Consider the following 72,089-nt stretch of genomic DNA (forward strand, 5'->3'; position numbering starts at 1 on the left):
CACATGGACATGCACTGACACTGGGGGGAAGGAAGCTCAGAGAAAGAGATGTACAAGAACACGAGGACATGCACTGACACTGGGGGGAGGGAGGCTCAGAGAAAGAGATGTAGAAGAACACGAGAACATGCACTGACACTGGGGGTAGGGAGGCTCAGAGGAAGAGATGTACAAGAACACGAGGACATGCACTGACACTGGGGGGAGGGAGGCTCAGAGGAAGAGATGTACAAGAACACGAGGACATGCACTGACACTGGGGGCGGGAGGCTCAGAGGAAGAGATGTAGAAGAACTCGAGGACATGCAATGACACTGGGGGCGGGAGGCTCAGAGGATGAGATGTACAAGAACACGAGGACATGCACTGACACTGAGGGGAGGGAAGCTCAGAGTAAGAGATGTACAAGAACACGTGGACATGCACTGACAATGGGGGGAAGGAAGCTCTGTGGAAGAAATGTACAAGAACATGAGGACATGCACTGACACTGGAGGGAGGAGGCTCAGAGGTAGAGATGTACAAGGAAACGAGGACATGCACTGACACTGGGGGGAGGAGGCTCAGAGGAAGAGATGTACAATAACACGAGGACATGCACTGACCCTGGGGGAGGGAGGTTCAGAGGAAGAGATGTACAAGAACACGAGGACATGCAATGACACTGGGGGGAGGAGGCTCAGAGGAAGAGATGTACAAGAACACGTGGACATGCACTGACAATGGGGGAAGGAAGCTCTGTGGAAGAGATGTACAAGAAAACGTGGTCATGCGCTGACACTGGGGGGAGGGAGGCTCAGAGGAAGAGATGTACAATAACACGTGGATATGCACTGACAATGGGGGGATGGAAGCTCAGTGGTAGAGATGTACAAGAACATGTGTTCATGCACTGACACTGGGGGGAGAGAGGCTCAGAGGAAGAGATGTACAAGAACACGAGGACATGCACTGACACTGGGGGTGGGAGGCTCAGAGGAAGAGATGTACAAGAACACGAGGACCTGCACTGAGACTGGAAGGAGGAGGCTCAGAGGAAGAGATGTACAAGAACTCGAGGCCATTCACTGACACTGGGGGGAGGGAAGCTCAGAGGAAGAGATGTACAAGAACACGAGGACATACTCTGACACTGGGGGTGGGAGGCTCAGAAGAAGAGATGTACAAGAACACAAGGACATGCACTTACAATGGGGGATGGAAGCTCTGAGGAAGAGATGTACAAGAAAAAGTGGACATGCATTGACACTGGGGGGAGGGAGGCTCACAGGAAGAGATGTACAAGAACACGTGGATATGCTCTGACAATGGGGGGAAGGAAGCTCAGAGGAAGAGATGTACAAGTACACATGTTCATGCACTGACACTGGGAGGAGGGAGGCTCAAAGGAAGAGATGTACAAAAACAGGAGGACATGCACTGACCCTGGGGGAGGGAGGTTCAGAGGAAGAGATGTACAAGAACACGAGGACATGCAATGACACTGGGGGGAGGAGGCTCAGAGGAAGAGATGTACAAGAACACGTGGACATGCACTGACAATGGGGGAAGGAAGCTCTGTGGAAGAGATGTACAAGAAAACGTGGTCATGCACTGACACTGGGGGGAGGGAGGCTCAGAGGAAGAGATGTACAATAACACGTGGATATGCACTGACAATGGGGGGATGGAAGCTCAGTGGTAGAGATGTACAAGAACATGTGTTCATGCACTGACACTGGGGGGAGAGAGGCTCAGAGGAAGAGATGTACAAGAACACGAGGACATGCACTGACACTGGGGGTGGGAGGCTCAGAGGAAGAGATGTACAAGAACATGAGGACATGCACTGACACTGGGGGTAGGAGGATCAGAGGAAGAGATGTACAAGAACACGAGGACATGCACTAACACTGGGGGCGGGAGGCTCAGAGGAAGAGATGTACAAGAACAAAAGGACATGCACTGATACTGGGGGGAGGGAGGCTCATAGGAAGTGATGTACAAGAACACAAGGACATGCACTGACACTGGGGGCAGGAGGCTCAGAGGAAGAGATGTACAAGAACACGAGGACATGCACTGACACTGGGGGGAGGGGGCTCAGAGGAAGAGATGTACAAGAACACGAGGACATGCACTGACACTGGGGGTGGGAGGCTCAGAGGAAGAGATGTACAAGAATACAAGGACATGCACTGACAGTGGGGGGAGGGAGGACCAGAGCAGGAGATGTTCAAGAACACAAGGACATGCACTGACACTGGGGGAGGAGGCTCAGAAGAAGAGATGTACAAGAACACGAGGACATGCACTAACACTGGGAGTGGGAGGCTCAGAGGAAGACATGTATAAGAACACGAGGACATGCACTGACAATGGGGGGAGGGAGGATCAGAGGAAGAGAAGTACAAGAACACGAGGACATGCACTGACACTGGGGGCAGAAGGCTCAGAGCAAGAGATGTACAAGAACACGAGGACATGCACTGACACTGGTGGGAAGGAAGCTTAGAGGAAGGAGATGTACAAGAACAAACGGACATGCACTGACACTGGGGGGAAGGAAGCTCAGAGGAAGAGATGTATAAGAACATGAGGACATGCACTGACACTGGGGGTAAGGAGGCTCAGAGGTAGAGTTGTACAAGAACACATGGACATGCACTGACACTGGGGGGAAGGAAGCTCAGAGAAAGAGATGTACAAGAACACGAGGACATGCACTGACACTGGGGGGAGGGAGGCTCAGAGAAAGAGATGTAGAAGAACACGAGAACATGCACTGACACTGGGGGTAGGGAGGCTCAGAGGAAGAGATGTACAAGAACACGAGGACATGCACTGACACTGGGGGGAGGGAGGCTCAGAGGAAGAGATGTACAAGAACACGAGGACATGCACTGACACTGGGGGCGGGAGGCTCAGAGGAAGAGATGTAGAAGAACTCGAGGACATGCAATGACACTGGGGGCGGGAGGCTCAGAGGATGAGATGTACAAGAACACGAGGACATGCACTGACACTGAGGGGAGGGAAGCTCAGAGTAAGAGATGTACAAGAACACGTGGACATGCACTGACAATGGGGGGAAGGAAGCTCTGTGGAAGAAATGTACAAGAACATGAGGACATGCACTGACACTGGAGGGAGGAGGCTCAGAGGTAGAGATGTACAAGGAAACGAGGACATGCACTGACACTGGGGGGAGGAGGCTCAGAGGAAGAGATGTACAATAACACGAGGACATGCACTGACCCTGGGGGAGGGAGGTTCAGAGGAAGAGATGTACAAGAACACGAGGACATGCAATGACACTGGGGGGAGGAGGCTCAGAGGAAGAGATGTACAAGAACACGTGGACATGCACTGACAATGGGGGAAGGAAGCTCTGTGGAAGAGATGTACAAGAAAACGTGGTCATGCACTGACACTGGGGGGAGGGAGGCTCAGAGGAAGAGATGTACAATAACACGTGGATATGCACTGACAATGGGGGGATGGAAGCTCAGTGGTAGAGATGTACAAGAACATGTGTTCATGCACTGACACTGGGGGGAGAGAGGCTCAGAGGAAGAGATGTACAAGAACACGAGGACATGCACTGACACTGGGGGTGGGAGGCTCAGAGGAAGAGATGTACAAGAACACGAGGACCTGCACTGAGACTGGAAGGAGGAGGCTCAGAGGAAGAGATGTACAAGAACTTGAGGCCATTCACTGACACTGGGGGGAGGGAAGCTCAGAGGAAGAGATGTACAAGAACACGAGGACATACTCTGACACTGGGGGTGGGAGGCTCAGAAGAAGAGATGTACAAGAACACAAGGACATGCACTTACAATGGGGGATGGAAGCTCTGAGGAAGAGATGTACAAGAAAAAGTGGACATGCATTGACACTGGGGGGAGGGAGGCTCACAGGAAGAGATGTACAAGAACACGTGGATATGCTCTGACAATGGGGGGAAGGAAGCTCAGAGGAAGAGATGTACAAGTACACATGTTCATGCACTGACACTGGGAGGAGGGAGGCTCAAAGGAAGAGATGTACAAAAACACGAGGACATGCACTGACACTGGCGGGAGGGAGTCTCAGAGGAAGAGATGTACAAGAATACGAGGACATGCACTGACACTGGGGGCAGGAGGCTCAGAGGAAAAGATGTACATGAACACGAGGACATGCACTGACACTGGGGGCGGGAGGTTCGGAGGAAGAGATGTACAAGTACACAAGGATATGCACTGATACTGGGGGGAGGGAGGCTCATAGGAAGTGATGTACAAGAACACAAGGACATGCACTGACACTGGGGGTGGGAGGCTCAGAGGAAGAGATGTACAGGAAAACGAGGACATGCACTGACACTGGGGGGAGGGGGCTCAGAGGAAGAGATGTACAAGAACACGAGGACATGCACTGACACTGGGGGTGGGAGGCTCAGAGGAAGAGATGTACAAGAACACGAGGACATGCACTGACAGTGGGGGGAGGGAGGACCAGAGCAGGCGATGTACAAGAACACAAGGACATGCACTGACACTGGGGGAGGAGTTTCAGAAGAAGAGATGTACAAGAACACGAGGACATGCACTGACACTGGGGGTGGGAGGCTCAGAGGAAGACATGTATAAGAACACGAGGACATGCACTGACAATGGGGGGAGGGAGGATCAGAGGAAGAGAAGTACAAGAACATGAGGACATGCACTGACACTGGGGGCGGGAGGCTCAGAGGAAGAGATGTACAAGAACACGAGGACATGCACTGACACTGGGGGGAAGGAAGCTCAGAGGAAGGAGATGTACAAGAACACACGGACATGCACTGACACTGGGGGGAAGGAAGCTCAGAGGAAGAGATGTACAAGAACACAAGGACATGCACTGACAATGGGGGAAGGAAGCTCAGAGGAAGAGATGTTTAAGAACACGAGGACATGCACTGACACTGGGGGTAAGGAGGCTCAGAGGTAGAGATGTACAAGAACACGAGGACATGCACTGACACTGAGGGGGAAGGAAGCTCAGAGGAAGAGTTGTACAAGAACATGTGGACATGCACTGACACTGGGGGGAAGGAAGCTCAGAGGAAGACATGTACAAGAACACGAGGACATGCACTGACACTGGGGGGAGGGAGGCTCAGAGAAAGAGATGTAGAAGAACACGAGGACATGCACTGACACTGGGGGTAGTGAGGCTCAGAGGAAGAGATGTACAAGAACACGAGGACATGCACTGACACTGGGGGCGGGAGGCTCAGAGGAAGAGATGTAGAAGAACTCGAGGACATGCAATGACACTTTGGGCGGGAGGCTCAGAGGAAGAGATGTACAAGAACACGAGGACAGGCACTGACACTGACGGGAGGGAAGCTCAGAGTAAGAGATGTACAAGAGCACGTGGACATGCACTGACAATGGGGGGAAGGAAGCTCTGTGGAAGAGATGTACAAGAACACGAGGACATGCACTGACACTAGAGGGAGGAGGCTCAGAGGTAGAGATGTACAAGGAAACGAGGACATGCACTGACACTGGGGGGAGGAGGCTCAGAGGAAGTGATGTACAATAACACGAGGACATGCACTGACCCTGGGGGAGGGAGGTTCAGAGGAAGAGATGTACAAGAACACGAGGACATGCAATGACACTGGGGGGAGGAGGCTCAGAGGAAGAGATGTACAAGAACACGTGGACATGCACTGACAATGGGGGGAAGGAAGCTCTGTGGAAGAGATGTACAAGAAAACGTGGTCATGCACTGACACTGGGGGGAGGGAGGCTCAGAGGAAGAGATGTACAAGAACACATGGATATGCACTGACAATGGGGGGATGGAAGCTCAGAGGAAGAGATGTACAAGAACACGTGTTCATGCACTGACACTGGGGGGAGAGAGGCTCAGAGGAAGAGATGAACAAGAACACGAGGACATTCACTGACACTGGGGGTGGGAGGCTCAGCGGAAGAGATGTACAAGAACACGAGTACCTGCACTGACACTGGAAGGAGGAGGCTCAGAGGAAGAGATGTACAAGAACTCGAGGACATTCACTGACACTGGGGGGAGGGAAGCTCAGTGGAAGAGATGTACAAGAACACAAGGACATGCACTGACACTGGGGGCGGGAGGCTCAGAGGAAGAGATGTACAAGAACACGAGGACATGCACTGACACTGGGGGGAGGGGGCTCAGAGGAAGAGATGTACAAGAACACGAGGACATGCACTGACACTGGGGGTGGGAGGCTCAGAGGAAGAGATGTACAAGAACACGAGGACATGCACTGACAGCGGGGGGAGGAGGACCAGAGCAGGAGATGTACAAGAACACAAGGACATGCACTGACACTGGGGGAGGAGGCTCAGAAGAAGAGATGTACAAGAACACGAGGACATGCACTGACACTGGGGGTGGGAGGCTCAGAGGAAGACATGTATAAGAACACGAGGACATGCACTGACAATGGGGGGAGGGAGGATCAGAGGAAGAGAAGTACAAGAACACGAGGACATGCACTGACACTGGGGGCGGGAGGCTCAGAGCAAGCGATGTACAAGAACATGAGGACATGCACTGACACTGGGGGGAAGGAAGCTCAGAGGAAGGAGATGTACAAGAACACATGGACATGCACTGACACTGGGGGGAAGGAAGCTCAGAGGAAGAGATGTACAAGAACACGAGGACATGCACTGACACTGGGGGGAGGGAGGCTCAGAGAAAGAGATGTAGAAGAACACGAGGACATGCACTGACACTGGGGGTAGGGAGGCTCAGAGGAAGAGATGTACAAGAACACGAGGACATGCACTGACACTGGGGGGAGGGAGGCTCAGAGGAAGAGATGTACAAGAACACGAGGACATGCACTGACACTGGGGGCGGGAGGCTCAGAGGAAGAGATGTAGAAGAACTCGAGGACATGCAATGACACTGGGGGCGGGAGGCTCAGAGGACGAGATGTACAAGAACACGAGGACATGCACTGACACTGAGGGGAGGGAAGCTCAGAGTAAGAGATGTACAAGAACACGTGGACATGCACTGACACTGGGGGGAAGGAAGCTCAGAGGAAGAGATGTACAAGAACACGAGGACATGCACTGACACTGGGGGGAGGGAGGCTCAGAGAAAGAGATGTAGAAGAACACGAGGACATGCACTGACACTGGGGGTAGGGAGGCTCAGAGGAAGAGATGTACAAGAACACGAGGACATGCACTGACACTGGGGGGAGGGAGGCTCAGAGGAAGAGATGTACAAGAACACGAGGACATGCACTGACACTGGGGGCGGGAGGCTCAGAGGAAGAGATGTAGAAGAACTCGAGGACATGCAATGACTCTGGGGGCGGGAGGCTCAGAGGACGAGATGTACAAGAACACGAGGACATGCACTGACACTGAGGGGAGGGAAGCTCAGAGTAAGAGATGTACAAGAACACGTAGACATGCACTGACAATGGGGGGAAGGAAGCTCTGTGGAAGAAATGTACAAGAACTTGAGGACATGCACTGACACTGGAGGGAGGAGGCTCAGAGGTAGAGATGTACAAGGAAACGAGGACATGCACTGACACTGGGGGGAGGAGGCTCAGAGGAAGAGATGTACAATAACACGAGGACATGCACTGACCCTGGGGGAGGGAGGTTCAGAGGAAGAGATGTACAATAACACGAGGACATGCAATGACACTGGGGGGAGGAGGCTCAGAGGAAGAGATGTACAAGAACACATGGACATGCACTGACAATGGGGGAAGGAAGCTCTGTGGAAGAGATGTACAAGAAAACGTTGTCATGCACTGACACTGGGGGGAGGGAGGCTCAGAGGAAGAGATGTACAATAACACGTGGATATGCACTGACAATGGGGGGATGGAAGCTCAGTGGAAGAGATGTACAAGAACACGTGTTCATGCACTGACACTGGGGGGAGAGAGGCTCAGAGGAAGAGATGTACAAGAACACGAGGACATCCACTGACACTGGGGGCAGGAGGCTCAGAGGAAGAGATGTTCAAGAACACGAGGACATGCACTGACACTGGGGGGAGGGAGGCTCATAGGAAGTGATGTACAAGAACACAAGGACATGCACTGACACTGGGGGCGGGAGGCTCAGAGGAAGAGATGTACAAGAACACGAGGACATGCACTGACACTGGGGGGAGGGGGCTCAGAGGAAGAGATGTACAAGAACACGAGGACATGCACTGACACTGAGGGTGGGAGGCTCAGAGGAAGAGATGTACAAGAACACGAGGACATGCACTGACAGCGGGGGGAGGGAGGACCAGAGCAGGAGATGTACAAGAACACAAGGACATGCACTGACACTTTGGGAGGAGGCTCAGAAGAAGAGATGTACAAGAACACGAGGACATGCACTGACACTGGGGGTGGGAGGCTCAGAGGAAGACATGTATAAGAACACGAGGACATGCACTGACAATGGGGGAGGGAGGATCAGAGGAAGAGAAGTACAAGAACACGAGGACATGCACTGACACTGGGGGGAGGGAGGCTCAGAGGAAGAGATGTACAAGAACACGAGGACATGCACTGACACTGGGGGGAAGGAAGCTCAGAGGAAGAGATGTACAAGAACACGAGGACATGCACTGACACTGGGGGGAAGGAAGCTCAGAGGAAGAGATGTACAAGAACACGAGGACATGCACTGACAATTGGGGAAGGAAGCTCATAGGAAGAGATGTATAAGAACACGAGGACATGCACTGGCACTGGGGGTAAGGAGGCTCAGAGGTAGAGATGTACAAGAACACGAGGACATGCACTGACACTGAGGGGGAGGGAAGCTCTGTGGAAGAGATGTACAAGAACACGAGGACATGCACTGACACTGGAGGGAGGAGGCTCAGAGGTAGAGATGTACAAGGAAATGAGGACATGCACTGACACTGGCGGGAGGAGGCTCAGAGGAAGAGATGTACAATAACACGAGGACATGCACTGACCCTGATAGAGGGAGGTTCAGAGGAAGAGATGTACAAGAACACGAGGACATGCAATGACACTGGGGGGTGGAGGCTCACAGGAAGAGATGTACAAGAACATGTGGACATGCACTGATACTGAGGGGGAAGGAAGCTCAGAGAAAGAGATGTACAAGAACACGTGGACATGCACTGACACTGGGGGGAAGGAAGCTCAGAGGAAGAGATGTACAAGAACACGAGGACATGCACTGTCAATGGGGGGAAGGAAGCTCTGTGGAAGAGATGTACAAGAAGACGAGGACATGCACTGACACTGGAGGGAGGAGGCTCAGAGGTAGAGATGTACAAGGAAATGAGGACATGCACTGACAATGGGGGGATGGAAGCTCAGAGGAAGAGATGTACAAGAACACGTGTTCATGCACTGACACTGGGGGGAGAGAGGCTCAGAGGAAGAGATGAACAAGAACACGAGGACATTCACTGACACTGGGGGTGGGAGGCTCAGCGGAAGAGATGTACAAGAACACGAGTACCTGCACTGACACTGGAAGGAGGAGGCTCAGAGGAAGAGATGTACAAGAACTCGAGGACATTCACTGACACTGGGGGGAGGGAAGCTCAGTGGAAGAGATGTACAAGAACACAAGGACATGCACTGACACTGGGGGCGGGAGGCTCAGAGGAAGAGATGTACAAGAACACGAGGACATGCACTGACACTGGGGGGAGGGGGCTCAGAGGAAGAGATGTACAAGAACACAAGGACAAGCACTGATACTGGGGGGAGGGAGGCTCATAGGAAGTGATGTACAAGAACACGAGGACATGCACTGACACTGGGGGGAGGGGGCTCAGAGGAAGAGATGTACAAGAACACGAGGACATGCACTGACACTGGGGGTGGGAGGCTCAGAGGAAGAGATGTACAAGAACACGAGGACATGCACTGACAGCGGGGGGAGGGAGGACCAGAGCAGGAGATGTACAAGAACACAAGGACATGCACTGACACTGGGGGAGGAGGCTCAGAAGAAGAGATGTACAAGAACACGAGGACATGCACTGACACTGGGGATGGGAGGCTCAGAGGAAGACATGTATAAGAACACGAGGACATGCACTGACAATGGGGGGAGGGAGGATCAGAGGAAGAGAAGTACAAGAACACGAGGACATGCACTGACACTGGGGGCGGGAGGCTCAGAGCAAGAGATGTACAAGAACATGAGGACATGCACTGACACTTGGGGGAAGGAAGCTCAGAGGAAGGAGATGTACAAGAACACACGGACATGCACTGACACTGGGGGGAAGGAAGCTCAGAGGAAGAGATGTATAAGAACACGAGGACATGCACTGACACTGGGGGTAAGGAGGCTCAGAGGTAGAGTTGTACAAGAACACATGGACATGCACTGACACTGGGGGGAAGGAAGCTCAGAGGAAGAGATGTACAAGAACACGAGGACATGCACTGACACTGGGGGGAGGGAGGCTCAGAGAAAGAGATGTAGAAGAACATGAGGACATGCACTGACACTGGGGGTAGGGAGGCTCAGAGGAAGAGATGTACAAGAACACGAGGACATGCACTGACACTGGGGGGAGGGAGGCTCAGAGGAAGAGATGTACAAGAACACGAGGACATGCACTGACACTGGGGGCGGGAGGCTCAGAGGAAGAGATGTAGAAGAACTCGAGGACATGCAATGACACTGGGGGCGGGAGGCTCAGAGGACGAGATGTACAAGAACACGAGGACATGCACTGACACTGAGGGGAGGGAAGCTCAGAGTAAGAGATGTACAAGAACACGTGGACATGCACTGACAATGGGGGGAAGGAAGCTCTGTGGAAGAAATGTACAAGAACATGAGGACATGCACTGACACTGGAGGGAGGAGGCTCAGAGGTAGAGATGTACAAGGAAACGAGGACATGCACTGACACTGGGGGGAGGAGGCTCAGAGGAAGAGATGTACAATAACACGAGGACATGCACTGACCCTGGGGGAGGGAGGTTCAGAGGAAGAGATGTACAATAACACGAGGACATGCAATGACACTGGGGGGAGGAGGCTCAGAGGAAGAGATGTACAAGAACACATGGACATGCACTGACAATGGGGGAAGGAAGCTCTGTGGAAGAGATGTACAAGAAAACGTTGTCATGCACTGACACTGGGGGGAGGGAGGCTCAGAGGAAGAGATGTACAATAACACGTGGATATGCACTGACAATGGGGGGATGGAAGCTCAGTGGAAGAGATGTACAAGAACACGTGTTCATGCACTGACACTGGGGGGAGAGAGGCTCAGAGGAAGAGATGTACAAGAACACGAGGACATCCACTGACACTGGGGGCAGGAGGCTCAGAGGAAGAGATGTTCAAGAACACGAGGACATGCACTGACACTGGGGGGAGGGAGGCTCATAGGAAGTGATGTACAAGAACACAAGGACATGCACTGACACTGGGGGCGGGAGGCTCAGAGGAAGAGATGTACAAGAACACGAGGACATGCACTGACACTGGGGGGAGGGGGCTCAGAGGAAGAGATGTACAAGAACACGAGGACATGCACTGACACTGAGGGTGGGAGGCTCAGAGGAAGAGATGTACAAGAACACGAGGACATGCACTGACAGCGGGGGGAGGGAGGACCAGAGCAGGAGATGTACAAGAACACAAGGACATACACTGACACTTTGGGAGGAGGCTCAGAAGAAGAGATGTACAAGAACACGAGGACATGCACTGACACTGGGGGTGGGAGGCTCAGAGGAAGACATGTATATGAACACAAGGACATGCACTGACAATGGGGGAGGGAGGATCAGAGGAAGAGAAGTACAAGAACATGAGGACATGCACTGACACTGGGGGGAGGGAGGCTCAGTGGAAGAGATGTACAAGAACACGAGGACATGCACTGACACTGGGGGGAAGGAAGCTCAGAGGAAGAGATGTACAAGAACACGAGGACATGCACTGACACTTGGGGGAAGGAAGCTCAGAGGAAGAGATGTACAAGAACACGAGGACATGCACTGACAATTGGGGAAGGAAGCTCATAGGAAGAGATGTATAAGAACACGAGGACATGCACTGGCACTGGGGGTAAGGAGGCTCAGAGGTAGAGATGTACAAGAACACGAGGACATGCACTGACACTGAGGGGGAGGGAAGCTCTGTGGAAGAGATGTACAAGAACACGAGGACATGCACTGACACTGGAGGGAGGAGGCTCAGAGGTAGAGATGTACAAGGAAATGAGGACATGCACTGACACTGGCGGGAGGAGGCTCAGAGGAAGAGATGTACAATAACACGAGGACATGCACTGACACTGATAGAGGGAGGTTCAGAGGAAGAGATGTACAAGAACACGAGGACATGCAATGACACTGGGGGGTGGAGGCTCACAGGAAGAGATGTACAAGAACATGTGGACATGCACTGATACTGAGGGGGAAGGAAGCTCAGAGGAAGAGATGTACAAGAACACGTGGACATGCACTGACACTGGGGGGAAGGAAGCTCAGAGGAAGAGATGTACAAGAACACGAGGACATGCACTGTCAATGGGGGGAAGGAAGCTCTGTGGAAGAGATGTACAAGAAGACGAGGACATGCACTGACACTGGAGGGAGGAGGCTCAGAGGTAGAGATGTACAAGGAAATGAGGACATGCACTGACACTGGGGGGAGGAGGCTCAGAGGAAGAGATGTACAATAACACAAGGACATGCACTGACCCTGATAGAGGGAGGTTCAGAGGAAGAGATGTACAAGAACACGAGGACATGCAATGACACTGGGGGGTGGAAGCTCACAGGAAGAGATGTACAAGAACATGTGGACATGCACTGACAATGGGGGGAAGGAAGCTCTGTGGAAGAGATGTACAAGAAAACGTGGTCATGCACTGACACTGGGGGGAGGGAGGCTCAGAGGAAGAGATGTACAAGAACACGTGGATATGCACTGACAATGGGGGGATGGAAGCTCAGAGGAAGAGATGTACAAGAACACGTGTTCATGCACTGACACTGGGGGGAAAAAGGCTCAGAGGAAGTGATGTACAAGAACACAAGGACTAGCGCTGACACTGGGGGCGGGAGGCTCAGAGGAAGAGATGTACAAGAACACGAGGACCTGCACTGACACGGGAAGGAGGAGGCTCAGAGGAAGAGATGTACAAGAACTTGAGGACATGCACTGACACTGGGGGGAAGAAAGCTCAGAGGAAGAGATGTACAAGAACACGAAGACATGCACTGACACAGGGGGTGGGAGGCTCTGAAGAAGAGATGTACAAGAACACAAGGACATGCACTGACAATGGGGGATGGAAGCTCAGAGGGTGAGATGTACAAGAAAATGTGGATATGCACTGACACTGGGGGAAGGGAGGCTCAGAGGAAGAGATGTACAAGAACACGTGGATATGCACTGACAATGGGGGGAAGGAAGCTCAGAGGAAGAAATGTACAAGAACGCGTGTTCATGCACTGACACTGGGGGGAGGGGGCTCAGAGGAAGAGATGTACAAGAACACAAGGACAAGCACTGATACTGGGGGGAGGGAGGCTCATAGGAAGTGATGTACAAGAACACAAGGACATGCACTGACACTGGGGGTGGGAGGCTCAGAGGAAGAGATGAACAAGAACACGAGGACATGCACTGACACTGGGGGAAGGGGGCTCAGAGGAAGAGATGTACAAGAACACGAGGACATGCACTGACACTGGGGGTGGGAGGCTCAGAGGAAGAGATGTACAAGAACACGAGGACATGCACTGACAGCGGGGGGAGGGAGGACCAGAGCAGGAGATGTACAAGAACACAAGGACATGCACTGACACTGGGGGAGGAGGCTCAGAAGAAGAGATGTACAAGAACACGAGGACATGCACTGACACTGGGGATGGGAGGCTCAGAGGAAGACATGTATAAGAACACGAGGACATGCACTGACAATGGGGGGAGGGAGGATCAGAGGAAGAGAAGTACAAGAACACGAGGACATGCACTGACACTGGGGGCGGGAGGCTCAGAGCAAGAGATGTACAAGAACATGAGGACATGCACTGACACTGGGGGGAAGGAAGCTCAGAGGAAGGAGATGTACAAGAACACACGGACATGCACTGACACTGGGGGGAAGGAAGCTCAGAGGAAGAGATGTATAAGAACACATGGACATGCACTGACACTGGGGGTAAGGAGGCTCAGAGGTAGAGTTGTACAAGAACACATGGACATGCACTGACACTGGGGGGAAGGAAGCTCAGAGGAAGAGATGTACAAGAACACGAGGACATGCACTGACACTGGGGGGAGGGAGGCTCAGAGAAAGAGATGTAGAAGAACACGAGGACATGCACTGACACTGGGGGTAGGGAGGCTCAGAGGAAGAGATGTACAAGAACACGAGGACATGCACTGACACTGGGGGGAGGGAGGCTCAGAGGAAGAGATGTACAAGAACACGAGGACATGCACTGACACTGGGGGCGGGAGGCTCAGAGGAAGAGATGTAGAAGAACTCGAGGACATGCAATGACACTGGGGGCGGGAGGCTCAGAGGACGAGATGTACAAGAACACGAGGACATGCACTGACACTGAGGGGAGGGAAGCTCAGAGTAAGAGATGTACAAGAACACGTGGACATGCACTGACAATGGGGGGAAGGAAGCTCTGTGGAAGAAATGTACAAGAACATGAGGACATGCACTGACACTGGAGGGAGGAGGCTCAGAGGTAGAGATGTACAAGGAAACGAGGACATGCACTGACACTGGGGGGAGGAGGCTCAGAGGAAGAGATGTACAATAACACGAGGACATGCACTGACCCTGGGGGAGGGAGGTTCAGAGGAAGAGATGTACAATAACACGAGGACATGCAATGACACTGGGGGGAGGAGGCTCAGAGGAAGAGATGTACAAGAACACATGGACATGCACTGACAATGGGGGAAGGAAGCTCTGTGGAAGAGATGTACAAGAAAACGTTGTCATGCACTGACACTGGGGGGAGGGAGGCTCAGAGGAAGAGATGTACAATAACACGTGGATATGCACTGACAATGGGGGGATGGAAGCTCAGTGGAAGAGATATACAAGAACACGTGTTCATGCACTGACACTGGGGGGAGAGAGGCTCAGAGGAAGAGATGTACAAGAACACGAGGACATCCACTGACACTGGGGGCAGGAGGCTCAGAGGAAGAGATGTTCAAGAACACGAGGACATGCACTGACACTGGGGGGAGGGAGGCTCATAGGAAGTGATGTACAAGAACACAAGGACATGCACTGACACTGGGGGCGGGAGGCTCAGAGGAAGAGATGTACAAGAACACGAGGACATGCACTGACACTGGGGGGAGGGGGCTCAGAGGAAGAGATGTACAAGAACACGAGGACATGCACTGACACTGAGGGTGGGAGGCTCAGAGGAAGAGATGTACAAGAACACGAGGACATGCACTGACAGCGGGGGGAGGGAGGACCAGAGCAGGAGATGTACAAGAACACAAGGACATGCACTGACACTTTGGGAGGAGGCTCAGAAGAAGAGATGTACAAGAACACGAGGACATGCACTGACACTGGGGGTGGGAGGCTCAGAGGAAGACATGTATAAGAACACGAGGACATGCACTGACAATGGGGGAGGGAGGATCAGAGGAAGAGAAGTACAAGAACATGAGGACATGCACTGACACTGGGGGGAGGGAGGCTCAGTGGAAGAGATGTACAAGAACACGAGGACAAGCACTGACACTGGGGGGAAGGAAGCTCAGAGGAAGAGATGTACAAGAACACGAGGACATGCACTGACACTTGGGGGAAGGAAGCTCAGAGGAAGAGATGTACAAGAACATGAGGACATGCACTGACAATTGGGGAAGGAAGCTCATAGGAAGAGATGTATAAGAACACGAGGACATGCACTGGCACTGGGGGTAAGGAGGCTCAGAGGTAGAGATGTACAAGAACACGAGGACATGCTCTGACACTGAGGGGGAGGGAAGCTCTGTGGAAGAGATGTACAAGAACACGAGGACATGCACTGACACTGGAGGGAGGAGGCTCAGAGGTAGAGATGTACAAGGAAATGAGGACATGCACTGACACTGGCGGGAGGAGGCTCAGAGGAAGAGATGTACAATAACACGAGGACATGCACTGACCCTGATAGAGGGAGGTTCAGAGGAAGAGATGTACAAGAACACGAGGACATGCAATGACACTGGGGGGTGGAGGCTCACAGGAAGAGATGTACAAGAACATGTGGACATGCACTGATACTGAGGGGGAAGGAAGCTCAGAGGAAGAGATGTACAAGAACACGTGGACATGCACTGACACTGGGGGGAAGGAAGCTCAGAGGAAGAGATGTACAAGAACACGAGGACATGCACTGTAAATGGGGGGAAGGAAGCTCTGTGGAAGAGATGTACAAGAAGACGAGGACATGCACTGACACTGGAGGGAGGAGGCTCAGAGGTAGAGATGTACAAGGAAATGAGGACATGCACTGACACTGGGGGGAGGAGGCTCAGAGGAAGAGATGTACAATAACACAAGGACATGCACTGACCCTGATAGAGGGAGGTTCAGAGGAAGAGATGTACAAGAACACGAGGACATGCAATGACACTGGGGGGTGGAAGCTCACAGGAAGAGATGTACAAGAACATGTGGACATGCACTGACAATGGGGGGAAGGAAGCTCTGTGGAAGAGATGTACTAGAAAACGTGGTCATGCACTGACACTGGGGGGAGGGAGGCTCAGAGGAAGAGATGTACAAGAACACGTGGATAAGCACTGACAAAGGGGGGAAGGAAGCTCAGAGGAAGAGATGTACAAGAACACGTGTTCATGCACTGACACTGGGGGGAAAAAGGCTCAGAGGAAGTGATGTACAAGAACACGAGGACTAGCGCTGACACTGGGGGCGGGAGGCTCAGAGGAAGAGATGTACAAGAACACGAGGACCTGCACTGACACGGGAAGGAGGAGGCTCAGAGGAAGAGATGTACAAGAACTTGAGGACATGCACTGACACTGGGGGGAAGAAAGCTCAGAGGAAGAGATGTACAAGAACACGAAGACATGCACTGACACAGGGGGTGGGAGGCTCTGAAGAAGAGATGTACAAGAACACAAGGACATGCACTGACAATGGGGGATGGAAGCTCAGAGGATGAGATGTACAAGAAAACGTCGATATGCACTGACACTGGGGGGAGGGAGGCTCAGAGGAAGAGATGTACAAGAACACGTGGATATGCACTGACAATGGGGGGAAGGAAGCTCAGAGGAAGAAATGTACAAGAACGCGTGTTCATGCACTGACACTGGGGGGAGGGAGGCTCAGAGGAAGAGATGTACAAGAACACGAGGACATGCACTGACACTGGGCGGAGGGAGGCTCAGAGGAAGAGATGTACAAGAACACGAGGACATCCACTGATACTGGGGGCAGGAGGCTCAGAGGAAGAGATGTACAAGAACACGAGGACATGCACTGACACTGGGGGCGGGAGGCTCGGAGGAAGAGATGTACAAGAACACAAGGACAAGCACTGATACTGGTGGGAGGGAGGCTCATAGGAAGTGATGTACAAGAACACAAGGACATGCACTGACACTGGGGGTGGGAGGCTCAGAGGAAGAGATGTACAAGAACACGAGGACATGCACTGACACTGGGGGGAGGGGGCTCAGAGGAAGAGATGTACAAGAACACGAGGACATGCACTGACACTGGGGGTGGGAGGCTCAGAGGAAGAGATGTACAAGAACACGAGGACATGCACTGACAGCAGGGGAGGGAGGACCAGAGCAGGAGATGTACAAGAACACAAGGACATGCACTGACACTGGGGGAGGAGGCTCAGAAGAAGAGATGTACAAGAACACCAGGACATGCACTGACACTGGGGGTGGGAGGCTCAGAGGAAGACATGTATAAGAACACGAGGACATGCACTGACAATGGGGGAGGGAGGATCAGAGGAAGAGAAGTACAAGAACACGAGGACATGCACTGACACTGGGGGCGGGAGGCTCAGAAGAAGAGATGTACAAGAACACGAGGACATGCACTGACACTGGGGGGAAGGAAGCTCAGAGGAAGGAGATGTACAAGAACACACGGACATGCACTGACACTGGGGGGAAGGAAGCTCAGAGGAAGAGATGTACAAGAACTCAAGGACATGCACTGACAATGGGGGAAGGAAGCTCAGAGGAAGAGATGTATAAGAACACGAGGTCATGCACTGACACTGGGGATAAGGAGGCTCAGAGGTAGAGATGTACAAGAACACGAGGACATGCACTGACACTGAGGGGGAAGGAAGCTCAGAGGAAGAGTTGTACAAGAACACGTGGACATGCACTGACACTGGGGGGAAGGAATCTCAGAGGAAGAGATGTACAAGAACACGAGGACATGCACTGACACTGGGGGGAGGGAGGCTCAGAGAAAGAGATGTAGAAGAACACGAGGACATGCACTGACACTGGGGGTAGGGAGGCTCAGAGGAAGAGATGTACAAGAACACGAGGACATGCACTGACACTGGGGGGAGGGAGGCTCAGAGGAAGAGATGTACAAGAACACGAGGACATGCACTGACACTGGGGGCGGGAGGCTCAGAGGAAGAGATGTAGAAGAACTCGAGTACATGCAATGACACTTTGGGCGGGAGGCTCAGAGGAAGAGATGTACAAGAACACGAGGACATGCAATGACACTGAGGGGAGGGAAGCTCAGAGTAAGAGATGTACAAGAACACGTGGACATGCACTGACAATGGGGGGATGGAAGCTCTGTGGAAGAGATGTACAAGAACACGAGGACATGCACTGACACTGGAGGGAGGAGGCTCAGAGGTAGAGATGTACAAGGAAACGAGGACATGCACTGACACTGGGGGGAGGAGGCTCAGAGGAAGAGATGTACAATAACATGAAGACATGCACTGACTCTGGGGAAGGGAGGTTCAGAGGAAGAGATGTACAAGAACACGAGGACATGCAATGACACTGGGGGGAGGAGGCTCAGAGGAAGAGATGTACAAGAACACGTGGACATGCACTGACAATGGGGGGATGGAAGCTCTGTGGAAGAGATGTACAAGAAAATGTGGTCATGCACTGACACTGGGGGGAGGGAGGCTCAGAGGAAGAGATGTACAAGAACACATGGATATGCACTGACAATGGGGGGATGGAAGCTCAGAGGAAGAGATGAACAAGAACACGTGTTAATGCACTGACACTGGGGGGAGAGAGGCTCAGAGGAAGAAATGTACAAGAACTCGAGGACATTCACTGACACTGGGGGTGGGAGGCTCAGAGGAAGAAATGTACAAGAACACGAGAACCTGCACTAACACTGGAAGGAGGAGGCTCAGAGGAAGAGATGTACAAGAACTCGAGTACATTCACTGACACTGGGGGGAGGGAAGCTCAGAGGAAGAGATGTACAAGAACACGAGGACATACTCTGACACTGGGGGTGGGAGGCTCAGAAGAAGAGATGTACAAGAACACAAGGACATGCACTGATACTGGGGGGAGGGAGGCTCATAGGAAGTGATGTACAAGAACACAAGGACATGCACTGACACTGGGGGCGGGAGGCTCAGAGGAAGAAATGTACAAGAACACGAGGACATGCACTGACACTGGGGGGAGGGGGCTCAGAGGAAGAGATGTACAAGAACACAAGGACATGCACTGACACTGGGGGTGGGAGGCTCAGAGGAAGAGATGTACAAGAACACAAGGACATGCACTGACAGTGGGGAGAGGGAGGAACAGAGCAGGAGATGTTCAAGAACACAAGGACATGCACTGACACTGGGGGAGGAGGCTCAGAAGAAGAGATGTACAAGAACACGAGGACATGCACTGACACTGGGAGTGGGAGGCTCAGAGGAAGACATGTATAAGAACATGAGGACATGCACTGACAATGGGGGGAGGGAGGATCAGAGGAAGAGAAGTACAAGAACACGAGGACATGCACTGACACTGGGGGCGGGAGGCTCAGAGCAAGAGATGTACAAGAACACGAGGACATGCACTGACACTGGGGGGAAGGAAGCTCAGAGGAAGGAGATGTACAAGAACACATGGACATGCATTGACACTGGGGGGAAGGAAGCTCAGAGGAAGAGATGTATAAGAACACGAGGACATGCACTGACACTGGGGGTAAGGAGGCTCAGAGGAAGAGTTGTACAAGAACACATGGACATGCACTGACACTGGGGGGAAGGAAGCTCAGAGGAAGAGATGTACAAGAACACGAGGACATGCACTGACACTGGGGGGAGGGAGGCTCAGAGAAAGAGATGTAGAAGAACACGAGGACATGCACTGACACTGGGGGTAGGGAGGCTCAGAGGAAGAGATGTACAAGAACACGAGGACATGCACTGACACTGGGGGGGAGGGAGGCTCAGAGGAAGAGATGTACAAGAACACGAGGACATGCACTGACACTGGGGGCGGGAGGCTCAGAGGAAGAGATGTAGAAGAACTCGAGGACATGCAATGACACTGAGGGCGGGAGGCTCAGAGGAAGAGATGTACAAGAACACGAGGACATGCACTGACACTGAGGGGAGGGAAGCTCAGAGTAAGAGATGTACAAGAACACTTGGACATGCACTGACAATGGGGGGAAGGAAGCTCTGTGGAAGAAATGTACAAGAACATGAGGACATGGACTGACACTGGAGGGAGGAGGCTCAGAGGTAGAGATGTACAAGGAAACGAGGACATGCACTGACTCTGGGGGGAGGAGGCTCAGAGGAAGAGATGTACAATAACACGAGGACATGCACTGACCCTGGGGGAGGGAGGTTCAGAGGAAGAGATGTACAAGAACACGAGGACATGCAATGACACTGGGGGGAGGAGGCTCAGAGGAAGAGATGTACAAGAACACGTGGACATGCACTGACAATGGGGGAATGAAGCTCTGTGGAAGAGATGTACAAGAAAACGTGGTCATGCACTGACACTGGGGGGAGGGAGGCTCAGAGGAAGAGATGTACAAGAACACGTGGATATGCACTGACAAATGGGGGATGGAAGCTCAGTGGAAGAGATGTACAAGAACACGTGTTCATGCACTGACAATAGGGGGAAGGAAGCTCTGTGGAAGAGATGTACAAGAACACGAGGACATGCACTGACACTGGAGGGAGGAGGCTCAGAGGTAGAGATGTACAAGGAAATGAGGACATGCACTGACACTGGGGGGAGGAGGCTCAGAGGAAGAGATGTACAATAACACGAGGACATGCACTGACTCTGGGGAAGGGAGGTTCAGAGGAAGAGATGTACAAGAACACGAGGACATGCAATGACACTGGGGGGAGGAGGCTCAGAGGAAGAGATGTACAAGAACACGTGGACATGCACTGACAATGGGGGGAAGGAAGCTCTGTGGAAGAGATGTACAAGAAAACGTGGTCATGCACTGACACTGGGGGGAGGGAGGCTCAGAGGAAGAGATGTACAAGAACACATGGATATGCAATGACAATGGGGGGATGGAAGCTCAGAGGAAGAGATGTACAAGAAAACGTGTTAATGCACTGACACTGGGGGGAGAGAGGCTCAGAGGAAGAGATGTACAAGAACACGAGGACATTCACTGACACTGGGGGTGGGAGGCTCAGAGGAAGAGATGTACAAGAACACGAGAACCTGCACTGACACTGGAAGGAGGAGGCTCAGAGGAAGAGATGTACAAGAACTCGAGGACATTCACTGACACTGGGGGGAGGGAAGCTCAGAGGAAGAGATGTACAAGAACACGAGGACATACTCTGACACTGGGGGTGGGAGGCTCAGAAGAAAAGATGTACAAGAACACAAGGACATGCACTGACAATGGGGGATGGAAGCTCAGAGGATGAGATGTACAAGAAAACGTGGACATGCACTGACACTGGGGGGAGGGAGGCTCAGAGGAAGAGATGTACAAGAACACGTGGATATGCACTGACAATGGGGGGAAGGAAGCTCAGAGGAAGAGATGTACAAGAACACGTGTTCATGCACTGACACTGGGGGGAGGGAGGGAGGCTCAGAGGAAGAGATGTACAAGAACACGAGGACATGCACTGACACTGGGGGGAGGGAGGCTCAGAGGAAGAGATGTACAAGAACACGAGGACATGCACTGACACTGGGGGCAGGAGGCTCAGAGGAAGAGATGTACAAGAACACGAGGACATGCACTGACACTGGGGGCGGGAGGCTCAGAGGAAGAGATGTACAAGATCAAAAGGACATGCACTGATACTGGGGGGAGGGAGTCTCATAGGAAGTGATGTACAAGAACACAAGGAAATGCACTGACACTGGGGGCAGGAGGCTCAGAGGAAGAGATGTACAAGAACACGAGGACATGCACTGACACTGGGGGGAGGGGGCTCAGAGGAAGAGATGTACAAGAACACGAGGACATGCACTGACACTGGGGGTGGGAGGCTCAGAGGAAGAGATGTACAAGAACACAAGGACATGCACTGACAGTGGGGGGAGGGAGGACCAGAGCAGGAGATGTTCAAGAACACAAGGACATGCACTGACACTGGGGGAGGAGGCTCAATAGAAGAGATGTACAAGAACACGAGGACATGCACTGACACTGGGAGTGGGAGGCTCAGAGGAAGACATGTATAAGAACACGAGGACATGCACTGACAATGGGGGGAGGGTGGATCAGAGGAAGAGAAGTACAAGAACACGAGGACATGCACTGACACTGGGGGCGGGAGGCTCAGAGCAAGAGATGTACAAGAACACGAGGACATGCACTGACACTGGGGGGATGGAAGCTCAGAGGAAGGAGATGTACAAGAACACACTGACATGCACTGACACTGGGGGGAAGGAAGCTCAGAGGAAGAGATGTATAAGAACACGAGGACATGCACTGACACTGGCGGTAAGGAGGCTCAGAGGTAGAGTTGTACAAGAACACATGGACATGCACTGACACTGGGGGGAAGGAAGCTCAGAGGAATAGATGTACAAGAACACGAGGACATGCCCTGACACTGGGGGGAGGGAGGCTCAGAGAAAGAGATGTAGAAGAACACGAGGACATGCACTGACACTGGGGGTAGGGAGGCTCAGAGGAAGAGATGTACAAGAACACGAGGACATGCACTGACACTGGGGGGAGGGAGGCTCAGAGGAAGAGATGTACAAGAACACGAGGACATGCACTGACACTGGGGGCGGGAGGCTCAGAGGAAGAGATGTAGAAGAACTCGAGGACATTCAATGACATTGGGGCGGGAGGCTCAGAGGAAGAGATGTACAAGAACACGAGGACATGCACTGACACTGAGGGGAGGGAAGCTCAGAGTAAGAGATGTACAAGAACACGTGGACATGCACTGACAATGGGGGGAAGGAAGCTCTATGGAAGAAATGTACAAGAACATGAGGACATGCACTGACACTGGAGGGAGGAGGCTCAGAGGTAGAGATGTACAAGGAAACGAGGACATGCACTGACACTGGGGGGAGGAGGCTCAGAGGAAGAGATGTACAATAACACGAGGACATGCACTGACCCTGGGGGAGGGAGGTTCAGAGGAAGAGATGTACAAGAACACGAGGACATGCAATGACACTGGGGGGAGGAGGCTCAGAGGAAGAGATGTACAAGAACACGTGGACATGCACTGACAATGGGGGAAGGAAGCTCTGTGGAAGAGATGTACAAGAAAACGTGGTCATGCACTGACACTGGGGGGAGGGAGGCTCAGAGGAAGAGATGTACAATAACACGTGGATATGCACTGACAATGGGGGGATGGAAGCTCAGTGGAAAAGATGTACAAGAACACGTGTTCATGCACTGACACTGGGGGGAGAGAGGCTCAGAGGAAGAGATGTACAAGAACACGAGGACATGCACTGACACTGGGGGTGGGAGGCTCAGAGGAAGAGATGTACAAGAACACGAGGACCTGCACTGAGACTGGAAGGAGGAGGCTCAGAGGAAGAGATGTACAAGAACTCGAGGACATTCACTGACACTGGGGGGAGGGAAGCTCAGAGGAAGAGATGTACAAGAACACGAGGACATACTGTGACACTGGGGGTGGTAGGCTCAGAAGAAGAGATGTACAAGAACACAAGGACATGCACTTACAATGGGGGATGGAAGCTCTGAGGAAGAGATGTACAAGAAAAAGTGGACATGCACTGACACTGGGGGGAGGGAGGCTCACAGGAAGAGATGTACAAGTACACGTGGATATGCTCTGACAATGGGGGGAAGGAAGCTCAGAGGAAGAGATGTACAAGTACACATGTTCATGCACTGACACTGGGAGGAGGGAGGCTCAAAGGAAGAGATGTACAAAAACACGAGGACATGCACTGACACTGGGGGCAGGAGGCTCAGAGGAAAAGAGGTACATGAACACGAGGATATGCACTGACACTGGGGGCGGGAGGTTCGGAGGAAGAGATGTACAAGTACAAAAGGACATGCACTGATACTAGGGGGTGGGAGGCTCATAGGAAGTGATGTACAAGAACACAAGGACATGCACTGACACTGGGGGTGGGAGGCTCAGAGGAAGAGAAGTACAAGAACACGAGGACATGCACTGACACTGGGGGGAGGGGGCTCAGAGGAAGTGATGTACAAAAACACGAGGACATGCACTGACACTGGGGGTGGGAGGCTCAGAGGAAGAGATGTACAAGAACATGAGGACATGCACTGACAGCGGGGGGAGGGAGGACCAGAGCAGGAGATGTACAAGAACACAAGGACATGCACTGACACTGGGGGAGGAGTTTCAGAAGAAGAGATGTACAAGAACACGAGGACATGCACTGACACTGGGGGTGGGAGGCTCAGAGGAAGACATGTATAAGAACACGGGGACATGCACTGACAATGGGGGGAGGGAGGATCAGAGGAAGAGAAGTACAAGAACACGAGGACATGCACTGACACTGGGGGCGGGAGGCTCAGAGGAAGAGATGTACAAGAACACGAGGACATGCACTGACACTGGGGGGAAGGAAGCTCAGAGGAAGGAGATGTACAAGAACACACGGACATGCACTGACACTGGGGGGAAGGAAGCTCAGAGGAAGAGATGTACAAGAACACAAAGACATGCACTGACAATGGGGGAAGGAAGCTCAGAGAAAGAGATGTAGAAGAACACGAGGACATGCACTGACACTGGGGGTAGGGAGGCTCAGAGGAAGAGATGTACAAGAACACGAGGACATGCACTGACACTGGGGGCGGGAGGCTCAGAGGAAGAGATGTAGAAGAACTCGAGGACATGCAATGACACTTGGGGCGGGAGGCTCAGAGGAAGAGATGTACAAGAACACGAGGACATGCACTGACACTGAGGGGAGGGAAGCTCAGAGTAAGAGATGTACAAGAACACGTGGACATGCACTGACAATGGGGGGAAGGAAGCTCTGTGGAAGAGATGTACAAGAACACGAGGACATGCACTGACACTAGAGGGAGGAGGCTCAGAGGTAGAGATGTACAAGGAAACGAGGACATGCACTGACACTGGGGGGAGGAGGCTCAGAGGAAGAGATGTACAATAACACGAGGACATGCACTGACCCTGGGGGAGGGAGGTTCAGAGGAAGAGATGTACAAGAACACGAGGACATGCAATGACACTGGGGGGAGGAGGCTCAGAGGAAGAGATGTACAAGAACACGTGGACATGCACTGACAATGGGGGGAAGGAAGCTCTGTGGAAGAGATGTACAAGAAAACGTGGTCATGCACTGACACTGGGGGGAGGGAGGCTCAGAGGAAGAGATGTACAAGAACACATGGATATGCACTGACAATGGGGGGATGGAAGCTCAGAGGAAGAGATGTACAAGAACACGTGTTCATGCACTAACACTGGGGGGAGAGAGGCTCAGAGGAAGAGATGAACAAGAACACGAGGACATTCACTGACACTGGGGGTGGGAGGCTCAGAGGAAGAGATGTACAAGAACACGAGGACCTGCACTGACACTGGAAGGAGGAGGCTCAGAGGAAGAGATGTACAAGAACTCGAGGACATTCACTGACACTGGGGGGAGGGAAGCTCAGAGGAAGAGATGTACAAGAACACGAGGACATACTCTGACACTGGGGGTGGGAGGCTCAGAAGAAGAGATGTACAAGAACACAAGGACATGCACTGACAATGGGGGATGGAAGCTCAGAGGATGAGATGAACAAGAAAACGTGGACATGCACTGACACTGGGGGGAGGGAGGCTCAGAGGAAGAGATGTACAAGAACATGTGGATATGCACTGACAATGGGGGGATGGAAGCTCAGAGGAAGAGATGTACAAGAACACGTGTTCATGCACTGACTCTGAGGGGAGGGAGGCTCAGAGGAAGAGATGTACAAGAACACGAGGACATGCACTGACACTGGGGGGAGGGAGGCTCAGAGGAAGAGATGTACAAGAACACGAGGACATGCACTGATACTGGGGGCAGGAGGCTCAGTGGAAGAGATGTACAAGAACACGAGGACATGCACTGACACTGGGGGCGGGAGGCTCAGAGGAAGAGATGTACAAGAACACAAGGACATGCACTGATACTGGGGGGAGGGAGGCTCATAGGAAGTGATGTACAAGAACACAAGGACATGCTCTGACACTGGGGGCGGGAGGCTCAGAGGAAGAGATGTACAAGAACACGAGGACATGCACTGACACTGGGGGGAGGGGGCTCAGAGGAAGAGATGTACAAGAACACGAGGACATGCACTGACACTGGGGGTGGGAGGCTCAGAGGAAGAGATGTACAAGAACACAAGGACATGCACAGACAGCGGGGGGAGGGAGAACCAGAGCAGGAGATGTTCAAGAACACAAGGACATGCACTGACACTGGGGGAGGAGGCTCAGAAGAAGAGATGTACAAGAACACGAGGACATGCACTGACACTGGGGATGGGAGGCTCATAGGAAGACATGTATAAGAACACGAGGACATGCACTGACAATGGGGGGAGGGAGGATCAGAGCAAGAGATGTACAAGAACATGATGACATGCACTGACACTCGGGGGAAGGAAGCTCAGAGGAAGAGATGTACAAGAACACGAGGACATGCACTGACAATGGGGGAAGGAAGCTCAGAGGAAGAGATGTACAAGAACATGAGGACATGCACTGACAATGGGGGAAGGAAGCTCAGAGGAAGAGATGTATAAGAACACGAGGACATGCACTGACACTGGGGGTAAGGAGGCTCAGAGGTAGAGTTGTACAAGAACACGTGGACATGCACTGACACTGGGGGGAGGGAGGCTCAGAGAAAGAGATGTAGAAGAACACGAGGACATGCAATGACACTTGGGGGAGGGAGGCTCAGAGAAAGAGATGTAGAAGAACACGAGGACATGCACTGACACTGGGGGTAGGGAGGCTCAGAGGAAGAGATGTACAAGAACACGAGGACATGCACTGACACTGGGGGGAGGGAGGCTCAGAGGAAGAGATGTACAAGAACACGAGGACATGCACTGACACTGGGGGCGGGAGGCTCAGAGGAAGAGATGTAGAAGAACTCGAGGACATGCAATGACACTGGGGGCGGGAGGCTCAGAGGAAGAGATGTACAAGAACACGAGGACATGCACTGACACTGAGTGGAGGGAAGCTCAGAGTAAGAGATGTACAAGAACACGTGGATATGCACTGACAATGGGGTGAAGGAAGCTCTGTGGAAGAGATGTACAAGAACATGAGGACATGCACTGACACTGGAGGGAGGAGGCTCAGAGTTAGAGATGTACAAGGAAACGAGGACATGCACTGACACTGGGGGGAGGAGGCTCAGAGGAAGAGATGTACAATATCATGAGGACATGCACTGACCCTGAGGGAGGGAGGATCAGAGGAAGAGATGTACAAGAACACGAGGACATGCAATGACACTGGGGGGAGGAGGCTCAGAGGAAGAGAAATGTACAAGAACACGTGGACATGCACTCACAATGGGGAAGGAAGCTCTGTGGAAGAGATGTACAAGAACACGAGGACCTGCACTGAGACTGGAAGGAGGAGGCTCAGAGGAAAAGATGTACAAGAACTCGAGGACATTCACTGACACTGGGGGGAGGGAAGCTCAGAGGAAGAGATGTACAAGAACACGAGGACATACTCTGACACTGGGGGTGGGAGGCTCAGAAGAAGAGATGTACAAGAACACAAGGACATGCACTTACAATGGGGGATGGAAGCTCTGAGGAAGAGATGTACAAGAAAAAGTGGACATGCACTGACACTGGGGGGAGGGAGGCTCACAGGAAGAGATGTACAAGAACACAAGGACATGCACTGACAATGGGGGATGGAAGCTCAGAGGATGAGATGAACAAGAAAACGTGGACATGCACTGACACTGGGGGGAGGGAGGCTCAGAGGAAGAGATGTACAAGAACATGTGGATATGCACTGACAATGGGGGGATGGAAGCTCAGAGGAAGAGATGTACAAGAACACGTGTTCATGCACTGACTCTGGGGGGAGGGAGGCTCAGAGGAAGAGATGTACAAGAACACGAGGACATGCACTGACACTGGGGGGAGGGAGGCTCAGAGGAAGAGATGTACAAGAACACGAGGACATGCACTGACACTGGGGGCAGCAGGCTCAGTGGAAGAGATGTACAAGAACACGAGGACATGCACTGACACTGGGGGCGGGAGGCTCAGAGGAAGAGATGAACAAGAACACAAGGACATGCACTGATACTGGGGGGAGGGAGGCTCATAGGAAGTGATGTACAAGAACACAAGGACATGCTCTGACACTGGGGGCGGGAGGCTCAGAGGAAGAGATGTACAAGAACACGAGGACATGCACTGACACTGGGGGGAGGGGGCTCAGAGGAAGAGATGTACAAGAACACGAGGACATGCACTGACACTGGGGGTGGGAGGCTCAGAGGAAGAGATGTACAAGAACACAAGGACATGCACAGACAGCGGGGGGAGGGAGAACCAGAGCAGGAGATGTTCAAGAACACAAGGACATGCACTGACACTGGGGGAGGAGGCTCAGAAGAAGAGATGTACAAGAACACGAGGACATGCACTGACACTGGGGATGGGAGGCTCATAGGAAGACATGTATAAGAACACGAGGACATGCACTGACAATGGGGGGAGGGAGGATCAGAGCAAGAGATGTACAAGAACATGATGACATGCACTGACACTCGGGGGAAGGAAGCTCAGAGGAAGAGATTTACAAGAACACGAGGACATGCACTGACAATGGGGGAAGGAAGCTCAGAGGAAGAGATGTACAAGAACATGAGGACATGCACTGACAATGGGGGAAGGAAGCTCAGAGGAAGAGATGTATAAGAACACGAGGACATGCACTGACACTGGGGGTAAGGAGGCTCAGAGGTAGAGTTGTACAAGAACACGTGGACATGCACTGACACTGGGGGGAGGGAGGCTCAGAGAAAGAGATGTAGAAGAACACGAGGACATGCAATGACACTTGGGGGAGGGAGGCTCAGAGAAAGAGATGTAGAAGAACACGAGGACATGCACTGACACTGGGGGTAGGGATGCTCAGAGGAAGAGATGTACAAGAACACGAGGACATGCACTGACACTGGGGGGAAGGAGGCTCAGAGGAAGAGATGTACAAGAACACGAGGACATGCACTGACACTGGGGGCGGGAGGCTCAGAGGAAGAGATGTAGAAGAACTCGAGGACATGCAATGACACTGGGGGCGGGAGGCTCAGAGGAAGAGATGTACAAGAACACGAGGACATGCACTGACACTGAGTGGAGGGAAGCTCAGAGTAAGAGATGTACAAGAACACGTGGATATGCACTGACAATGGGGTGAAGGAAGCTCTGTGGAAGAGATGTACAAGAACATGAGGACATGCACTGACACTGGAGGGAGGAGGCTCAGAGTTAGAGATGTACAAGGAAACGAGGACATGCACTGACACTGGGGGGAGGAGGCTCAGAGGAAGAGATGTACAATATCATGAGGACATGCACTGACCCTGAGGGAGGGAGGATCAGAGGAAGAGATGTACAAGAACACGAGGACATGCAATGACACTGGGGGGAGGAGGCTCAGAGGAAGAGATGTACAAGAACACGTGGACATGCACTCACAATGGGGAAGGAAGCTCTGTGGAAGAGATGTACAAGAACACGAGGACCTGCACTGAGACTGGAAGGAGGAGGCTCAGAGGAAGAGATGTACAAGAACTCGAGGACATTCACTGACACTGGGGGGAGGGAAGCTCAGAGGAAGAGATGTACAAGAACACGAGGACATACTCTGACACTGGGGGTGGGAGGCTCAGAAGAAGAGATGTACAAGAACACAAGGACATGCACTTACAATGGGGGATGGAAGCTCTGAGGAAGAGATGTACAAGAAAAAGTGGACATGCACTGACACTGGGGGGGAGGGAGGCTCACAGGAAGAGATGTACAAGAACACGTGGATATGCTCTGACAATGGGGGGAAGGAAGCTCAGAGGAAGAGATGTACAAGAACACATGTTCATGCACTGACACTGGGGGGACGGAGGCTCAAAGGAAGAGATGTACAAAAACACGAGGACATGCACTGACACTGGCGGGAGGGAGTCTCAGAGGAAGAGATGTACAAGAACACGAGGACATGCACTGACACTGGGGGCAGGAGGCTCAGAGGAAGAGATGTACATGAACACGAGGACATGCACTGACACTGGGGGCGGGAGGCTCAGAGGAAGAGATGTATAAGAACACAAGGACATGCACTGATACTGGGGAGAGGGAAGCTCAGAGGAAGTGATGTACAAGAACACAAGGACATGCACTGACACTGGGGGCGGGAGGCTCAGAGGAAGAGATGTACAAGAACACGAGGACATGCACTGACACTGGGGGGAGGGGGCTCAGAGGAAGAGATGTACAAGAACACGAGGACATGCACTGACACTGGGGGTGGGAGTCTCAGAGGAAGAGATGTACAAGAACACGAGGACATGCACTGACACTGGGGGCGGGAGGCTTAGAGGAAGAGATTTACAAGAACACGAGGACAAACACTGACACTGGAGGGAGGAGGCTCAGAGGAAGAGATGTACAAGAACACGAGGAAATGCACTGACACAGGGGGTGGGAGGCTCAGAGGAAGAGATGTACAAGAACACAAGGTCATGCACTGACAGCGGGGGGAGGGAGGACCAGAGCAGGAGATGTACAAGAACACGAGGACATGCACTGACATTGGGGGAGGAGGCTCAGACGAAGAGATGTACAAGAACATGAGGATATGCACTGACACTGGGGGTGGGAGGCTCAGAGGAAGAGATGTACAAGAACACGAGGACATGCACTGACAATGGTGGGAGGGAGGATCAGAGGAAGAGAAGTACAAGAACACGAGGACATGCACTGACACTGCGGGCGGAAGGCTCAGAGGAAGAGATGTAAAAGAACACGACGACAAGCACTGAAACTGGGGGGAAGGAAGCTCAGAGGAAGAGATGTACAAGAACACACGGACATGCACTGATACTGGGGGGAAGGAAGCTCAGAGGAAGAGATGTACAAGAACACAAGGACATGCACTGACAATGGGGGAAGGAAGCTCAGAGGATGAGATGTATAAGAAAACGTGGACATGTACTGACACTGGGGGGAGGGAAGCTCAGAGGAAGAGATGTACAAGAACACGAGGACATGCACTGACACTGGGGGTAAGGAGGCTCAGAGGTAGAGATGTACAAGAACACGAGGACATGCACTGACACTGAGGTGGAAGGAAGCTCAGAGGAAGAGATGTACAAGAACACGTGGACATGAACTGACACTGGGGGGACGGAAGCTCAGAGGAAGAGATGTACAAGAAAACGAAGACATGCACTGACACTGGGGGCAGAGAGGCTCAGAGAAAAAGATGTAGAAGAACACGAGGACATGCACTGACACTGGGGGGAGGGAGGCTCAGAGGAAGAGATGTACAAGAACACGAGGACATGCACTGACACTGGGGGGAGGAAGGCTCAGAGGAAGAGATGTACAAGAACATGAGGACATGCACTGACACAGGGGGCGGGAGGCTCAGAGGAAGAGATGTAGAAGAACAAGAGGACATGCACTGACACTGAGGGGAGGGAGGCTCAGAGGAAGAGATGTACAAGAACTCGAGGACATGCACTGACACGGGGGGAAGGAAGCTCAGAGGAAGAGATGTACAAGAACACGAGGACATGCACTGACACTGGTGGTGGGAGGCTCAGAAGAAGAGATGTACAAGAACACAAGGACACGCACTGACAATGGGGGATGGAAGCTCAGAGGAAGAGATGTACAAGAAAACGTGGACATGCACTGACACTGGGGGGAGGGTGGCTCAGAGGAAGAGATGTACAAGAACACGTGGATATGCACTGACAATGGGGGGAAGGAAGCTCAGAGGAAGAGATGTACAAGAACACGTGTTCATGCACTGACACTGGGGGGAGGGAGGCTCAGGGGAGGAGATGTACAAGAACACGAGGACATGCACTGACACTGGGGGGAGGGAGGCTCAGAGGAAGAGATGAACAAGAACACGAGGACATTTACTGACACTGGGGGCTGGAGGCTCAGAGGAAGAGATGTACAAGAACACGAGGACATGCACTGACACTGGGGGTAAGGAGGCTCAGAGGTAGAGATGTACAAGAACAGGAGGACATGCTCTGACACTGAGGTGGAAGGAAGCTCAGAGGAACAGATGTACAAGAACACGTGGACATGCACTGACACTGGGGGGAAGGAAGCTCAGAGGAAGAGATGTACAAGAAAACGAGGACATGCACTGACACTGGGGGCAGTGAGGCTCAGAGAAAGAGATGTAGAAGAACACAAGGACATGCACTGACACTGGGGGGAGGGAGGCTCAGAGGAAGAGATGTACAAGAACACAAGGACATGTACTGACACTAGGGGGAGGAAGGCTCAGAGGAAGAGATGTACAAGAACACGAGGACATGCACTGACACTGGGGGCGGGAGGCTCAGAGAAAGAGAGGTAGAAGAACTAGAGGACATGCACTGACACTGAGGGGAGGGAGGCTCAGAGGAAGAGATGTACAAGAACTTGAGGACATGCACTGACATGGGGGGAAGGAAGCTCAGAGGAAGAGATGTACAAGAACACGAGGACATGCACTGACACTGGGGGTGGGAGGCTCAGAAGAAGAGATGTACAAGAACACAAGGACACGCACTGACAATGGGGGGTGGAAGTTCATAGGAAGAGATGTACAAGAAAACATGGACATGCACTGACACTGGGGGGAGGGTGGCTCAGAAGAAGAGATGTACAAGAACACGTGGATATGCACTGACAATGGGGGGAAGGAAGCTCAGAGGAAGAGATGTACAAGAACACGTGTTCATGCACTGAAACTGGGGGGAGGGAGGCTCAGGGGAGGAGATGTACAAGAACACGAGGACATGCACTGACACTGGGGGGCTGGAGGCTCAGAGGAAGAGATGTACAAGAACACGAGGACATGCACTGACTCTGGGGCGGGAGGCTCAGAGGAAGAGATGTACAAGAACACAAGGACATGCACTGATACTGGGGGGAGGGAGGCTCATAGGAAGTGATGTACAAGAACTCAAGGACATGCACTGACACTGGGGGCGGGAGGCTCAGAGGAAGAGATGTACAAGAACACGAGGAAATGCACTGACACTGGGGGGAGGGGGCTCAGAGGAAGAGATGTACAAGAACACGAGGACATGCACTGACACTGGGGGTGGGAGGCTCAGAGGAAGAGATGTACAAGAAAATGAGGACTTGCACTGACAGCAGGGGGATCGAGAGCTCAGAGGAAGAGATGTACAATAACACGAGGACATACACTGACACTGGGGGCGGGAGGCTTAGAGGAAGAGATTTACAAGAACAGGAGGACATGAACTGACACTGGAGGGAGGAGGCTCAGAGGAAGAGATGTACAAGAACATGAGTACATGCACTGAAACAGGGGCGGGAGGCTCAGAGGAAGAGATGTACAAGAACACAAGTACATGCACTGACAGTGGGGGGAGGGAGGACCAGAGCAGGAGATGTACAAGAACAAGAGGACATGCACTGACAATGGGGGAGGAGGCTCAGACGAAGAGATGTACAAGAACACGAGGATATGCACTGACACTGGGGGTGGGAGGCTCAGAGGAAGACATGTATAAGAACACGAGGACATGCACTGACAATGGGGGGAGGGAGAATCAGAGGAAGAGAAGTACAAGAACACAAGGACATGCACTGACACTGGGGGTGGGAGGCTCAGAGGAAGAGATGTACAAGAACACGAGGACATGCACTGACACTGGGGGGAAGGAAGCTCAGAGGAACAGATGTACAAGAACACACGGACATGCACTGACACTGGGGGGAAGGAAGCTCAGAGGAAGAGATGTACAAGAACACAAGGACATGCACTGACAATGGGGGAAGGAAGCTCAGAGGAAGAGATGTATAAGAACACGAGGACATGCACTGACACTGGGGGTAAGGAGGCTCAGAGGTAGATATGTACAAGAACACGAGGACATGTACTGACACTGAGGGGGAAGGAAGCTCAGAGGAAGAGATGTACAAGAACACGTGGACATGCACTGACAATGGGGGGAGAGGGGCTCAGAGGAAGAGATGTACAAGAACACGAGGACATGCGCTGACACTGGGGGCGGGAGGCTCAGAGGAAGAGATGTACAAAAACATGAGGACCTGCACTGACACTGGAAGGAGGAGGCTCAGAGGAAGAGATGTACAAGAACTCAAGGACATTCACTGACACTGGGGGGAGGGAAGCTCAGAGGAAGAGATGTACAAGAACACGAGGACATACTCTGACACTGGGGGTGGGAGGCTCAGAAGAAGAGATGTACAAGAACACAAGGACATGCACTGACAATGGTGGATGGAAGCTCTGAGGAAGAGATGTACAAGAAAACGTGGACATGCACTGACACTGGGGGGAGGGAGGCTCACAGGAAGAGATGTACAAGAACACGTGGATATGCACTGAAAATGGGGGGAAGGAAGCTCAGAGGAAGAGATGTACAAGAACACATGTTCATGCACTGACACTGGGGGGAGGGAGGCTCAGAGGAAGAGATGTACAAGAACACGAGGACATGCACTGACACTGGCGGGAGGGAGGCTCAGAGGAAGAGATGTACAAGAACACGAGGACATGCACTGATACTGGGGGGAGGGGGCTCAGAGGAAGAGAGGTACAAGAACATGAGGACATGCACTGACACTGGGGGTGGGAGGCTCAGAGGAAGAGATGTACAAGAACATGAGGACATGCACTGACACTGGGGGCGGGAGGCTTAGAGGAAGAGATTTACAAGAACACAAGGACAAACACTGACACTGGAAGGAGGGGGCTCAGAGGAAGAGATGTACAAGAACAGGACGAAATGCACTGACACAGGGGCGGGAGGCTCAGAGAAAGAGATGTACAAGAACACAAGGTCATGCACTGACAGCGGGGGGAGGGAGGACCAGAGCAGGAGATGTACAAGAACACGAGGACTTGCACTGACATTGGGGTTGGAGGCTCAGACGAAGAGATGTACAAGAAAACGAGGACATGCACTGACACTGGGGGTGGGAGGCTCAGAGGAAGAGATGTGCAAGAACACGAGGACATGCACTGACAATGGTGGGAGGGAGGATCAGAGGAAGAGAAGTACAAGAACACAAGGACATGCACTGACACTGCGGGCGGGAGGCTCAGAGGAAGAGATGTACAAGAACATGAGGACATGCACTGAAACTGGGTGGAAGGAAGCTCAGAGGAAGAGATGTACAAGAACACACGGACATGCACTGACACTGGGGGGAAGGAAGCTCAGAGGAAGAGATGTACAAGAACACAAGGACATACACTGACAATGGGGGAAGGAAGCTCAGAGGAAGAGATGTATAAGAAAACGTGGACATGCACTGACACTGGGGGGAGGGAAGCTCAGAGGAAGAGAAGTACAAGAACACGAGGACATGCACTGACACTGGGGGGAGGAAGACTCAGAGGAAGAGATGTACAAGAACACGAGGACATGCACTGACACTGGGGGTGGGAGGCTCAGAGGAAGAGATGTAGAAGAACAAGAGGACATGCACTGACACTGGGTGCGGGAGGCTCAGAGGAAGAGATGTACAAGAACACGAGGACATGCACTGACACTGAGGGGAGGGAGGCTCAGAGGAAGAGATGTACAAGAACACACGGACATGCACTGACACTGGGGGGAAGGAAGCTCAGAGGTAGAGATGTACAAGAACACGAGGACATGCACTGACACTGAGGGGGAAGGAAGCTCAGAGGAAGAGTTGTACAAGAACAGGACGAAATGCACTGACACAGGGGCGGGAGGCTCAGAGAAAGAGATGTACAAGAACACAAGGTCATGCACTGACAGCGGGGGGAGGGAGGACCAGAGCAGGAGATGTACAAGAACACGAGGACTTGCACTGACATTGGGGTTGGAGGCTCAGACGAAGAGATGTACAAGAAAACGAGGACATGCACTGACACTGGGGGTGGGAGGCTCAGAGGAAGAGATGTGCAAGAACACGAGGACATGCACTGACAATGGTGGGAGGGAGGATCAGAGGAAGAGAAGTACAAGAACACGAGGACATGCACTGACACTGCGGGCGGGAGGCTCAGAGGAAGAGATGTACAAGAACATGAGGACATGCACTGAAACTGGGTGGAAGGAAGCTCAGAGGAAGAGATGTACAAGAACACACGGACATGCACTGACACTGGGGGGAAGGAAGCTCAGAGGAAGAGATGTACAAGAACACAAGGACATACACTGACAATGGGGGAAGGAAGCTCAGAGGAAGAGATGTATAAGAAAACGTGGACATGCACTGACACTGGGGGGAGGGAAGCTCAGAGGAAGAGAAGTACAAGAACACGAGGACATGCACTGACACTGGGGGGAGGAAGACTCAGAGGAAGAGATGTACAAGAACACGAGGACATGCACTGACACTGGGGGTGGGAGGCTCAGAGGAAGAGATGTAGAAGAACAAGAGGACATGCACTGACACTGGGTGCGGGAGGCTCAGAGGAAGAGATGTACAAGAACACGAGGACATGCACTGACACTGAGGGGAGGGAGGCTCAGAGGAAGAGATGTACAAGAACACACGGACATGCACTGACACTGGGGGGAAGGAAGCTCAGAGGTAGAGATGTACAAGAACACGAGGACATGCACTGACACTGAGGGGGAAGGAAGCTCAGAGGAAGAGTTGTACAAGAACACGTGGACATGCACTGACACTGGGGGGAAGGAAGCTCAGAGGAAGTGATGTACAAGAACACGAGGACATGCACTGACACTGGGGGGAGGGAGGCTCAGAGAAAGAGATGTAGAAGAACACGAGGACATGTACTGACACTGGGGGTAGGGAGGCTCAGAGGAAGAGATGTACAAGAACACGAGGACATGCACTGACACTGGGGGGAGGGAGGCTCAGAGGAAGAGATGTACAAGAACACGAGGACATGCACTGACACTGGGGGCGGGAGGCTCAAAGGAAGAGATGTAGAAGAACTCGAGGACATGCAATGACACTTGGGGCGGGATGCTCAGAGAAAGAGATGTACAAGAATACGAGGACATGCACTGACACTGAGGGGAGGGAAGCTCAGAGTAAGAGATGTACAAGAACACGTGGACATGCACTGACAACGGGGGGAAGGAAGCTCTGTGGATGAGATGTACAAGAACACGAGGACATGCACTGACACTAGAGGGAGGAGGCTCAGAGGTAGAGATGTACAAGGAAATGAGGACATGCACTGACACTGGGGGGAAGAGGCTCAGAGGAAGAGATGTACAATAACACGAGGACATGCACTGACCCTGGGGGAGGGAGGTTCAGAGGAAGAGATGTACAAGAACACGAGGACATGCAATGACAATGGGGGGAGGAGGCTCAGAGGAAGAGATGTACAAGAACACGTGGACATGCACTGACAATGGTGGGAAGGAAGCTCTGTGGAAGAGATGTACAAGAAAACGTGGTCATGCACTGACACTGGGGGGAGGGAGGCTCAGAGGAAGAGATGTACAAGAACACATGGATATGCACTGACAATGGGGGGATGGAAGCTCAGAGGAAGAGATGTACAAGAACACGTGTTCATGCACTGACACTGGGGGGAGAGAGGCTCAGAGGAAGAGATGTACAAGAACACGAGGACATTCACTGACACTGGGGGTGGGAGGCTCAGAGGAAGAGATGTACAAGAACACGAGGACCTGCACTGACACTGGAAGGAGGAGGCTCAGAGGAAGAGATGTATAAGAACTCGAGGACATTCACTGACACTGGGGGGAGGGAAGCTCAGAGGAAGAGATGTACAAGAACACGAGGACATACTCTGACACTGGGGGTGGGAGGCTCAGAAGAAGAGATGTACAAGAACACAAGGACAAGCACTAACAATGGGGGATGGAAGCTCAGAGGATGAGATGAACAAGAAAACGTGGACATGCACTGACACTGGGGGGAGGGAGGCTCAGAGGAAGAGATGTACAAGAACACGTGGATATGCACTGACAATGGGGGGATGGAAGCTCAGAGGAAGAGATGTACAAGAACACGTGTTCATGCACTGACACTGGGGGGAGGGAGGCTCAGAGGAAGAGATGTACAAGAACACGAGGACATGCACTGACACTGGGGGGAGGGAGGCTCAGAGGAAGAGATGTACAAGAACATGAGGACATGCACTGACACTGGGGGCAGAAGGCTCAGAGGAAGAGATGTACAAGAACACGAGGACATGCACTGACACTGGGGGCGGGAGGCTCAGAGGAAGAGATGTACAAGAACACAAGGACATGCACTGATACTGGGGGGAGGGAGGCTCATAGGAAGTGATGTACAAGAACACAAGGACATGCACTGACACTGGGGGCGGGAGGCTCAGAGGAAGAGATGTACAAGAACAAGAGGACATGCACTGACACTGAGGGGAGGGAAGCTCAGAGTAAGAGATGTACAAGAACACGTGGACATGCACTGACAATGGGGGGAAGAAAGCTCTGTGGATGAGATGTACAAGAACACGAGGACATGCACTGACACTAGAGGGAGGAGGCTCAGAGGTAGAGATGTACATGGAAACGAGGACATGCACTGACACTGGGGGGAGGAGGCTCAGAGGAAGAGATGTACAATAACACGAGGACATGCACTGACCCTGGGGGAGGGAGGTTCAGAGGAAGAGATGTACAAGAACACGAGGACATGCAATGACACTGGGGGGAGGAGGCTCAGAGGAAGAGATGTACAAGAACACGTGGACATGCACTGACAATGGGGGGAAGGAAGCTCTGTGGAAGAGATGTACAAGAAAACGTGGTCATGCACTGACACTGGGGGGAGGGAGGCTCAGAGGAAGAGATGTACAAGAACACATGGATATGCACTGACAATGGGGGGATGGAAGCTCAGAGGAAGAGATATACAAGAACACGTGTTCATGCACTGACACTGGGGGGAGAGAGGCTCAGAGGAAGAGATGTACAAGAACACGAGGACATTCACTGACACTGGGGGTGGGAGGCTCAGAGGAAGAGATGTACAAGAAAACAAGGACCTGCACTGACACTGGAAGGAGGAGGCTCAGAGGAAGAGATGTACAAGAACTCGAGGACATTCACTGACACTGGGGGGAGGGAAGCTCAGAGGAAGAGATGTACAAGAACACGAGGACATACTCTGACACTGGGGGTGGGAGGCTCAGAAGAAGAGATGTACAAGAACACAAGGACATGCACTGACAATGGGGGATGGAAGCTCAGAGGATGAGATGAACAAGAAAACGTGGACATGCACTGACACTGGGGGGAAGGAGGCTCAGAGGAAGAGATGTACAAGAACACGTGGATATGCACTGACAATGGGGGGATGGAAGCTAAGAGGAAGAGATGTACAAGAACACGTGTTCATGCACTGACACTGGGGGGAGGGAGGCTCAGAGGAAGAGATGTACAAGAACACGAGGACATGCACTGACACTGGGGGGAGGGAGGCTCAGAGGAAGAGATGTACAAGAACACGAGGACATGCACTGACACTGGGGGCAGGAGGCTCAGAGGAAGAGATGTACAAGAACACGAGGACATGCACTGACACTGGGGGCGGGAGGCTCAGAGGAAGAGATGTACAAGAACACAAGGACATGCACTGATACTGGGGGGAGGGAGGCTCATAGGAAGTGATGTACAAGAACACAAGGACATGCACTGACACTGGGGGTGGGAGGCTCAGAGGAAGAGATGTACAAGAACACGAGGACATGCACTGACACTGGGGGGAGGGGGCTCAGAGGAAGAGATGTACAAGAACACGAGGACATGCACTGACACTGGGGGTGGGAGGCTCAGAGGAAGAGATGTACAAGAACACAAGGACAAGCACTGACAGCGGGGGGAGGGAGGACCAGAGCAGGAGATGTTCAAGAACACAAGGACATGCACTGACACTGGGGGAGGGAGGATCAGAGGAAGAGAAGTACAAGAACATGAGGACATGCACTGACACTGGGGGCGGGAGGCTCAGAGCAAGAGATGTACAAGAACATGAGGACATGCACTGACACTGGGGGGAAGGAAGCTCAGAGGAAGGAGATGTACAAGAACACACGGACATGCACTGACAAAGGGGGGAAGGACGCTCAGAGGAAGAGATGTACAAGAACACGAGGACATGCACTGACACTGGGGGTAAGGAGGCTCAGAGGTAGAGTTGTACAAGAACACGTGGACATGCACTGACACTGGGGGGAGGGAGGCTCAGAGAAAGAGATGTAGAAGAACACGAGTGCATGCACTGACACTGGGGGGAGGGAGGCTCAGAGGAAGAGATGTACAAGAACACAAGGACATGCGCTGACACTGGGGGCGGGAGGCTCAGAGGAAGAGATGTACAAAAACATGAGGACCTGCACTGACACTGGAAGGAGGAGGCTCAGAGGAAGAGATGTACAAGAACTCAAGGACATTCACTGACACTGGGGGGAGGGAAGCTCAGAGGAAGAGATGTACAAGAACACGAGGACATACTCTGACACTGGGGGTGGGAGGCTCAGAAGAAGAGATGTACAAGAACACAAGGACATGCACTGACAATGGTGGATGGAAGCTCTGAGGAAGAGATGTACAAGAAAACGTGGACATGCACTGACACTGGGGGGAGGGAGGCTCACAGGAAGAGATGTACAAGAACACGTGGATATGCACTGAAAATGGGGGGAAGGAAGCTCAGAGGAAGAGATGTACAAGAACACATGTTCATGCACTGACACTGGGGGGAGGGAGGCTCAGAGGAAGAGATGTACAAGAACACGAGGACATGCACTGACACTGGCGGGAGGGAGGCTCAGAGGAAGAGATGTACAAGAACACGAGCACATGCACTGACACTGGGGGCAGGAGGCTCAGAGGAAGAGATGTACAAGAACACGAGGACATGCACTGACACTGGGGGCGGGAGGCTCAGAGGAAGAGATGTATAAGAACACGAGGACATGCACTGATACTGGGGGGAGGGAGGCTCAGAGGAAGTGATGTACAAGAACACAAGGACATGCACTGACACTGGGGGCGGGAGGCTCAGAGGAAGAGATGTACAAGAACACGAGGACATGCACTGATACTGGGGGGAGGGGGCTCAGAGGAAGAGAGGTACAAGAACATGAGGACATGCACTGACACTGGGGGCGGGAGGCTCAGAGGAAGAGATGTACAAGAACATGAGGACATGCACTGACACTGGGGGCGGGAGGCTTAGAGGAAGAGATTTACAAGAACACAAGGACAAACACTGACACTGGAAGGAGGGGGCTCAGAGGAAGAGATGTACAAGAACAGGACGAAATGCACTGACACAGGGGCGGGAGGCTCAGAGAAAGAGATGTACAAGAACACAAGGTCATGCACTGACAGCTGGGGGAGGGAGGACCAGAGCAGGAGATGTACAAGAACACGAGGACTTGCACTGACATTGGGGTTGGAGGCTCAGACGAAGAGATGTACAAGAAAACGAGGACATGCACTGACACTGGGGGTGGGAGGCTCAGAGGAAGAGATGTGCAAGAACACGAGGACATGCACTGACAATGGTGGGAGGGAGGATCAGAGGAAGAGAAGTACAAGAACACGAGGACATGCACTGACACTGCGGGCGGGAGGCTCAGAGGAAGAGATGTACAAGAACACGAGGACATGCACTGAAACTGGGTGGAAGGAAGCTCAGAGGAAGAGATGTACAAGAACACACGGACATGCACTGACACTGGGGGGAAGGAAGCTCAGAGGAAGAGATATACAAGAACACAAGGACATACACTGACAATGGGGGAAGGAAGCTCAGAGGAAGAGATGTATAAGAAAACGTGGACATGCACTGACACTGGGGGGAGGGAAGCTCAGAGGAAGAGAAGTACAAGAACACGAGGACATGCACTGACACTGGGGGGAGGAAGACTCAGAGGAAGAGATGTACAAGAACACGAGGACATGCACTGACACTGGGGGTGGGAGGCTCAGAGGAAGAGATGTAGAAGAACAAGAGGACATGCACTGACACTGGGGGCGGGAGGCTCAGAGGAAGAGATGTACAAGAACACGAGGACATACACTGACACTGAGGGGAGGGAGGCTCAGAGGAAGAGATGTACAAGAACACACGGACATGCACTGACACTGGGGGGAAGGAAGCTCAGAGGTAGAGATGTACAAGAACACGAGGACATGCACTGACACTGAGGGGGAAGGAAGCTCGGAGGAAGAGTTGTACAAGAACACGTGGACATGCACTGACACTGGGGGGAAGGAAGCTCAGAGGAAGAGATGTACAAGAACACGAGGACATGCACTGACACTGGGGGGTGGGAGGCTCAGAGAAAGAGATGTAGAAGAACACGAGGACATGTACTGACACTGGGGGTAGGGAGGCTCAGAGGAAGAGATGTACAAGAACACGAGGACATGCACTGACACTGGGGGGAGGGAGGCTCAGAGGAAGAGATGTACAAGAACACGAGGACATGCACTGACACTGGGGGCGGGAGGCTCAAAGGAAGAGATGTAGAAGAACTCGAGGACATGCAATGACACTTGGGGTGGGAGGCTCAGAGAAAGAGATGTACAAGAATATGAGGACATGCACTGACACTGAGGGTAGGGAAGCTCAGTGTAAGAGATGTACAAGAACACGTGGACATGCACTGACAATGGGGGGAAGGAAGCTCTGTGGATGAGATGTACAAGAACACGAGGACATGCACTGACACTAGAGGGAGGAGGCTCAGAGGTAGAGATGTACATGGAAACGAGGACATGCACTGACACTGGGGGGAGGAGGCTCAGAGGAAGAGATGTACTATAACACGAGGACATGCACTGACCCTGGGGGAGGGAGGTTCAGAGGAAGAGATGTACAAGAACACGAGGACATGCAATGACACTGGGGGGAGGAGGCTCAGAGGAAGAGATGTACAAGAACACGTGGACATGCACTGACAATGGGGGGAAGGAAGCTCTGTGGAAGAGATGTACAAGAAAACGTGGTCATGCACTGACACTGGGGGGAGGGAGGCTCAGAGGAAGAGATGTACAAGAACACATGGATATGCACTGACAATGGGGGGATGGAAGCTCAGAGGAAGAGATATACAAGAACACGTGTTCATGCACTGACACTGGGGGGAGAGAGGCTCAGAGGAAGAGATGTACAAGAACACGAGGACATTCACTGACACTGGGGGTGGGAGGCTCAGAGGAAGAGATGTACAAGAAAACAAGGACCTGCACTGACACTGGAAGGAGGAGGCTCAGAGGAAGAGATGTACAAGAACTCGATGACATTCACTGACACTGGGGGGAGGGAAGCTCAGAGGAAGAGATGTACAAGAACACGAGGACATACTCTGACACTGGGGGTGGGAGGCTCAAAAGAAGAGATGTACAAGAACACAAGGACATGCACTGACAATGGGGGATGGAAGCTCAGAGGATGAGATGAACAAGAAAACGTGGACATGCACTGACACTGGGGGGAAGGAGGCTCAGAGGAAGAGATGTACAAGAACACGTGGATATGCACTGACAATGGGGGGATGGAAGCTAAGAGGAAGAGATGTACAAGAACACGTGTTCATGCACTGACACTGGGGGGAGGGAGGCTCAGAGGAAGAGATGTACAAGAACACGAGGACATGCACTGACACTGGGGGGAGGGAGGCTCAGAGGAAGAGATGTACAAGAACACGAGGACATGCACTGACACTGGGGGCAGGAGGCTCAGAGGAAGAGATGTACAAGAACACGAGGACATGCACTGACACTGGGGGCGGGAGGCTCAGAGGAAGAGATGTACAAGAACACAAGGACATGCACTGATACTGGGGGGAGGGAGGCTCATAGGAAGTGATGTACAAGAACACAAGGACATGCACTGACACTGGGGGTGGGAGGCTCAGAGGAAGAGATGTACAAGAACATGAGGACATGCACTGACACTGGGGGGAGGGGGCTCAGAGGAAGAGATGTACAAGAACACGAGGACATGCACTGACACTGGGGGTGGGAGGCTCAGAGGAAGAGATGTACAAGAACACAAGGACATGCACTGACAGCGGGGGGAGGGAGGACCAGAGCAGGAGATGTTCAAGAACACAAGGACATGCACTGACACTGGGGGAGGAGGCTCAGAAGAAGAGATGTACAAGAACACGAGGACATGCACTGAGACTGGGGGTGGGAGGCTCAGAGGAAGACATGTATAAGAACACGAGGACATGCACTGACAATGGGGGGAGGGAGGATCAGAGGAAGAGAAGTACAAGAACATGAGGACATGCACTGACACTGGGGGCGGGAGGCTCAGAGCAAGAGATGTACAAGAACATGAGGACATGCACTGACACTGGGGGGAAGGAAGCTCAGAGGAAGGAGATGTACAAGAACACACGGACATGCACTGACAAAGGGGGGAAGGAAGCTCAGAGGAAGAGATGTACAAGAACACGAGGACATGCACTGACACTGGGGGTAAGGAGGCTCAGAGGTAGAGTTGTACAAGAACACATGGACATGCACTGACACTGGGGGGAGGGAGGCTCAGAGAAAGAGATGTAGAAGAACATGAGGACATGCACTGACACTGGGGGGAGGGAGGCTCAGAGGAAGAGATGTACAAGAACACGAGGACATGCGCTGACACTGGGGGCGGGAGGCTCAGAGGAAGAGATGTACAAAAACATGAGGACCTGCACTGACACTGGAAGGAGGAGGCTCAGAGGAAGAGATGTACAAGAACTCAAGGACATTCACTGACACTGGGGGGAGGGAAGCTCAGAGGAAGAGATGTACAAGAACACGAGGACATACTCTGACACTGGGGGTGGGAGGCTCAGAAGAAGAGATGTACAAGAACACAAGGACATGCACTGACAATGGTGGATGGAAGCTCTGAGGAAGAGATGTACAAGAAAACGTGGACATGCACTGACACTGGGGGGAGGGAGGCTCACAGGAAGAGATGTACAAGAACACGTGGATATGCACTGAAAATGGGGGGAAGGAAGCTCAGAGGAAGAGATGTACAAGAACACATGTTCATGCACTGACACTGGGGGGAGGGAGGCTCAGAGGAAGAGATGTACAAGAACACGAGGACATGCACTGACACTGGCGGGAGGGAGGCTCAGAGGAAGAGATGTACAAGAACACGAGCACATGCACTGACACTGGGGGCAGGAGGCTCAGAGGAAGAGATGTACAAGAACACGAGGACATGCACTGACACTGGGGGCGGGAGGCTCAGAGGAAGAGATGTATAAGAACACGAGGACATGCACTGATACTGGGGGGAGGGAGGCTCAGAGGAAGTGATGTACAAGAACACAAGGACATGCACTGACACTGGGGGCGGGAGGCTCAGAGGAAGAGATGTACAAGAACACGAGGACATGCACTGATACTGGGGGGAGGGGGCTCAGAGGAAGAGAGGTACAAGAACATGAGGACATGCACTGACACTGGGGGCGGGAGGCTCAGAGGAAGAGATGTACAAGAACATGAGGACATGCACTGACACTGGGGGCGGGAGGCTTAGAGGAATTGATTTACAAGAACACAAGGACAAACACTGACACTGGAAGGAGGGGGCTCAGAGGAAGAGATGTACAAGAACAGGACGAAATGCACTGACACAGGGGCGGGAGGCTCAGAGAAAGAGATGTACAAGAACACAAGGTCATGCACTGACAGCGGGGGGAGGGAGGACCAGAGCAGGAGATGTACAAGAACACGAGGACTTGCACTGACATTGGGGTTGGAGGCTCAGACGAAGAGATGTACAAGAAAACGAGGACATGCACTGACACTGGGGGTGGGAGGCTCAGAGGAAGAGATGTGCAAGAACACGAGGACATGCACTGACAATGGTGGGAGGGAGGATCAGAGGAAGAGAAGTACAAGAACACGAGGACATGCATTGACACTGCGGGCGGGAGGCTCAGAGGAAGAGATGTACAAGAACACGAGGACATGCACTGAAACTGGGTGGAAGGAAGCTCAGAGGAAGAGATGTACAAGAACACACGGACATGCACTGACACTGGGGGGAAGGAAGCTCAGAGGAAGAGATATACAAGAACACAAGGACATACACTGACAATGGGGGAAGGAAGCTCAGAGGAAGAGATGTATAAGAAAACGTTGACATGCACTGACACTGGGGGGAGGGAAGCTCAGAGGAAGAGAAGTACAAGAACACGAGGACATGCACTGACACTGGGGGGAGGAAGACTCAGAGGAAGAGATGTACAAGAACACGAGGACATGCACTGACACTGGGGGTGGGAGGCTCAGAGGAAGAGATGTAGAAGAACAAGAGGACATGCACTGACACTGGGGGCGGGAGGCTCAGAGGAAGAGATGTACAAGAACACGAGGACATGCACTGACACTGAGGGGAGGGAGGCTCAGAGGAAGAGATGTACAAGAACACACGGACATGCACTGACACTGGGGGGAAGGAAACTCAGAGGTAGAGATGTACAAGAACACGAGGACATGCACTGACACTGAGGGGGAAGGAAGCTCAGAGGAAGAGTTGTACAAGAACACGTGGACATGCACTGACAATGGGGGGAAGGAAGCTCAGAGGAAGAGATGTACAAGAACACGAGGACATGCACTGACACTGGGGGGAGGGAGGCTCATAGAAAGAGATGTAGAAGAACACGAGGACATGTACTGACACTGGGGTTAGGGAGGCTCAGAGGAAGATATGTACAAGAACACGAGGACATGCACTGACACTGGGGGGAGGGAGGCTCAGAGGAAGAGATGTACAAGAACACGAGGACATGTACTGACACTGGGGGCGGGAGGCTCAAAGGAAGAGATGTAGAAGAACTCGAGGACATGCAATGACACTTGGGGCGGGAGGCTCAGAGAAAGAAATGTACAAGAATACGAGGACATGCACTGACACTGAGGGGAGGGAAGCTCAGAGTAAGAGATGTACAAGAACACGTGGACATGCACTGACAATGGGGGGAAGGAAGCTCTGTGGATGAGATGTACAAGAACACGAGGACATGCACTGACACTAGAGGGAGGAGGCTCAGAGGTAGAGATGTACATGGAAACGAGGACATGCACTGACACTGGGGGGAGGAGGCTCAGAGGAAGAGATGTACAATAACACGAGGACATGCACTGACCCTGGGGGAGGGAGGTTCAGAGGAAGAGATGTACAAGAACACGAGGACATGCAATGACACTGGGGGGAGGAGGCTCAGAGGAAGAGATGTACAAGAACACGTGGACATGCACTGACAATGGGGGGAAGGAAGCTCTGTGGAAGAGATGTACAAGAAAACGTGGTCATGCACTGACACTGGGGGGAGGGAGGCTCAGAGGAAGAGATGTACAAGAACACATGGATATGCACTGACAATGGGGGGATGGAAGCTCAGAGGAAGAGATATACAAGAACACGTGTTCATGCACTGACACTGGGGGGAGAGAGGCTCAGAGGAAGAGATGTACAAGAACACGAGGACATTCACTGACACTGGGGGTGGGAGGCTCAGAGGAAGAGATGTACAAGAAAACAAGGACCTGCACTGACACTGGAAGGAGGAGGCTCAGAGGAAGAGATGTACAAGAACTCGAGGACATTCACTGACACTGGGGGGAGGGAAGCTCAGAGGAAGAGATGTACAAGAACACGAGGACATACTCTGACACTGGGGGTGGGAGGCTCAGAAGAAGAGATGTACAAGAACACAAGGACATGCACTGACAATGGGGGATGGAAGCTCAGAAGATGAGATGAACAAGAAAACGTGGACATGCACTGACACTGGGGGGAAGGAGGCTCAGAGGAAGAGATGTACAAGAACACGTGGATATGCACTGACAATGGGGGGATGGAAGCTAAGAGGAAGAGATGTACAAGAACACGTGTTCATGCACTGACACTGGGGGGAGGGAGGCTCAGAGGAAGAGATGTACAAGAACACGAGGACTTGCACTGACACTGGGGGGAGGGAGGCTCAGAGGAAGAGATGTACAAGAACACGAGGACATGCACTGACACTGGGGGCAGGAGGCTCAGAGGAAGAGATGTACAAGAACACGAGGACATGCACTGGCACTGGGGGCGGGAGGCTCAGAGGAAGAGATGTACAAGAACACAAGGACATGCACTGATACTGGGGGGAGGGAGGCTCATAGGAAGTGATGTACAAGAACACAAGGACATGCACTGACACTGGGGGTGGGAGGCTCAGAGGAAGAGATGTACAAGAACACGAGGACATGCACTGACACTGGGGGGAGGGGGCTCAGAGGAAGAGATGTACAAGAACACGAGGACATGCACTGACACTGGGGGTGGGAGGCTCAGAGGAAGAGATGTACAAGAACACAAGGACATGCACTGACAGTGGGGGGAGGGAGGACCAGAGCAGGAGATGTTCAAGAACACAAGGACATGCACTGACACTGGGGGAGGAGGCTCAGAAGATGAGATGTACAAGAACACGAGGACATGCACTGAGACTGGGGGTGGGAGGCTCAGAGGAAGACATGTATAAGAACACGAGGACATGCACTGACAATGGGGGGAGGGAGGATCAGAGGAAGAGAAGTACAAGAACATGAGGACATGCACTGACACTGGGGGCGGGAGGCTCAGAGCAAGAGATGTACAAGAACATGAGGACATGCACTGACACTGGGGGGAAGGAAGCTCAGAGGAAGGAGATGTACAAGAACACACGGACATGCACTGACAAAGGGGGGAAGGAAGCTCAGAGGAAGAGATGTACAAGAACACGAGGACATGCACTGACACTGGGGGTAAGGAGGCTCAGAGGTAGAGTTGTACAAGAACACGTGGACATGCACTGACACTGGGGGGGGGGGGGGAGGGAGGCTCAGAGAAAGAGATGTAGAAGAACACGAGGACATGCACTGACACTGGGGGTAGGGAGGCTCAGAGAAAGAGATGTAGAAGAACACGAGGACATGCACTGACACTGGGGGTAGGGAGGCTCAGAGGAAGAGATGTACAAGAACACGAGGACATGCACTGACACTGGGGGGAGGGAGGCTCAGAGGAAGAGATGTACAAGAACACGAGGACATGCACTGACACAGGGGGCGGGAGGCTCAGAGGAAGAGATGTAGAAGAACTCGAGGACATGCAATGACACTGGGGGCGGGAGGCTCAGAGGAAGAGATGTACAAGAACACGAGGACATGCACTGACACTGAGGGGAGGGAAGCTCAGAGTAAGAGATGTACAAGAACACGTGGACATGCACTGACAATGGGGGGAAGGAAGCTCTGTGGAAGAGATGTACAAGAACATGAGGACATGCACTGACACTGGAGGGAGGAGGCTCAGAGGTAGAGATGTACAAGGAAATGAGGACATGCACTGACACTGGGGGGAGGAGGCTCAGAGGAAGAGATGTACAATAACACGAGGACATGCACTGACCCTGGGGGAGGGAGGATCAGAGGAAGAGATGTACAAGAACACGAGGACATGCAATGACACTGGGGGGAGGAGGCTCAGAGGAAGAGATGTACAAGAACACGTGGACATGCACTCACAATGGGGGAAGGAAGCTCTGTGGAAGAGATGTACAAGAACACGAGGACCTGCACTGAGACTGGAAGGAGGAGGCTCAGAGGAAGAGATGTACAAGAACTCAAGGACATTCACTGAAACTGGGGGGAGGGAAGCTCAGAGGAAGAGATGTTCAAGAACACGAGGACATACTCTGACACTGGGGGTGGGAGGCTCAGAAGAAGGGATGTACAAGAACACAAGGACATGCACTTACAATGGGGGATGGAAGCTCTGAGGAAGAGATGTACAACAAAAAGTGGACATGCACTGACACTGGGGGGAGGGAGGCTCACAGGAAGAGATGTACAAGAACACGCGGATATGCTCTGACAATGGGGGGAAGGAAGCTCAGAGGAAGAGATGTACAAGAACACATGTTCATGCACTGACACTGGGGGGACGGAGGCTCAAAGGAAGAGATGTACAAAAACACGAGGACATGCACTGACACTGGCGGGAGGGAGTCTCAGAGGAAGAGATGTACAAGAACACGAAGACATGCACTGACACTGGGGGCAGGAGGCTCAGAGGAAGAGATGTACATGAACATGAGGACATGCACTGACACTGGGGGCGGGAGGCTCAGAGGAAGAGATGTATAAGAACACGAGGACATGCACTGATACTGGGGGGAGGGAAGCTCAGAGGAAGTGATGTACAAGAACACAAGGACATGCACTGACACTGGGGGCGGGAGGCTCAGAGGAAGAGATGTACAAGAACACGAGGACATGCACTGACACTGGGGGGAGGGGGCTCAGAGGAAGAGATGTACAAGAACATGAGGACATGCACTGACACTGGGGGTGGGAGGCTCAGAGGAAGAGATGTACAAGAACACGAGGACATGCACTGACACTGGGGGCGGGAGGCTTAGAGGAAGAGATTTACAAGAACACGAGGACAAACACTGACACTGGAGGGAGGAGGCTCAGAGGAAGAGATGTACAAGAATACGAGGAAATGCACTGACACAGGGGCGGGAGGCTCAGAGGAAGAGATGTACAAGAACACAAGGTCATGCACTGACAGCGGGGGGAGGGAGGACCAGAGCAGGAGATGTACAAGAATACGAGGACATGTACTGACATTGGGGGAGGAGGCTCAGACAAAGAGATGTACAAGAACACGAGGATATGCACTGACACTGGGGGTGGGAGGCTCAGAGGAAGAGATGTACAAGAACACGAGGACATGCACTGACAATGGTGGGAGGGAGGATCAGAGGAAGAGAAGTACAAGAACACGAGGACATGCACTGACACTGCGGGCAGAAGGCTCAGAGGAAGAGATGTAAAAGAACACGAGGACATGCACTGAAACTGGGGGGAAGGAAGCTCAGAGGAAGAGATGTACAAGAACACACAGACATGCACTGACACTGGGGGGAAGGAAGCTCAGAGGAAGAGATGTACAAGAACACAAGGACATGCACTGACAATGGGGGAAGGAAGCTCAGAGGATGAGATGTATAAGAAAACATGGACATGCACTGACACTGGGGGGAGGGAAGCTCAGAGGAAGAGATGTACAAGAACACGAGGACATGCACTGACACTGGGGGGGAGGAAGACTCAGAGGAAGAGATGTACAAGAACACGAGGACATGCACTGACACTGGGGGTGGGAGGCTCAGAGGAAGAGATGTAGAAGAACAAGAGGACATGCACTGACACCGGGGGCGGGAGGCTCAGAGGAAGAGATGTACAAGAACACGAGGACATGCACTGACACTGGGGGGAGGGAGGCTCAGAGGAAGAGATGAACAAGAACACGAGGACATTTAATGACACTGGGGGCTGGAGGCTCAGAGGAAGAGATGTACAAGAACACAAGGACATGCACTGACACTGGGGGCGGGAGGCTCAGAGGAAGAGATGTACAAGAACACAAGGACATGCGCTGATACTGGGGGGAGGGAGGCTAATAGGAAGTGATGTACAAGAACTCAAGGACATGCACTGACACTGGGGATGGGAGGCTCAGAGGAAGAGATGTACCAAAACACAAGGACATGCACTGACACTGGGGCTAGGGGGCTCAGAGGAAGAGATGTACAAGAACACGAGGACACGCAATGACACTGGGGGTTGGAGGCTCAGAGGAAGAGATGTACAAGAACATGAGGAAATGCACTGACAGCAGGGGGAGCGAGGCTCAGAGGAAGAGATGTACTAGAACACGAGGACATGCAGTGACACTGGGGGCGGGAGGCTTAGAGGAAGAGATTTACAAGAACAGCAGGACAAGCACTGACACTGGAGGGAGGAGGCTCAGAGGAAGAGATGTACAAGAACACGAGGACATGCACTGACACTGGGGGTGGGAGGCTCAGAGGAAGACATGTATAAGAACACGAGGACATGCACTGACAAAGGGGGGAGGGAGGATCAGAGGAAGAGAAGTACAAGAACACGAGGACATGCACTGACACTGGGGGCGGGAGGCTCAAAAGAAGAGATGTACGAGAACACGAGGACATGTACTGACACTGGGGGGAAGGAAGCTCAGAAGAACAGATGTACAAGAACACACGGACATGCACTGGCACTGGGGGGAAGAAAGCTCAGAGGAAGAGATGTACAAGAACACAAGGACATGCACTGACAATGAGGAAAGGAAGCTCAGAGGAAGAGATGTATAAGAACACTAGGACATGCACTGACACTGGGGGTAAGGAGGCTCAGAGGTAGAGATGTTCAAGAACATGTGGACATGCACTGACACTGAGGGGGAAGGAAGCTCAGAGGAAGAGATGTACAAGAACACGTGGACATGCACTGACACTGGGGGGAGAGAGGCTCAGAGGAAGAGATGTACAAGAACACGAGGACATGCGCTGACACTGGGGGCGGGAGGCTCAGAGGAACAGATGTGCAATAACACGAGGACATGCACTGACAATGGTGGGAGGGAGGATCAGAGGAAGAGAAGTACAAGAACACGAGGACATGCACTGACACTGCAGGCGGGAGGCTCAGAGGAAGAGATGTACAAGAACACGAGGACATGCACTGAAACTGGGGGTGGGGAGCTCAGAGGAAGAGATGTACAAGAACACACGGACATGCACTGACACTGGGGGGAAGGAAGCTCAGAGGAAGAGATGTACAAGAACACAAGGACATGCACTGACAATGGGGGAAGGAAGCTCAGAAGAAGAGATGTATAAGAAAATGTGGACATGCACTGACACTGGGGGGAGGGAAGCTCAGAGGAAGAGATGTACAAGAACACGAGGACATGCATTGACACTGAGGGGGAAGGAAGCTCAGGAGAAGAGATGTACAAGAACACGTGGACATGCACTGACACTGGGGGGGAAGGAAGCTCAGAGGAAGAGATATACAAGAACACGAGGACATGCACTGACACTGGGGGCAGTGAGGCTCAGAGAATGAGATGTAGAAGAACACGAGAACATGCACTGACACTGGGGGGAGGGAGGCTCAGAGGAAGAGATGTACAAGAACACGAGGACATGCACTGACACTGGGGGGAGGAAGGCTCAGAGGAAGAGATGTACAAGAACATGAGGACATGCACTGACACTGGGGGCGGGAGGCTCAGAGGAAGAGATGTAGAAGAACAAGAGGACATGCACTGACACTGGGGGCGGGAGGCTCAGAGGAAGAGATGTACAAGAACACGAGGACATGCACTGACACTGAGGGGAGGGAGGCTCAGAGGAAGAGATGTACAAGAACTCGAGGACATGAACTGACACGGGGGGAAGGAAGCTCAGAGGAAGAGATGTACAAGAACACGAGGACATGCACTGACACTGGGGGTGGGAGGCTCAGAAGAAGAGATGTACAAGAACACAAGGACATGCACTGACAATGGGGGATGGAAGCTCAGAGGAAGAGATGTACAAGAAAACATGGACATGCACTGACACTGGGGGGAGGGAGGCTCAGAGGAAGATATGTACAAGAACACGTGGATAGGCACTGACAATGGGGGGATGGAAGCTCAGAGGAAGAGATCTACAAGAACACGTATTCATGCACTGACACTGGGGGGAGGGAGGCTCAGGGGAGGAGATGTACAAGAACACGAGAACATGCACTGACACTGGGGGGAGGGAGGCTCAGAGGAAGAGATGAACAAGAACACGAGGACATGCACTGACACTGGGGGCAGGAGGCTCAGAGGAAGAGATGTACAAGAACACAAGGACATGCACTGATACTGGGGGGAGGGAGGCTCATAGAAAGTGATGTACAAGAACTCAAGGACATGCACTGACACTGGGGGCGGGAGGCTCAGAGGAAGAGATGTACAAGAACACAAGGACATGCACTGACACTGGGGGGAGGGGGCTCAGAGGAAGAGATGTACAAGAACACGAGGACATGCACTGACACTGGGGGTGGGAGGCTCAGAGGAAGAGATGTACAAGAACATGAGGACATCCACTGACAGCAGGGGGAGCGAGGCTCAGAGGAAGAGATGTACAAGAACACGAGGACATGCACTGACACTGGGGACGGGAGGCTTAGAGGACGAGATTAACAAAAACAGGAGGACATGCACTGACACTGGAGGGAGGAGGCTCAGAGGAAGAGATGTTCAAGAACACGAGGACATGCACTGACACATAGGCGGGAGGCTCAGAGGAAGAGATATACAAGAAAACAAGGACATGCACTGACAGCGGGGGGAGGGAGGACCAGAGCAGGAGATGTACAAGAACACGAGGACATGCACTGACACTGGGGGAGGAGGCTCAGACGAAGAGATGTACAAGAACACGAGGACATGCACTGAAACTGGGGGTGGGAGGCTCAGAGGAAGACATGTATAAGAACTCAAGGACATGCACTGACAATGGGGGGAGGGAGGATCAGAGGAAGAGAAGTACAAGAACACGAGGACATGCACTGACACTGGGGGGCGGGAGGCTCAGAGGAAGAGATGGACAAGAACACGAGGACATGCACTGACACTGGGGGGAAGGAAGCTCAGAGGAACAGATGTACAAGAACACATGGACATGCACTGACACTGGGGGTAAGGAAGCTCAGAGGAAGAGATGTACAAGAACACAAGGACATGCACTGACAATGGGGGAAGGAAGCTCAGAGGAAGAGATGTATAAGAACACGAGGACATGCATTGACACTGGGGGTAAGGAGTCTCAGAGGTAGAGATGTACAAGAACATGAGGACATGCACTGACTCTGAGGGGGAAGGAAGCTCAGAGGAATAGATGTACAAGAACATGTGGACATGCACTGACACTGGAGGGAGAGTGGCTCAGAGGAAGAGATGTACAAGAACACGAGGACATGCACTGACACTGGGGGTAAGGAGGCTCAGAGGTAGAGTTGTACAAGAACACGTGGACATGCACTGACACTGGGGGGAGGGAGGCTCAGAGAAAGAGATGTAGAAGAACACGAGGACATGCACTGACACTGGGGGCAGTGAGGCTCAGAGAATGAGATGTAGAAGAACACGAGGACATGCACTGACACTGTGGGGAGGGAGGCTCAGAGGAAGAGATGTACAAGAACACGAGGACATGCACTGACACTGTGGGGAGGAAGGCTCAGAGGAAGAGATGTACAAGAACACGAGGACATGCACTGACACTGGGGGCGGGAGGCTCAGAGGAAGAGATGTAGAAGAACAAGAGGACATGCACTGACACTGGGGGCGGGAGGCTCAGAGGAAGAGATGTACAAGAACACGAGGACATGCACTGACACTGAGGGGAGGGAGGCTCAGAGGAAGAGATGTACAAGAACTCGAGGACATGCACTGACACGGGGGGAAGGAAGCTCATAGGAAGAGATGTACAAGAACACGAGGACATGCACTGACACTGGTGGTGGGAGGCTCAGAAGAAGAGATGTACAAGAACACAAGGACATGCACTGACAATGGGGGATGGAAGCTCAGAGGAAGAGATGTACAAGAAAACATGGACATGCACTGACACTGGGGGGAGGGAGGCTCAGAGGAAGATATGTACAAGAACACGTGGATATGCACTGACAATGGGGGGAAGGAAGCTCAGAGGAAGAGATCTACAAGAACACGTATTCATGCACTGACACTAGGGGGAGGGAGGCTCAGGGGAGGAGATGTACAAGAACACGAGAACATGCACTGACACTGGGGGGAGGGAGGCTCAGAGGAAGAGATGAACAAGAACACGAGGACATGCACTGACACTGGGGGCGGGAGGCTCAGAGGAAGAGATGTACAAGAACACAAGGACATGCACTGATACTGGGGGGAGGGAGGCTCATAGGAAGTGATGTACAAGAACTCAAGGACATGCACTGACACTGGGGGCGGGAGGCTCAGAGGAAGAGATGTACAAGAACACAAAGACATGCACTGACACTGGGGGGAGGGGGCTCAGAGGAATAGATGTACAAGAACACGAGGACATGCACTGACACTGGGGGTGGGAGGCTCAGAGGAAGAGATGTACAAGAACATGAGGACATCCACTGACAGCAGAGGGAGCGAGGCTCAGAGGAAGAGATGTACAAGAACACGAGGACATGCACTGACACTGGGGGCGGGAGGCTTAGAGGATGAGATTTACAAGAACAGGAGGACAAGCACTGACACTGGAGGGAGGAGGCTCAGAGGAAGAGATGTTCAAGAACACGAGGACATGCACTGACACAGGGGCGGGAGGCTCAGAGGAAGAGATATACAAGAAAACAAGGACATGCACTGACAATGGGGGGTGGGAGGATCAGAGGAAGAGAAGTACAAGAACACGAGGACATGCACTGACACTGGGGGCGGGAGGCTTAGAGGAAGACATGTATAAGAACTCAAGGACATGCACTGACAATGGGGGGTGGGAGGATCAGAGGAAGAGAAGTACAAGAACACGAGGACATACACTGACACTGGGGGCGGGAGGCTCAGAGGAAGAGATGGACAAGAACACGAGGACATGCACTGACACTGGGGGGAAGGAAGCTCAGAGGAACAGATGTACAAGAACACACGGACATGCACTGACATTGGGGGTAAGGAAGCTCAGAGGAAGAGATGTACAAGAACACAAGGACATGCACTGACAATGGGGGAAGGAAGCTCAGAGGAAGAGATGTATAAGAACACGAGGACTTGCATTGACACTGGGGGTAAGGAGTCTCAGAGGTAGAGATGTACAAGAACATGAGGACATGCACTGACACTGAGGGGGATGGAAGCTCAGAGGAAGAGATGTACAAGAACATGAGGACATGCACTGACACTGGGGGCGGGAGGCTCAGAGGAAGAGATGTAGAAGAACAAGAGGACATGCACTGACACTGGGGGGAAGGAAGCTCAGAGGAACAGATGTACAAGAACACACGGACATGCACTGACATTGGGGGTAAGGAAGCTCAGAGGAAGAGATGTACAAGAACACAAGGACATGCACTGACAATGGGGGCAGTGAGGCTCAGAGAATGAGATGTAAAAGAACACGAGAACATGCACTGACACTGGGGGGAGGGAGGCTCAGAGGAAGAGATGTACAAGCACACAAGGACATGCACTGACACTGGGGGGAGGAAGGCTCAGAGGAAGAGATGTACAAGAACATGAGGACATGCACTGACACTGGGGGCGGGAGCCTCAGAGGAAGAGATGTAGAAGAACAAGAGGACATGCACTGACACTGGGGGCGGGAGGCTCAGAGGAAGAGATGTACAAGAACACGAGGACATGCACTGACACTGAGGGGAGGGAGGCTCAGAGGAAGAGATGTACAAGAACTCGAGGACATGAACTGACACGGGGGGAAGGAAGCTCAGAGGAAGAGATGTACAAGAACACGAGGACATGCACTGACACTGGGGGTGGGAGGCTCAGAAGAAGAGATGTACAAGAACACAAGGACATGCACTGACAATGGGGGATGGAAGCTCAGAGGAAGAGATGTACAAGAAAACATGGACATGCACTGACACTGGGGGGAGGGAGGCTCAGAGGAAGATATGTACAAGAACACGTGGATATGCACTGACAATGGGGGGATGGAAGCTCAGAGGAAGAGATCTACAAGAACACGTATTCATGCACTGACACTGGGGGGAGGGAGGCTCAGGGGAGGAGATGTACAAGAACACGAGAACATGCACTGACACTGGGGGGAGGGAGGCTCAGAGGAAGAGATGAACAAGAACACGAGGACATGCACTGACACTGGGGGCAGGAGGCTCAGAGGAAGAGATGTACAAGAACACAAGGACATGCACTGATACTGGGGGGAGGGAGGCTCATAGAAAGTGATGTACAAGAACTCAAGGACATGCACTGACACTGGGGGCGGGAGGCTCAGAGGAAGAGATGTACAAGAACACAAGGACATGCACTGACACTGGGGGGAGGGGGCTCAGAGGAAGAGATGTACAAGAACACGAGGACATGCACTGACACTGGGGGTGGGAGGCTCAGAGGAAGAGATGTACAAGAACATGAGGACATCCACTGACAGCAGGGGGAGCGAGGCTCAGAGGAAGAGATGTACAAGAACACGAGGACATGCACTGACACTGGGGACGGGAGGCTTAGAGGACGAGATTAACAAAAACAGGAGGACATGCACTGACACTGGAGGGAGGAGGCTCAGAGGAAGAGATGTTCAAGAACACGAGGACATGCACTGACACATAGGCGGAAGGCTCAGAGGAAGAGATATACAAGAAAACAAGGACATGCACTGACAGCGGGGGGAGGGAGGACCAGAGCAGGAGATGTACAAGAACACGAGGACATGCACTGACACTGGGGGAGGAGGCTCAGACGAAGAGATGTACAAGAACACGAGGACATGCACTGAAACTGGGGGTGGGAGGCTCAGAGGAAGACATGTATAAGAACTCAAGGACATGCACTGACAATGGGGGGAGGGAGTATCAGAGGAAGAGAAGTACAAGAACACGAGGACATGCACTGACACTGGGGGGCGGGAGGCTCAGAGGAAGAGATGGACAAGAACACGAGGACATGCACTGACACTGGGGGGAAGGAAGCTCAGAGGAACAGATGTACAAGAACACATGGACATGCACTGACACTGGGGGTAAGGAAGCTCAGAGGAAGAGATGTACAAGAACACAAGGACATGCACTGACAATGGGGGAATGAAGCTCAGAGGAAGAGATGTATAAGAACACGAGGACATGCATTGACACTGGGGGTAAGGAGTCTCAGAGGTAGAGATGTACAAGAACATGAGGACATGCACTGACACTGAGGGGGAAGGAAGCTCAGAGGAATAGATGTACAAGAACATGTGGACATGCACTGACACTGGAGGGAGAGTGGCTCAGAGGAAGAGATGTACAAGAACACGAGGACATGCACTGACACTGGGGGTAAGGAGGCTCAGAGGTAGAGTTGTACAAGAACACGTGGACATGCACTGACACTGGGGGGAGGGAGGCTCAGAGAAAGAGATGTAGAAGAACACGAGGACATGCACTGACACTGGGGGCAGTGAGGCTCAGAGAATGAGATGTAGAAGAACACGAGGACATGCACTGACACTGTGGGGAGGGAGGCTCAGAGGAAGAGATGTACAAGAACACGAGGACATGCACTGACACTGTGGGGAGGAAGGCTCAGAGGAAGAGATGTACAAGAACACGAGGACATGCACTGACACTGGGGGCGGGAGGCTCAGAGGAAGAGATGTAGAAGAACAAGAGGACATGCACTGACACTGGGGGCGGGAGGCTCAGAGGAAGAGATGTACAAGAACACGAGGACATGCACTGACACTGAGGGGAGGGAGGCTCAGAGGAAGAGATGTACAAGAACTCGAGGACATGCACTGACACGGGGGGAAGGAAGCTCATAGGAAGAGATGTACAAGAACACGAGGACATGCACTGACACTGGTGGTGGGAGGCTCAGAAGAAGAGATGTACAAGAACACAAGGACATGCACTGACAATGGGGGATGGAAGCTCAGAGGAAGAGATGTACAAGAAAACATGGACATGCACTGACACTGGGGGGAGGGAGGCTCAGAGGAAGATATGTACAAGAACACGTGGATATGCACTGACAATGGGGGGAAGGAAGCTCAGAGGAAGAGATCTACAAGAACACGTATTCATGCACTGACACTAGGGGGAGGGAGGCTCAGGGGAGGAGATGTACAAGAACACGAGAACATGCACTGACACTGGGGGGAGGGAGGCTCAGAGGAAGAGATGAACAAGAACACGAGGACATGCACTGACACTGGGGGCGGGAGGCTCAGAGGAAGAGATGTACAAGAACACAAGGACATGCACTGATACTGGGGGGAGGGAGGCTCATAGGAAGTGATGTACAAGAACTCAAGGACATGCACTGACACTGGGGGCGGGAGGCTGAGAGGAAGAGATGTACAAGAACACAAAGACATGCACTGACACTGGGGGGAGGGGGCTCAGAGGAATAGATGTACAAGAACACGAGGACATGCACTGACACTGGGGGTGGGAGGCTCAGAGGAAGAGATGTACAAGAACATGAGGACATCCACTGACAGCAGAGGGAGCGAGGCTCAGAGGAAGAGATGTACAAGAACACGAGGACATGCACTGACACTGGGGGCGGGAGGCTTAGAGGATGAGATTTACAAGAACAGGAGGACAAGCACTGACACTGGAGGGAGGAGGCTCAGAGGAAGAGATGTTCAAGAACACGAGGACATGCACTGACACAGGGGCGGGAGGCTCAGAGGAAGAGATATACAAGAAAACAAGGACATGCACTGACAATGGGGGGTGGGAGGATCAGAGGAAGAGAAGTACAAGAACACGAGGACATGCACTGACACTGGGGGCGGGAGGCTTAGAGGAAGACATGTATAAGAACTCAAGGACATGCACTGACAATGGGGGGTGGGAGGATCAGAGGAAGAGAAGTACAAGAACACGAGGACATGCACTGACACTGGGGGCGGGAGGCTCAGAGGAAGAGATGGACAAGAACACGAGGACATGCACTGACACTGGGGGGAAGGAAGCTCAGAGGAACAGATGTACAAGAACACACGGACATGCACTGACATTGGGGGTAAGGAAGCTCAGAGGAAGAGATGTACAAGAACACAAGGACATGCACTGACAATGGGGGAAGGAAGCTCAGAGGAAGAGATGTATAAGAACACGAGGACTTGCATTGACACTGGGGGTAAGGAGTCTCAGAGGTAGAGATGTACAAGAACATGAGGACATGCACTGACACTGAGGGGGATGGAAGCTCAGAGGAAGAGATGTACAAGAACATGTGGACATGCACTGACACTGGGGGGAGAGTGGCTCAGAGGAAGAGATGTACAAGAACACAAGGACATGCGCTGACACTGGGGACGGGAGGCTCAGAGGAAGAGATGTACAAGAACACGAGGACCTGCACTGACGCTGGAAGGAGGAGGCTCAGAGGAAGAGATGTACAAGAACTCGAGGACATTCACTGACACTGGGGGGAGGGAAGCTCAGAGGAAGAGATGTACAAGAACATGAGGACTTACTCTGACACTGGGGGTGGGAGGCTCAGAAGAAGAGATGTACAAGAACACAAGGACATGCACTGACAATGGGGGATGGAAGCTCTGAGGAAGAGATGTACAAGAAAACGTGGACATGCACTGACACTGGGGGGAGGGAGGCTCACAGGAAGAGATGTACAAGAACACGTGGATATGCACTGACAATGGGGGGAAGGAAGCTCAGAGGAAGAGATGTACAAGAACACATGTTCATGCACTGACACTGGGGGGAGGGAGGCTCAGAGGAAGAGATGTACAAGAACACGAGGACATGCACTGACACTGGGGGCAGGAGGCTCAGAAGAAGAGATGGACAAGAACACGAGGACATGCACTGACACTGGGGGGAAGGAAGCTCAGAGGAACAGATGTACAAGAACACGAGGACATGCACTGACACTGGGGGAAGGAGGCTCAGAAGAAGAGATGTACAAGAACACAAGGACATGCACTGACACTGGGGGTGGGAGGCTCAGAGGAAGAGATGTACAAGAACACGAGGACATGCAATGACACTGGGGGGAGGGGGCTCAGAGGAAGAGATGTACAAGAACACGAGGACATGCACTGACACTGGGGGTGGGAGGCTCAGAGGAAGAGATGTAAAAGAACACGAGGACATGCACTGACACTGGGGTCGGGAGGCTTAGAGGAAGAGATTTACAAGAACACGAGGACAAACATTGACACTGGAGGGAGGAGGCTCAGAGGAAGAGATGTACAAGTACATGAGGAAATGCAATGACACAGGGGCGGGAGGCTCAGAGGAAGAGATGTACAAGAACACAAGGTCATGCACTGAAAGCGGGGGGAGGGGGGACCAGAGCAGGAGAAGTACAAGAACACGAGAACATGCACTGACACTGGGGGAGGAGGCTCAGACGAAGAGATGTACAAGAACAAGAGGACATGCACAGACACTGGGGGTGGGAGGCTCAGAGGAAGACATGTATAAGAACTCGAGGACATGCACTGACAATGGGGGGAGGGAGGATCAGAGGAAGAGAAGTAGAAGAACACGAGGACATGCACTGACACTGGGGGCGGGAGGCTCAGAGGAAGAGATGTACAAGAACACGAGGACATGCACTGACACTGGGGGGAAGGAAGCTCAGAGGAACAGATGTACAAGAACACACGGACATGCACTGACACTGGGGGGAAGGAAGCTCAGAGGAAGAGATGTACAAGAACACAAGGACATGCACTGACAATGGGGGAAGGAAGCTCAGAGGAAGAGATGTATAAGAACATGAGGACATGCACTGACACTGGGGGTAAGGAGGCTCAGAGGTAGAGATGTACAAGAACACGAGGACATGCACTGACACTGAGGGGGAAGGAAGCTCAGAGGAAGAGATGTACAAGAACACGTGGACATGCACTGACACTGGGGGGAAGGAAGCTCAGAGGAAGAGATGTACAAGAACACAAGGACATGCACTGACAATGGGGGAAGGAAGCTCAGAGGAAGAGATGTATAAGAACATGAGGACATGCACTGACACTGGGGGTAAGGAGGCTCAGAGGTAGAGATGTACAAGAACACGAGGACATGCACTGACACTGAGGGGGAAGGAAGCTCAGAGGAAGAGATGTACAAGAACACGTGGACATGCACTGACAATGGGGGGAAGGAAGCTCTGTGGAAGAGTTGTACAAGAAAATGTGGTCATGCACTGACACTGGGGGTAGGGAGGCTCAGAGGAAGAGATGTACAAGAACACGTGGATATGCACTGACAATGTGGGGATGGAAGCTCAGAGGAAGAGATGTACAAGAACACGTGTTCATGCACTGACACTGGGGGGAGAGAGGCTCGAGGAAGAGATGTACAAGAACACGAGGACATGTGCTGACACAGGGGGCAGAAGGCTCAGAGGAAGAGATGTACAAGAACACGAGGACATGCACTGACACTGGGGGCGGGAGGCTTAGAGGAAGAGATTTACAAGAACATGAGGAAATGCACTGACACAGGGGCGGGAGGCTCAGAGGAAGAGATGTACAAGAACACCAGGTCATGCACAGACAGCGGGGGGAGGGAGGACCAAAGCAGGAGATGTACAAGAACACAAGGACATGCACTGACATTGGGGGAGGAGGCTCAGACGAAGAGATGTACAAGAACACGAGGACATGCACTGACAATGGTGGGAGGGAGGATCAGAGGAAGAGAAGTACAAGAACACGAGGACATGCACTGACACTGGGGGGAAGGAAGCTCAGAGAAGGAGATGTACAAGAACACACGGACATGCACTGACACTGGAGGGAAGGAAGCTCAGAGGAAGAGATGTACAAGAACACAAGGACATGCACTGACAATGGGGGAAGGAAGCTCAGAGGAAGAGATGTATAAGAAAACATGGACATGCACTGACACAGGGGGGAGGGAAGATCAGAGGAAGAGATGTACAAGAACACGAGGACATGCATTGACACTGGGGGTAAGGAGGCTCGGAGGTAGAGATGTACAAGAACACGAGGACATGCACTGACACTGAGGGGGAAGGAAGCTCAGAGGAAGAGATGTACAAGAATACATGGACATGCACTGACACTGGGGGGAAGGAAGCTCAGAGGAAGAGATGTACAAGAACACGAGGACATGCACTGACACTGGGGGCAGTGAGGCTCAGAGAAAGAGATGTAGAAGAACACGAGGACATGCACTGACACTGGGGGGAGGGAGGCTCAGAGGAAGAGATGTACAAGAACACGAGGACATGCACTGACACTGGGGGGAGGAAGGCTCAGAGGAAGAGATGTACAAGAACACGAGGACATGCACTGACACTGGGGGCGGGAGGCTCAGAGGAAGAGATGTAGAAGAACAAGAGGACAGGCACTGACACTGAGGGCGGGAGGCTCAGAGGAAGAGATGTACAAGAACACGAGGACATGCACTGACACTGAGGGGAGGGAGGCTCAGAGGAAGAGATGTCCAAGAACTCGAGGACATGCACTGACACTGGGGGAAGGAAGCTCAGAGGAAGAGATGTACAAGAACATGAGGACATGCACTGACACTGGGGGTGGGAGGCTCAGAAGAAGAGATGTACAAGAACACAAGGACATGCACTGACAATGGGGGATGGAAGCTCAGAGGAAGAGATGTACAAGAAAACGTGGACATGCACTGACACTGGGGAGAGGGAGGCTCAGAGGAAGAGATGTACAAGAACACGTGGATATGCACTGACAATGGGGGGAAGGAAGCTCAGAGGAAGAGATGTACAAGAACACATGTTCATGCACTGACAATGGGGGGAGGGAGGCTCAGGGGAGGAGATGTGCAAGAACACGAGGACATGCACTGACACTGGGGGGAGGGAGGCTCAGAGGAAGAGATGTACAAGAACACGAGGACATGCACTGACACTGGGGGCTGGAGGCTCAGAGGAAGAAATGAACAAGAACACGAGGACATGCACTGACACTGGGGGCGGGAGGCTCAGAGGAAGAGATGTACAAGAACACAAGGACATGCACTGATACTGGGGGGAGGGAGGCTCAAAGGAAGTGATGTACAAGAACTCAAGGAAATGCACTGACACTAAGGGCAGAAGGCTCAGAGGTAGAGATGTACAAGAACACGAGGACATGCACTGACACTGGGGGGAGGGAGGCTCAGAGGAAGAGATGTACAAGAACACGAGGACATGCACTGACACTGGGGGCTGGAGGCACAGTGGAAGAGATGTACAAGAACATTAGGACATGCACTGACACTGGGGGCGGGAGGCTCAGAGGAAGAGATGTACAAGAACACAAGGACATGCACTGATACTGGGGGGAGGGAGGCTCATAGGAAGTGATGTACAAGAACTCAAGGACATGCACTGACACTGTGGGTGGGAGGCTCAGGGGAAGAGATGTACAAGAACACGAGGACATGCACTGACACTGGGGGGAGGGGGCTCAGAGGAAGATATGTACAAGAACACGAGGACATGCACTGACAATGGGGGTGGGAGGCTCAGAGGAAGAGATGTACAAGAACATGAGGACATGCACAGACAGCAGGGGGAGCGAGGCTCAGAGGAAGAGATGTACAAGAACACGAGGACCTGAACTGACACTGGGGGCGGGAGGCTTAGAGGAAGAGATTTACAAGAACAGGAGGACATGCACTGACACTGGAGGGAGGAGGCTCAGAGGAAGAGATGTACAAGAACACGAGGACATGCACTGACACAGGGGTGGGAGGCTCAGAGGAAGAGATGTACAAGAACACAAGGACATGCACTGATGGCGGGGGAAGGAAGGATCAGAGCAGGAGATGTACAAGAACACGAGGACATGCACTGACACTGGGTGAGGAGGATCAGAGGAAGAGAAGTACAAGAACAGGAGGACATGCACTGACACTGGGGGAGGGAGGCTCAGAGGAAGAGATGTTCAAGAACACAAGAACATGCACTGACAATGGGGGAAGGAAGCTCAGAGGAAGAGATGTATAAGAACATGAGGATATGCACTGACATTGGGGGTAAGGAGGCTCAGAGGTAGAGATGTACAAAAACACGAGGACATGCACTGACACTGAGGGGGAAGGAAGCTCAGAGGAAGAGATGTACAAGAACATGTGGACATGCACTGACACTGGGGGGAAGGAAGCTCAGAGGAAGAGATGTACAAGAACACAAGGACATGCACTGACACTGGGGGGAGGGAGGCTCAGAGAAAGAGATGTAGAAGAACTCGAGGACATGCACTGACACTGGGGGTAGGGAGGCTCAGAGGAAGAGATGTACAAGAACACGAGGACATGCACTGACACTGGGGGGAGGGAGGCTCAGAGGAAGAGATGTACAATAACACGAGGACATGCACTGACACTGGGGGCGGGAGGCTCAGAGGAAGAGATGTAGAAGAACTCGAGGACATGCACTGACACTGGGGGCGGAAGGCTCAGAGGAAGAGATGTACAAGAACACGAGGACATGCACTGACACTGAGGGGAGGGAGGCTCAGAGTAAGAGATGTACAAGAACACAAGGACATGCACTGACACTGGGGGCGGGAGGCTCAGAGGAAGAGATGTACAAGAACACGAGGACATGCACTGACACTGGTGGGAGGGAAGTTCAGAGGTAGAGATATACTAGAACACGAGGACATGCACTGACACAGGGGGGAGGGAGGCTCAGAGGAAGTTATGTACAAGAACACAAGGACATGCACTGACACTGGGCAAGGGAGGCTCATAGGAAGAGATGTACAAGTACATGAGGACATCCATTGAAACTGGGGGGAGGGAGGCTCTGAGGAAGAGATGTACAAGAACACGAGGACATGCAATGACACTGGGGGGAGGAGGCTCAGAGGAAGAGATGTACAAGAAAACGTGGACATGCACTGACAATGGGGGGAAGGAAGCTCTGTGGAAGAGATGTACAAGAACAAGAGGTCATGCACTGACACTGGAGGGAGGAGACTCAGAGGTAGAGATGTACAAGGAAACGAGGACATGCACTGACACTGGGGGGAGGAGGCTCAGAGGAAGAGATGTACAATAAGACGAGGACATGCTCTGACCCTGGGGGAGGGAGGTTCAGAGGAAGAGATGTACAAGAACACGAGGACATGCAATGACACTGGGGGAAGGAGGCTCAGAGGAAGAGATGTACAAGAACACGTGGATATGCACTGACAATGGGGGGAAGGAAGCTCTGTGGAAGAGATGTACAAGAAAACATGGTCATGCACTGACACTGGGGGGAGGGAGGCTCAGAGGAAGAGATGTACAAGAACACGTGGATATGCACTGACAATGGGGGGATGGAAGTTCAGAGGAAGAGATGTACAAGAACACGTGTTCATGCACTAACACTGGGGGGAGAGAGGCTCAGAGGAAGAGATGTACAAGAACACAAGGACATGCACTGACACTGGGGGCGGGAGGCTCAGAGGAAGAGATGTACAAGAACACGAGGACCTGCACTGACACTGGAAGGAGGAGGCTCAGAGGAAGAGATGTACAAGAACTCGAGGACATTCACTGACACTGGGGGGAGGGAAGCTCAGAAGAAGAGATGTACAAGAACACGAGGACATGCACTGACACTGGGGGTGGGAGGCTCAGAAGAATAGATGTACAAGAACACAAGGACTTGCACTGACAATGGGGGATGGAAGCTCTGAGGAAGAGATGTACAAGAAAACATGGACATGCACTGACAATGGGGGGAAGGAAGCTCAGAGGAAGAGATGTACAAGAACACGAGGACATGCACTGACACTGGGGGCAGGAGGCTCAGAGGAAGAGATGTACAAGAACACGAGGACATGCACTGACACTGGGAGTGCGGGAGGCTCAGAGGAAGAGATGTACAAGAACACGAGGACATGCACTGATACTGGGGGGAGGGAGGCTCAGAGGAAGTGATGTACAAGAACACAAGGACATGCACTGACACTGGGGGCGGGAGGCTCAGATGAAGAGATGTACAAGAACACGAGGACATGCATTGACACTGGGGGGAGGGGGCTCAGAGGAAGAGATGTACAAGAACACGAGGACATGCACTGACACTGGGGGTGGGAGGCTCAGAGGAAGAGATGTACAAGAACATGAGGACATGCACTGACACTGGGGGCGGGAGGCTTAGAGGAAGAGATTTACAAGAACACGAGGACATGCACTGACACTGGAGGGAGGAAGCTTAGAGGAAAAGATGTACAAGAACACGAGGAAATTCACTGACACAGAGGCGGGAGGCTCAGAGGAAGAGATGTACAAGAACACAAGGTCATGCACTGACAGAGGGGGGAGGGAGGACCAGAGCAGGAGATGTACAAGAACACGAGGACATGCAATGACACTGGGGGAGGAGGCTCAGACGAAGAGATGCACAAGAACACGAGGACATGCACTGACACTGGTGGTGGGAGGTTCAGAGGAAGACATGTACAAGAACACGAGGACATGCACTGACAATGGTGGGAGGGAGGATCAGAGGAAGAGAAGTACAAGAACACGAGGACATGCACTGACACTGGTCGGAAGGAAGCTCAGAGGAAGAGATGTACAAGACCACACGGACATGCACTGACACTGAGGTGAGGAAGGCTCAGAGGAAGAGATGTACAAGAACACGAGGACATGCACTGACACTGGGGGTGGGAGGCTCAGAAGAAGAGATGTACAAGAACACAAGGACATGCACTGACAATGGGGGACGGAAGCTCAGAGGAAGAGATGTACAAGAAAACGTGGACATGCACTGACACTGGGGGGAGGTAGGCTCAGAGGAAGAGATGTACAAGAACACGTGGATATGCACTGACAATGGGGGGAAGGAAGCTCAGAGGAAGAGATGTACAAGAACACGTGTTCATGCACTGACACTGGGGGGAGGGAGGCTCAGGGGAGGAGATGTACAAGAACACGAAGACATGCACTGACACTGGGGGGAGGGAGGCTCAGAGGAAGAGATGTACAAGAACACGAGGACATGCACTGACACTGTTGGCTGGAGGCTCAGAGGAAGAGATGTACAAAAACACGAGGACATGCACTGACACTGGGGGAGGGAGGCTCAGAGGAAGAGATGTACAAGAACACAAGGACATGCACTGATACTGGGGGGAGGGAGGCTCAAAGGAAGTGATGTACAAGAACTCAAGGACATGCACTGACTCTGGGGACGGGAGGCTCAGAGGAAGAGATGTACAAGAACACGAGGACATGCACTGACACTGGGGGGAGGGGGCTCAGAGGAAGAGATGTACAAGAACACGAGGACATGCACTGACACTGGGGGCAGGAGGCTCAGAGGAAGAGATGTACAAGAACACAAGGACATGCACTGACACTGGGGGCGGGAGGCTCAGAGGAAGAGATGAACAAGAACACGAGGACATGCACTGACACTGGGGGGAGGGAGGCTCAGAGGAAGAGATGTACAAGAACACGAGGACATGCACTGACACTGGGGGCTGGAGGCACAGAGGAAGAGATGTACAAGAACATGAGGACATGCACTGACACTGGGGGCGGGAGGCTCAGAGGAAGAGATGTACAAGAACACAAGGACATGCACTGATACTGGGGGGAGGGAGGCTCATAGGAAGTGATGTACAAGAACTCAAGGACATGCACTGACACTGGGGGCGGGAGGCTTAGAGGAAGAGATTTACAAGAACAGGAGGACATGCACTGACACTGGAGGGAGGAGGCTCAGAGGAAGAGATGTACAAGAACACAAAGGACATGCACTGACACAGGGGTGGGAGGCTCAGAGGAAGAGATGTACAAGAACACAAGGACATGCACTGACAGCGGGGGATGGGAGGATCAGAGCAGGAGATGTACAAGAACACGAGGACATGCACTGACACTGGGGGAGGAGGCTCAGACGAAGAGATGTTCAAGAACACGAGGACATGCACTGACACTGGGGGTGGGAGGCTCAGAGGAAGACATGTATAAGAACATGAGGACATGCACTGACAATGGGGGGAGGGAGGATCAGAGGAAGAGAAGTACAAGAACTCGAGGACATGCACTGACACTGGGGGCGGGGGGCTCAGAGGAAGAGATGTACAAGAACACGAGGACATGCACTGACACTGGGGGGAAGGATGCTCAGAGGAAGAGATTTACCAGAACACACGGACATGCACTGACACTGGGGGGAGGGAAGCTCAGAGGAAGAGATGTACAAGAACACAAGGACATGCACTGACAATGGGGGAAGGAAGCTCAGAGGAAGAGATGTATAAGAACAGGAGGATATGCACTGACATTGGGGGTAAGGAGGCTCAGAGGTAGAGATGTACAAGAACACGAGAACATGCACTGACACTGAGGGGGAAGGAAGCTCAGAGGAAGAGATGTACAAGAACATTTGGACATGCACTGACACTGGGGGGAGGGAGGCTCATAGAAAGAGATGTAGAAGAACACGAGGACATGCACTGACACTGGGGGTAGGGAGGCTCAGAGGAAGAGATGTGCAAGAACACGAGGACATGCACTGACACTGGGGGGAAGGAGGCTCAGAGGAAGAGATGTACAAGAACACGAGGACATGCACTGACACTGGGGGCGGGAGGCTCAGAGGAAGAGATGTAGAAGAATTCGAGGACATGCACTGACACTGGGGGCGGGAGGCTCAGAGGAAAAGATGTACAAGAACACGAGGACATGCACTGACACTGAGGGGAGGGAGGCTCAGAGTAAGAGATGTACAAGAACGCAAGGACATGCACTGACACTGGGGGCGGGAGGCTCAGAGGAAGAGATGTACAAGAACACGAGGACATGCACTGACACTGGTGGGAGGGAAATTCAGAGGTAGAGATATACTAGAACACGAAGACTTGCACTGACACAGGGGGGAGGGAGGCTCAGAGGAAGTTATGTACAAGAACACAAGGACATGCACTGACACTGGGCGAGGGAGGCTCATAGGAAGAGATGTACAAGTACATGAGGACATCTATTGACACTGGGGGGAGGGAGGCTCTGAGGAAGAGATGTACAAGAACACGAGGACATGCAATGACACTGGGGGGAGGAGGCTCAGAGGAAGAGATGTACAAGAAAACGTTGACATGCACTGACAATGGGGGGATGGAAGCTCTGTGGAAGAGATGTACAAGAACACGTGGACATGCACTGACACTGGAGGGAGGAGGCTCAGAGGTAGAGATGTACAAGGAAACGAGGACATGCACTGACACTGGGGGGAGGAGGCTCAGAGGAAGAGATGTACAATAAGACGAGGACATGCCCTGACCCTGGGGGAGGGAGGTTCAGAGGAAGAGATGTACAAGAACACAAGGACATGCAATGACACTGGGGGGAGGAGGCTCAGAGGAAGAGATGTACAAGAACACGTGGACATGCACTGACAATGGGGGGAAGGAAGCTCTGTGGAAGAGATGTACAAGAAAACGTGGTCATGCACTGACACTGGGGGGAGGGAGGCTCAGAGGAAGAGATGTACAAGAACACGTGGATATGCACTGACAATGGGGGGATGGAAGCTCAGAATAAGAGATGTACAAGAACACGTGTTCATGCACTGACACTGTGGGGAGAGAGGCTCAGTGGAAGAGATGTACAAGAACACGAGGACATGCACTGACACTGGGGGCGGGAGGCTCAGATGAAGAGATGTACAAGAACACGAGGACCTGCACTGACACTGGAAGGAGGAGGCTCAGAGGAAGAGATGTACAAGAACTCGAGGACATTCACTGACACTGGGGGGATGGAAGCTCTGAGGAAGAGATGTACAAGAAAACA

Source organism: Taudactylus pleione, unplaced genomic scaffold (assembly GCF_031769625.1).
Source record: "Taudactylus pleione unplaced genomic scaffold, aTauple2 ptg000134l, whole genome shotgun sequence".
Taxonomy (NCBI): Eukaryota; Metazoa; Chordata; class Amphibia; order Anura; family Myobatrachidae; genus Taudactylus; species Taudactylus pleione.